The following is a 54,666-nucleotide window of genomic DNA, read 5'->3' on the forward strand; positions in this document are numbered from 1 at the left end:
CCCTCTCTCTTACATCATCAACCTCCATCTCCTCCTCCTCCTCCCCATGCTCTCCTCCACATTCTACCTCCATTTCTCCATTTCGGTCTTCTTCACCTTCCCTTTCCTCTCCCTTTAATTCGTAGACTCTCTTTGCGAACATCTATCGTCATCTCTTCTCTTGACATACCCGAACCATCTTATCAAGGCTCTTATCTCCTTCATATTTCCTCAGCTTTTCTTGTCTGTCTTATTCAGGTTCAAATGAATCCAGATTGAAATACACGTGCAAGTGCATATATATATATATACATATATATATATATATTTATATATACATACATATATATACATATATATATACATATATTAAAACTTAAACCCACTCTCGGAGAAAGATAAGCTGAGATACAGAGTAAAACCGTATATTTCGACCACTGACTGTGGTCCTCTTCAGCAGTTACAATTATAGGGTACATAGACAAGAGGTTATATACAGAGGAGGAAAGAGCATTGGGGGACTCAGTAAGGCTCAGGTCACTTGCTCCGAGTGAGGTCGGACGTTACGTCCTGTAGAGATGAACTTGTCAACCGCCATACTAGTTATAGCATCAGGTGACCATTGACCTTTGGATGTATTATAATTAGGAAACTTTTTTATTAGTGAGGACTCAATAATTTTTCTTTTGAAACTACAATTTGAATTGTACACTGTAGCTGCATTCCTCCAATATATATACAGTATATGTATATATATATATATATATATATATACATACATATATATATATATACACATGCATTTGCAGAGGCAGTGCAATGTAGTTCAGTTCGAAGCTTTAACCCCTTCCATACGGTGCCGCATACGTAGGCGGCATGAGGAGCAAGTGGATACGCGAGGCTGCCATATCGGCGTCTTGATTATATTTATTGTAGTTGCCCCTGCGTAATGACATACTCTCTAAACCAGTGGTTCCCAGACTTTTTTCTGTCATTTCCCCCTGCACCCAGGTCAACTATCCAGATTTCCCCCTTCATGTGTAGCAGGGAAAGACTAGTTAAAATACACTGTGACTATTTACTAATCTATTTTTCAAATGTACAAATATACTGATAAACAGGCATTCTCTCTCTCTCTCTCTCTCTCTCTCTCTCTCTCTCTCTCTCTCTCTCTCTCTCTCTCTCTCTCTCTCTCAGACATGAGAAAATCCATCAGAGATTTTTTTTAGTAAGTAGGTAGTGTAATTATTTCCCCCTGGTAGCTTCAAATTTCCCCCCAGGTGGAAATTTCCCCCAGTTTGGGAACCACTGCTCTAAACTGTCTTCATCACATTTTCTATGGTTATCAATATTCACGGGTGAAAGAGAGAACGATCGATATAAGCAGTGACTATATTTTATGATGCGAGTATTATTACGACACATCGTACGTTTGGCAGGTAATGCTGCCCGTGATATTTTGGTCCGTACTGAAGAGGTCACCTCAAACAACAAAGTTAGGGAAGGAGTTGGTGATTTAGTTATAGAGATATCTTTATAATATTTTCATGTTTGAGTATTTTTTTTAGAACAAGACAAAGTTTATGTAAATTTTGTTTAAGTAGTAGATGAACAAAAGGATGGCCCTAAGGTGGGTAACCAAGCAAGATTGCATATTAGCTACATTGGTTTTAAGTAATATAGTGTTTGATGCAATAATCTAAAGTACAATTACTAATGAATGGGGAAGATTGGAATGGTAGGTTCTAAGGAGAAGGCAGAAGGAAGGAAAGATACTTGCTCTAAGATTTAACTAGTGGAGAATTTGATAAATGGTTTGGTTACAAGTTTGGACTTGAAATATGAATTAGGAAGGTTGATTTATGAAAATACAGCATTCAGCAAATGTTATGGATCTGTACTCTGTGCAAGTTGAATAACCTAAGATGGTAGATGATCTGCAGGAGGCAGTGAATAGTTGAATTTGCCCCCATATTAAATTGACTGAGCTTTCTAGTACGAGTACTGATGAGAATCACAATACAGAGGTATTGAAAAACATTCCCATTATTGATACAAGGATTTCACAGATTGGCAACCTTGTGGTTAATTTTCCAAATGAGAAGTATACCGGTAGTGACATGCTTATATGTTTATGCATGCCTAAACATGTGTAGTGAAGTAATAAGATCAAATTGATAACTGATTAAACTGTACCAAGATACTGTACTGGTTCTATTCTAGTAGCACACTAATAAAAAAAGTCATTAGTATCTTTTTTTATTTATTCATTTTTTTTTAAAGATTATTTTTTTCCTATGGAATTTCTTTTCAATATAATATTACCAATTATATATAATAATGATGCCATTTTATTCTAAAAATAGGTTAGGTTAAATATCTGCACTTGTGTGTTTCTGAAATTTTACAGCACATCCCTAGCAGAGCCACTTTTTTACATGGCAACCCCTCCCCTCCCTCCCTGTCCCCTCATGCAGAAAATAGAGAAAACAGGGAGAAATCCCTTTAGGTTGCATAAAAAAAATCATTCATACACAACCATCCTCCACTCACCCATATACCTGCCTCCATCCTCCCTTGCTGAACAGCCATTCCTATCTTGCTCAAAGACCCTTTCATCCCATCCATTGATCTCATCCTTGGATGGGGTGAAAGGGTCATGAATGAAAAGATGATGAAATTAAAGATGATGTGATTTTAGGTATTTGTGGTAGCAACAAAATAAATAATTTTCGACACACATAAATACATCAAGTGTATTTGAAGAGAGAAGTTTCAATAAATGCCAAATATTGTTAGGGTTTTCTAACAATTTTAAAATGTAAAGTAGAGTCTAATTTATAAGTTCTGTTGACAACAGAACTCCTGTAGACATAACCACAACCAATACATTCATCAATCAATCAATCTGTTGCTCCAGGTCTCTTGCAGGGGACACACAGCTCCTAGGTATCTGGCTTGGGTCACCAGGAAGGCCCATAATTCACTCAGGGAAGAAATATTGTGTTGTTGTTTAGGAATTGTTATTGTGGGGTGAGGTGCTCTGTGTCTTTTGTGTGGTGGATGCACATAGGACAATGGAAATAAGCTTACATGTTTTTTTGTGTTATCCTCTGCATTTGTAATTGTTACTTCGAACTATGTGTTCTTTTCATTATCTGCATTTCATGTATATTGATTCATTGCCAAATAAACTTTATTAATTATCATCATCATCAATTATCATTATCATCAATTATCATTATCATTATCATTAATTATCATTATAATTAATTATCATTACCATTATCATTTTCGTTATCATCGTTATCTTTATCATCGTTATCTTTATCATCTTTATCATCGTTATCTTTATCATCGTTATCTTTATCATCGTTATCTTTATCATCGTTATCATTATCATCGTTATCATTATCATCGTTATCATCATCGTTATCATCATCATCGTTATCATCATCATCGTCATCATCATCATCGTCATTATCATCATCATCGTCGTCGTCATCATCATCATCATTATTATTATTATTATTGTTATTATTATGTGTTAGTACTGTTTTAATTTTTATTATTATGTGTTAGTACTGTGGATGTGCTGTGTCCTGCGACACTGCTTCTGACCCAGGGCAGTGGACAGGGTGCAGGGATGACCCGTCATCTAAGAGGTGCTAAGATGGGAGGGAGGGTGGAGGGGTGTGGAGTGTTTTCGTGGATGAAATGGGTGGGAATGTTTTTGTGCCTTGTCCTTTTTGGCTACCCCCCTGGTAAGGGGGAAAAGAGCCTTGGTATATGTATGTATGTACTGTTTTAATACTAGGTGTCCTAAATGCCATCTTATTTCTGCAGAGGTCTGCCATATGCCCTGTCATTTTTTCTATTCTAATTGAATTTACCTCATCAATTACATAACCTCTTGTTGACTGAAGATCTTCCATAAAGGTATGCTTTTTCTGACAAAGTATTTTTTGGTTGTATAATGTGTGTATGCTCTCCTTTTATCACTATATGATGGTGGAAAGATGAGTAGCTGAAGTAAGTGTAGTATATTAATTTTGTTATAAAATAGTGCTCTTATTATTTATGTGGCAATATCTTCTGAACAAAAGAAAAAAGTTTATATGAAAAATATATTTCAAAATAAAAATTAAAAAGTGAAAATACATGCGAGTTTTTCATATTTTACTTAGATTATGTTAGGTTGGGTTTGAGTAGGGTAATCTATTTCTTACCCAAAAATGAGAGGAATCAGTATTTTGATTTCATTAATGCAATTCTGGTGATATTTCACTCATTCTTCCTGCCAACCCTGGGGGTTGGGGTGCAGGGCTACACTGTGAGGACATAATGCGGAACTATAGGCACACAGTGAATGCTTTTAAGTCTAATGTGTTTTCCTGGGGGTACCCCTGGTCCTATAGTATTTCATGTGATTCCAGTGATGCTGATATTCATTAAGATTGCATACCATTTATCTGGACACTCCTCTCCCCGTAACCTGACCATGTTTGTTCTTTGGAGTCTACCCCAGCCTCTGTGAAGGTGAGGGGAATCATGAGGGAGAGTCTTATATTTATTTAATTGTAGTATACAGGAAAGGAGCAATGCTCATTGGGTCCCATCTCCTATTCCCTAATTTTCTAACATCCCTAGACTCAAATTCATGTACAGTTCCAACTTAATCTATATCTTTGATTTCCAACTATATTTAGCTTTGAATTCGTGTACTGTTTGAGCTTGGGCTATATCACCTTCTAAGCTATTCCACATATATATACATCTCTCTTCACATCTTTTATTAATTTACTTCCATGACCTCTTAAAGCCCTCTCATCTTTAATCAGATCTCTTCTATCTTCTTTAATGACCTGAACACTGTAATTATGTCATCTCTTTCTCTTCGATCTTTCAAAGTTGGTAGGCCCAGTACTTTTAGTCATTCCTCATGGCTTATCTACCAGACTGAGGACCAGTTTGGTTGCTGGTTGTGTTGCCTTCTCCTTGTCTTTCACTACCATTTTGATGATATGACTCATAAGTGTACTTTATGTGAATCTTTTTCAATCTGAAGAACTGAATTGTCATACAAGAATTCACATGGATGGTAAGTTTTTATTATATTCTTGAGTCTCCAGTTATTACTTGGCCCCCAACTTTGAAGAGGACTTGCACAAATGATCTTCATTGGTTTTCCCTAACAATATGAAGATGCATACAAGAGATCACATTGGTTATAAGTCTCATAAATGCATCTCATGCAACTTCATTTTCTCAAGATGGTGATCTGACCTAACCTTGCAACCCTCCAAAGTTGTGCCTTTTAACCCAGTATCGACTTTTGGGCCTCTGGCACCCATACCGTCGGCCTAAGTGGTGTCAAGTTGAACTCCACGGCAACCCTGGCCGCACTCAACCTGTGGGTGAGATGGCGGGTAAATCGGAGCAGATGACCATAATAACCCAAAATCCAAAAAATCTCAAAGGAGTAACCCCATGAATTTTGCCGAAAATCCGAAGGTGACCGATTTGATCCAAACTTGCCCCACAGGGAGAGAGTCGGACACAATGCACAGCAAGGTAGACATGAGCAGCCTAAGCCCAAGGATGTGGAGGTAGCAACCCTCCAAATTTGTGCCTTTTAACCCATTATTGACTTTTGGGCCTCTGGCACCTATACCGTCGGCCTAAGTAGTGTCAAATTGAACTCCACGGCCACCCTGGCCGCACTCAACCTGTAGGTGAGATGGTGGGTAAATCGGAGCAGATGACCAAAATAACCTAAAATCCAAAAATTCTCAAAGGAGCCCCATGAATTTTGCCGAAAATCTGAAGGTGACCGATTTGATCCAAACTTGCCCCACAGGGAGAGAGTCGGACACAGTGCACAGCAAGGTAGACATGAGCAGCCTGAGCCCAAAGACGTGGCGGTAGCAACCCTCCAAAGTTGTGCCTTTTAACCCATTATTGACTTTTGGGCCTCTGGCACCTATACCGTCGGCCTAAGTGGTGTCAAATTGAACTCCACGGCAACCCTGCTCAACCTGTGGGTGAGATGGTGGGTAAATCGGAGCAGGTGACCATAATAATCCAAAATCCAAAAAATCTCAAAAGAGCCCCATGAATTTTGCCGAAAATCCGAAGGTAACCGATTTGATCCAAATTTGCCCCACAGGGAGACAGTCGGACACAGTGCACAGCAAGGTAGATGAGCAGCCTAAGCCCAAGGACGTGGAGGTAGCAACCCTCCAAATTTGTGCCTTTTAACCCAGTATTGACTTTTGGGCCTCTGGCACCCATACCGTCGGCCTAAGTGGTGTCAAATTGAACTCCACGGCAACCCTGGCCGCACTCAACCTGTGGGTGACATGGCGGGTAAATCGGAGCAGGTGACCAAAATAACCCAAAATCCATGAATTTTGCCGAAAATCCGAAGGTGACCGATTTGATCCAAACTTGCCCCACAGGGAGACAGTCGGACACAGTGCACAGCAAGGTAGACATAGCAGCCTGAGCCCAAGGACGTGGCGGTAGCAACCCTCCAAATCTGGGCCTAACCCAGTATTGACTTTTCGGCCTCTGGCACCCATACCGTCGGCGTAGGTGGTGTCAAATTGAACTCCACGGCAACCCTGGCCGCACTCAACCTGTGGGTGAGATGGCGGGTAAATCGGAGCAGGTGACCAAAATAACCCAAAATCCAAAATATCTCAAAGGAGAAACCATATGAATTCTGCCCAAAATCCGAAGGTGACCGATTTGGTCCAAACTTGCCTCACAGGTAGAGAGTCGGACAAAGTAAAGAGCAAGGTAGACATGACCAGCCATAGCCCAAGGGCGTGGCGGTGGCACCCCTCCAATCTTGCGCCTTTTCACCCAGTATTCACTTTTGGGCCTGTGGCACCCATACCGTATCCCTGAGTTGTGTCAAATTGGACTCATCGGCAGCCCTGGACGCCTTCGACCTGTGGGTGATATGGCGGGTAAATCGGAGCAGGTGACCAAAATGACCCAAAATCCAAAAAATCTCAAAGGAGAAACCATATGAATTTTGCCCAAAATCCGAAGGTGACCGATTTGATCCAAACTTGCCTCACAGGTAGAGAGTCGAACAAAGTAGAAAGCAAGGTAGACATGACCAGCCATAGCCCAAGGGCGTGGCGGTGGCACCCCACCAAACTTGGGCCTTTTCACCCAGAATACACTTTTGGTCCTGTGGCACCCATACCTTATCCCTGAGTGGTGTCAAATTGGACTCCACGGCAGCCCTGGACGCCCTCGACCTGTGGGTGATATGGCGGGTAAATCGGATCAGGTGACCAAAATGACCCAATATCCAAAAAATCTCAAAGGAGAAGCCATATGAATTTTGCCCAAAATCCGAAAGTAACCAATTTGGTCCAAACTTGCCTCACAGGTAGAGAGTCGGACAAAGTACAAAGCAAGGTAAACATGAACAGCCTTAGCCCAAGGGCGTGGAGGTGGCACCCCTCCAAACTTAGGCCTTTTCATCCAGTATTCACTTTTGGGCCTGTGGCAACCATACCGTAACCCCGAGTGGTGTCAAATTGGACTCAACGGCAGCCCGGGACGCCTTCGACCTGTGGGTGATATGGCGGGTAAATCGGAGCAGGTGACAAAAATGACCCAAAATCCAAAAAATGAATTTTGCCCAAAATCCGAAGGTGACCGATTTGGTCCAAACTTGCCTCACAGCTAGAGAGTCGGACAAAGTACAAAGCAATATAGACATGAACAGCCTTATCCCAAGGGAGATGCGGTGGCACCCCTCCCAACTTGGGCCTTTTCACCCAGTATTCAGTTTTGGGACTGTGGCACCCATACCGTATCCCTGAGTGGTGTCAAATTGGACTCCACGGCAGCCCTGGACGCCCTCGACCTGTGGGTGATATGGCGGGTAAATCGGAGAAAGTGACCAAAATGACCCAAAATCCAAAAAAATCTCAAAGGATTTAACCCCATGAATTTAGCCGAAACTTCGTAGGTGACCGATTTGGTCCAAACATGCCCCACAGGGAGAGAGTCGGTCAAAGTGAACAGCAAGGTAAGCATGAGCAGCCTGAGTCCAAGGGCGTGGCAGTGGCACCCCTCCAAATTTGGGCCTTTTCATCCAGTAATCACCTTTTGGCCTCTAGCACCCATACCGTTGGCCTGAGTGGTGTCAAATTGGACTCCATGGCAGCCGTAGCCGCCCTCGACCTGTGGGTGAGATGGCGGGTAAATCGGAGCATGTGACCAAGATGACCCAAAATCCAAAAAATCTCATGTTCATTTCGTCGTGAGTCACAGTGAGCGTCGAAAATAATTTTAACATGGTAAAATTTTCGACCACCATGACTGTAGATGAGCTTAAGTTGAATAGGAAAAGTCATGTTCATTTCGTCCTGAGTCACAGTCAACTTCGAAAATAATTTTAACATGGTAAAGTTCTCGACCACCATGACTGTAGATTAGCTTCAGTTGAATAGGAAAAGTCATGTTCATTTCGTCCTGAGTCACAGTCACCATGACTGTAGATTAGCTTAAGTTGAATGGGAAAAGTCATGTTCATTTCGTCCTGAGTCACAGTCACCATTACTTGAGATTAGTTTAAGCTGAATAGGAAAAGTCATCTTCATTTCGTCCTGAGTCACAGTGAGCGTCGAAAATAATTTTAACATGGTAAAATTCTCGACCACCATGACTGTAGATTAGCTTAAGTTGAATAGGAAAAGTCATGTTCATTTCGTCGTGAGTCACAGTGAGCTGTTGAGACAATTTTACCATAGCATTTTAAAATGCTAGAAAGTGCTTGGCCATCAGGACTGTGGAGAGGCTTATCGTAAGTCAGGTTCATTTTGAAGTCCGTCACAGTGACCCATCGCATTTCATTTAATATTTTAAATTGCTTGGCCATCAGTGTTGTGATTATTTTGAAATCGTGGACCTGTCGCCTCACTTTTAACATGCATGTTTGGCCATCAGGACTTAAGTTGAGCTTAGGTTCAAAATCATAAGTCAGGTTCATTTTGAACTGTCACAGTGATCCATTGGCGACTCAGCAGGCAAGGGAGGCGGCGGTGGTTCAGCAGGCAGGGCGGTCCTGTAGTAAGGGGTGACTCTAGGCTACAGGGTCAGGAATGAGCAAACATCAGGAGAGAGCCAGTTGGCTCTGTTTAGGTTGGAGCAGTTTATTAAGGACCAAGGGGCCATATATAAAACAGTGACAGGGCTTTACATCACATTTGGGGAATATCCTGTTTGGGGTATGGAAGACAGTTGGATAGGAGCCGATATAGGAAAAATCACAATTTATATTTTGAGAGGGGAGTCTACCATGATTGGCTAGAAGGCAATATACAGTCCAGGTATTTCTACTTTTGTGTGAGATATGGGTTCCTACAGGCATCACACACACCAAAAAAGTCATTTCCTTCAATGTTGTTAATGAGGCTTTTAGCTTTTTCCTGAATCTTTGCCAACCAACATTAACGCTGGTCTTGTTCTGGTGTTGAATCCAAGTCACCAGCATTTTTTCCATCCTCTCCATTGTCAACGATCTGGTGTAATGTCCTAGGACCTAGATGAACCTGCTTCCACAGTTGCTCGTATTTTTGCAGCATTGCCTCCGATGCACCTCTGTGCGCTCTCCCTCAATCCCAGGACATGGGATATGACCAAAGTTTTTTGTCCTTTTTTGTCCAGCTCAAAACTTCCATCTTAGCCAGAGTAAGTGATTTGCACTGTATTTTATAGTGGGAGGGCTGCTGCTGGTTCCAAGAATATGAAGGACGTTTTGGGGCCATCTTGACGAACAAGTAAAGTGGCTGGACAGGCTGTAACTAAAAACAAGAGGGCTGTAAACATTCAACTGGGAGCAGGAGCGGCCACCTGTCAGCAGGCAGTGGAACTACACATCTGCCACACAGTTTGAAATGCGGTTGGGGCAAATCGCATCTTAGCAAACAAATTGCACAATTTTAATTAATTGTAATATTTTCAATGTTGCATCCTACACACTCAATTCAGGGTTCATTTTGAACATATGTCCTACCTGTTCAGCTCTCACACCTCTATGTGAAATCATGTGAGCAATCCCACCTCTGCCTTCCTCACCTTCTTCACTCATTCTTTCCACGTGTCCAAACCATCCCAATACTCTTTCATCAACCCTATCTCCCAACTCCCTTTCCACCCCCGTTCTCCTCCTCACCTCATTTCTCACCCTATCCAGCCTAGGAATATAATGAAAAAAGTTCAGTTCAGCTAAAGTATTGTCTATTAACTTCCTTCATTTGTGTTCCAGGACCCAAGTAGTTGGATTGTGGAGACCTACCCTTGGCCCCCTGGCAGCCATGCAGGACCTCAAGCCCTCATCACACTCAGGCCAGAAGATGTTGGATATGATACTTTGGCTCCTTCTATCCCCAATTCCAGCAGCCAGGACAAATTTAAACCTGATAGTCAAGGGGAGAATGATCCTTTGGTAATATATGTACAGTGTAACAAGTGCTATTAATAATCAATCTACATACCAAGGGCTATTTCCCCTTTTACAAGGGAGGTAGCCAGTCAAGGCATATTCCCAATTTTAAATTCTTTTAAATCCTTGAGGATGAAGGAATATCCCGGTCTCCCATCCACTGTCTAGGTCAGAAAATGCAGAAAAGACCATACCTCCACAAAATAGTGACAATAATAATAACAACAACAGTACATACATATACCAAGGGAGGTAGCCAAAAATAACAATGGCATAAAAACCATTCCCACCCATTCCATCCCTATCACACTCCCCTCCACCCGCTTCCCTCCCTCTTATCTTGGCACCTCCTGGATGACGGGTCATCCCTGTATCTTGTCCACTGCCCGGGGTCAGAAGCAGTATCGTAAGACACAGCACATCCACAGCAAGGCCGCTTCATTAAATCAGCGACCCCCCCTCTCCATCCCCTCATGCATACGGGGAGAAATCCCTTCGGGTTGCGTCAAATTTTTCTCACACATACTCCCTCTCCCCCCAACCCCTCCACCCATTCCACCTCATGGATCACATTCTCACACATACTCCCTTCCCCAACCCCCAACCCCCACCCATTCCACCTCATGGATCCATTCACCTGTCTTCTGGTCTCTCCCGTCCTTCCTCAACAGACATTCCCCTCTTCCCCAACAGCCCCCTTTACCCCATCCATCCATCTCATCCAAGCTTGCCCCCTCCTGTTCACTCCTTTCAGATCTTACTAGTCTTTCTTTACTCACTCTCTCCATGTGTCAAAACCATCCCAATTCTCTTTCATCCACCCTATCTCCCACTCCACCCCCATTCTCCTCCTCATCTCCTCATTTCTCACTCTATCCAGCCTAGTAACCCCTATCGTACTTCTCAGACACCTCATCTCAAACACATTCAAACTCCTTCTCTCTTCCTCTCTTAGGTTCCATGTTTCTGCCCCATACAGTGTTGTCAGCACAATCACTCCCTCATATAATCTCCTCTTATCATCATCCATTCCCAAATGTCTGTTTCTCATCACACTTTTTGATCCACCAAGGCACTTACTCGCTTCTCTCAATCTACATTCTACCTCCACTTCCACCCATCCCTTTCCTGTCATGTTTACATCAGAGTATCTAAAACTTTCCACTTCCTCCAGTCTCTCCCTTAATCCTCACTTCCAGTTTGCTGCCACTTTCACCCCTTGTACATCTCATCACCTTACTTTTACCCATATCTTCAACTTCCTTCTTGCACAACAAGGTAAACATGAGCAGCCTGAGTCCAAGGGCGTGGCAGTGGCACCCCTCCAAATTTGGGCCTTTTCACCCAGTAATCACCTTTTGTCCTCTGGCACCCATACCTTTGGCCTGAGTGGTGTCAATTTGGACTCCACGGCAGCCCTAGCCGCCCTCGACCTGTGGGTGAGAGGACGGGTAAATCGGAGCAGGTGACCATAATGACCCAAAATCCAAAAAATCTCATGAATTTAGCCGAAAATTAGAAGGACACCGATTTGGTCCAAACTTGCCCCACAGGGAGAGAATCGGTCAAAGAGCACAGCAAGGTAAACATGAGCAGCCTGAGTCCAAGGGTGTGGCAGTGGCACATCTCGAAATTTGGGCCTTTTCACCCAGTAATCACCTTATGGTCTCTGGCACCCGTACCATTGGCCTGAGTGGTGTCAAATTGGACTCCACGGCAGCCCTAGCCGCCCTCGACCTGTGGGTAAGATGGCGGGTAAATCGGAGCAAGTGACCAAAATGACCCCATGAATTTAGCCGGAAATTCGAGGGTGACCGATTTGGTCCAAACTTGCCTCACAGGGAGAGAGTCAGTCAAAGTTCACAGCAAGGTAAGCATGAGCAGCCTGAGTCCAAGGGCGTGGCAGTGGCACCCCACCGAATTTGGGCCTTTTCACCCAGTAATCACCTTTTGTCCTCTGGCACCCATACCGTTGGCCTGAGTGGTGTCAAATTGGACTCCACGGCAGCCCTAGCCGCCCTCTACCTGTGGGTGAGCGATTTGGTGGAAAGTTGTCCCAGAAGGAGAGAGTTGGATAGGGTGCACATGAAGGTAGACATGAGAATGCTGAGACCAAGGGTGTGGCGGTGACATGCCTCCAAATTTGGGCCTTTTGGCCCAGTAATGTCGTTTAGGCCTGTGGCTGGGATACCCTTGGCCTGACTGATGTGCAATTGGACTGGAGGGCATCCCAGGCCGCCCTGGACCTGTGGGTGTGCTAGCGGGTAAATGGGTGGAGTTGACCAAAATGGCCCAAAATGGCCAAAATCTCAAAGGGGGTAGGCCATGAATTTGAGTGCAAATCCGAAGGTGAGCGATTTGGTGGAAAGTTGTCCCAGAAGGAGAGAGTCGGATAGGGTGCACATGAAGGTAGACATGAGAATGCTGAGACCAAGGGTGTGGCGGTGACAGGCCTCCAAATTTGGGCCTTTTGGCCCAGTAATGTCGTTTAGGCCTGTGGCAGGGATACCGTTGGCCTGACTGATGTGCAATTGGACTGGAGGGCATCCCAGGCCGCCCTGGACCTGTGGGTGTGCTAGCGGGTAGATGGGTGGAGTTGACCAAATTGGCCAAAAATGGCCAAAATCTCAAAGTGCAAATCCGAAGGTGAGCGATTTGGTGGAAAGTTGTCCCAGAAGGAGAGAGTCGGATAGGGTGCACATGAAGGTAGACATGAGAATGCTGAGACCAAGGGTGTGGCGGTGACAGGCCTCCAAATTTGGGCCTTTTGGCCCAGTAATGTCGTTTAGGCCTGTGGCAGGGATACCCTTGGCCTGACTGATGTGCAATTGGACTGGAGGGCATCCCAGGCCGCCCTGGACCTGTGGGTGTGCTAGCGGGTAAATGGGTGGAGTTGACCAAAATGGATTGAGGGAGAGCGCACAGAGGTGCATCGGAGGCAATGCTGCAAAAATACGAGCAACTGTGGAAGCAGGTTCATCTAGGTCCTAGGACATTACACCAGATCGTTGACAATGGAGAGGATGGAAAAAATGCTGGTGACTTGGATTCAACACCAGAACAAGACCAGCGTTAATGTTAGTTGGCAAAGATTCAGGAAAAAGCTAAAAGCCTCATTAACAACATTGAAGGAAATGACTTTTTTGGTGTGTGTGATGCATGTAGGAACCCATATCTCACACAAAAGTAGAAATACCTGGACTGTATATTGCCTTCTAGCCAATCATGGTAGACTCCCCTCTCAAAATATAAATTATTGTGATTTTTCCTATATCGGCTCCTATCCAACTGTCTTCTATACCCCAAACAGGATATTCTCCAAATGTGATGTAAAGCCCTTGGTCCTTAATAAACTGCTCCAACCTAAACAGAGCCAACTGGCTCTCTCCTGATGTTTGCTCATTCCTGACCCTGTAGCCTAGAGTCACCCCTTACTACAGGACCGCCCTGCCTGCTGAGCCACCGCCGCCTCCCTTGCCTGCTGAGTCGCCAATGGGTCACTGTGACGGTTCAAAATGAACCTGACTTATGATTTTGAACCTAAGCTCAACTAAAGTCCTGATGGCCAAACATGCATGTTGTTACATCTGCGATGTATACTTGCCAAATATGTAATTGTTATAGTTTCGAGGAAATGTCATGTTACGTGTGTTCGTATTGTGCTGCTTTGGTTATGTCCAAATATGTCACCGTAAGGTATTTTCTTTTTGTATTGTATGTATTTATTAATGTAACTATGGTATTAGTTTATAATGATATTGATTGTTTTTTGGTAATATGTTGATTATTCAAGTGTCCATTGCGCAGGCGTCTCTGCTACGTCACAGGCCATGACGTAAAAATATTTCGTTTGTATTTCCCGCTTAAACAATGTAGGCTCGTCAGGCTAGGTAAATCCCGCCCCCCCTTGTAGTATCCAATGAGCTACGAGCGTATTGCCTCAAAGACTATATAGGAAAGATGGGAAAGCTTCTATCTTTTACTAATAAGAAAACGTCATCCATCCAGCGGGAATGCGCGCCATCTATCGACAGAGCCGAAAACTATAAATCGGAAGTGGCGTAGCGCGGCTTTCAAATCATACTTAACTTGTATTATATATAGTGTTTATGGAAATTTTAAATCTGATCCTTTCGCTAAAATAATCAACATCTCGAAAAAGTTTTACTTTCTCTTTATAAAATAATGAGTAGTAATTCTATGACTTTTGCATGCAAACAAGACTATTTAATATATGCTTTACACACATGATCACATTTATAAAATCAAAAGTTGGTAAAATACTTCTGCACAATGCATCATTCATTACTAAATATTTGAAATTGAGTAAACAGTTAAAATTTAAAAGGTTATTTTAGTTATATTATCTTATTATTTCTGTAATATCATGTTTTTCTTGTTTGTGCTTGTGCTTATGTTTGAACTTTGTATACTTATTCAAGTATCTGTACACAAATTATACAAACAAGGATAGTAAAAGTTTGGTATACATGAGATTCTTTTATTTGCAACAAAGCAATACTGTCTTGTAAAGAACATATACCAAACAAACTAAAAGAAATAACATTATTCAACTTCAAAAATGAACCATACATCAGACAACCAAAACATGCAATCAGATATTAAATACCAAACGAAACATTGGAAAATCAGTAATCAAAAACAATATGAAACAAAAATAAACAAAGAAGCAGACATAACATGCATATTAAGCAAAAATAAAGCAAAAAATGTTATCAGAACAAAGGAAAACCCCAAAAGCAAACAAACAAAAATATATAAATATGTAGCAAGACAGGTACTGTATTGTAAAAAACATAGACAAAAATAAAAGGATGAACATGCAAGAAATAAGTCACAAAATCAAACAAACAAGATTTGCAATCATACATAAAATAATTTTGCAGAGGATAAAAACATAACTTCTTTGATCAAATTACATGGAAATCACACATTTTAGAGAAAATAGGTAAAATAATGTAACCATATGCTAGTTTTTTATATGAAATTATGCATTTGAGCAAAAACCGTCCTTGTTTGAGATTTGGTCGCCTATGAGTGAGTCGGACGGCATTCGTAGCTGCGGTTGGTAATTTTGCAGAGGATAAAAACGTAATTTCTTTGATCAAATGACATGGAAATCACACATTTTAAAGAAAATAAGTCAAATAATGCAACCATATGCTAGTTTTTTTTATACAAAATCGTGCATTTGAGTATAAACCGTCCTTGTTCGGCGTTGGTCGGCTATTAGTGAGTCGGACGGCATTCGTGCCTGTGGTTGGTAATTTAGCAGAGGATAAAAGCCTAAATTTTCTTTGATCAAATTGCATGAAAATTACACATTTTAAAGAAAATAGGTCAAATAATGTAACCATATGCTAATTTTTATATAAAATTATGCATTTGAGCAAAAGCCGTCATTGTTTGGGTTTGGTCGGCGTTGGTCGACCTAGGTAATATTGCAGACGATAAAAACGTAACTTCTCTTTGATCAAATTACATGAAAATCACACATTTAAAAAGAGAATTGGTCAAATAATGCAACCACATGCTAATTTCTATATAAAATTATACATTTGAGCAAAAGCCGTCATTATTTGGGTTTGGTCGGCGTTGGTTGACGTTTAGTGAGACCATAAAAGAACAAGCATAATACAGAGAAATCATTCAACAAAAACAGTTAAATTTTAAAACTACCAAAGAAGCAGTCACAAACTGCCAAAAAAAAAAAAAAAGTAACATACATGCGATTCAATTTTTTTTTTTTTTCGCCTGTGTATTTGGCCATTTATTCAAAATTAAGGTTAAAGGTAAAAGTTTATAACTTTACCGCTTAAGCTAAGAACATGACATAACTATATCAAAGTTGCTGTGCCTGCCTGGGACTGCCATAAAGATATGGTATGAATTTGACATGATCAATTCATATTTCTAGATATTTGTAAGGTATTCATCTATAATTTTCATTTCCAAGCTAAGTGACACTGCACTGAGTCTGATATAAAGATAAAGAAGATTTTAACTATGTTCTATTTTATTCCTCCATTTTCTGTTAAAGTTTCCATGTACTGTGTATGTTGAATCTCTTACCTTTCTCTGTCTTTAGGAAAAACTTGAAATATTAGATGGGGAAAGGCATTTTTTATTTTTTTTTTTTTTTTTTTTTTTTTTTTTTTCACACCACACATGGGTGATAGTTCCGCCCAAAGACTATAAAAGAAAGACAGGAAGGGTTCGTAAGGTGTTTAGCAAAAATATGTAGCCAGAATTAATGCCAAATACCGCTAGACTATTGGGGTTTTAACGCCATCTATTGAGCGGTTGAAAAATTAAAAATCGAAGCGATAGCTATTGTTGCCATTTTATTGTATTTTATATATTTTTAGAATTATATATTGATTGATATTTTCGGCCTTGTATATGATTATTATTTTAGTTCAATACTTTTTTTTTTACTTCATTTGTAACCATTACTGTGTAAATAGTATTTGCTTTCACATACTTGACATTTGACAATATCTCGTATATATATCTTTCATACCTCTGAATTTTTCATAAAATATAAAGAAAAAATTATAATATACACACACACACACATATATTTATATATATATATACATACGCACACACACACATAATATATATATAATATATATATATATATAATTCTCTTATTTGATTTATATACATATGAATTTCTTTATCATTTGTCTTCATGGGTATTATATGTGGTAATATGGGCAAATGAAAGCTTAGGTTTTATTTCATAATTTTATTAATTCCAAAGAACACCTACCAGAACAATTTCTATTCTTATCACATCATCACATTTATGCCAAGAGTGTGAAGCAGGTCTATAAAACATCTATATAACTGTGGACTCAATTGTGGTACTAATATCTGTTGTTGCAATTTGACATATGTTGCTTACTTTTTATGATTTACAGGTCTTATAGAATTATGCAATGCTAATAAATGGTCAGTACTAACCAAAGTTCTCATCCAATGAACTTGGCAAGATTTCCATTTCAATTTGCTGGTGATGCAAAGTACTTGCAAAGTACTTGCAGTATCCAAGTGCAGGTCAATATCTGTAAAATAATATATGTGATGTTTTGTAGTTATAAACAGATAATGTATGTAAGGTATCTATGCTCAGAATTTAGTTTGTAATTTCAAGTTGAAATATGTTTTGTGCAAATACAAAAATTAGCTAATGGCAATGAAAGAATATTCTAAATAATGTTCAACTTTAAAGTAATACAGAAATATATAATATATAGAGACAACCAATGTTTTGTTTCAAATGCAATGTGCTAATAAAATAAAGTCATTTCAATTAATCTTAGAACTGTACTATACTATTTACACATTGATCAAGCACTTACCTGCATCCATACTGGTTGTTTCTGGCTCATCTGGGTGTGCTGGATCTGATAGATAATATAACGTATAATGAAAATCATTACTTCTTACCAAACAATGTTAATTATTGTAATCTTATGATAATGTATATATAAAACTGCATTGACTCACTCAGCAGGCAAATTTTGATCTGGGTATGCATTGGGGCACAAACGGGTTGATGATGCATATTGCCGTTGAGAAAAATTATGGCTACATATCCTTTGACTTTTATTTAATTGTGTAGGTGTTTTCTTCCTTAATGTCGATATACCGGTTACTTGTATCCACTTTGAACATCTATCAAAAAAGAAGAGAATGTTGATTTACAATTTTACTTAATGAATAAAATGACACTTATATGTCTATAATACTTAATGTTGGCAGTACAATATACACTTACCTTTGTGGTTCTTTAGGAAACCGATGGTACATGAATTCAGGATGAGAACTTTTGGACCGTTTGAACCAACCATGTGTTCCAAGTGACATATGGCTGAAATGTAAACATGCAGACGATCCAAAAAGCCCGCTAATTCTTTCCGAATAAAGCACAGCGATTTCTAGCGTTGGTTGAAGTAACTAAACTCATGAGTAATCAGTTAGGCTATTTACACCTTTTTCGTGCCTTCCAGTCTTTCATATATAGTCTTTGGTTCCGCCCACACTCCATGATTGAATGTCCCGCTTAATTGTAAACAAACAGACGATGCAGTTAAAACTGGTGATTGACGTAAACGCCATCTAGTGAGAGAGCCGCACAGTAAAATGTATGTGGACGATGCGGATCTCCGTGAGCTTTCCCGTCTTGTCTTTGGTCACGCACCGGTCAACGAGTCTATACGATTGTCCAGACCCTGCTTAGACCTGCTACACGGGTCAGATTCAAAATGCCAGCCTTGAGGTTAGTACCCTTTTCCCTTGATATAGCAGCAAGCCAGATTTACTAGGACTTAGCTTTGTAGAGCCCTATATAAGTGAAGCGCGGAGTGAGTAGCATTGGGCTTAGGATTAGCTTATATTTCATGACTGTTTGGTGATCTGTGACCCGGTCTTACGTCTGTTCAACCCCGTTAAAACCTTCGAACTAGAGTCTTTTGTGTAATGTCAAATGTATGATCAGAAGTCAGATGTATTATGTAAAATCATGTTTGTTTAATTGTAATAGTGTCTTTGTTATATTATTTTCGTGTCATTTTACTTGTATTAACTTTCATACTTATAATTTATTTAATTATATTTCTTTAACTTAAGTTAGTTTGATTTTCTTTCCCCGGTGTCCGACCGGGTGGCGACCTTATTCAGTTCTTTTGACCGTTTGAACCCGTAATAGACATAGGGTCTAAGGGTTCCCTTGATGTTACAAACTTCAGACATTCACAAGGCCGGTGAACCTTTGGTACTTTAGAGAGGTTTGTAACAATGTTAAAAGTGAGGCGACAGGTCCACGATTTCAAAATAATCACAATACTGATGGCCAAGCAATTTAAAATATTAAATGAAATGCGATGGGTCACTGTGACGGACTTCAAAATGAACCTGACTTACGATAAGCTCCTCCACAGTCCTGATGGCCAAGCACTTTCTAGCATTTTAAAATGCTATGATAAAATTGTCTCAACAGCTCACTGTGACTCACGACGAAATGAACATGACTTTTCCTATTCAACTTAAGCTAATCTACAGTCATGGTGGTTGAGAATTTTACCATGTTAAAATAATTTTCGACGCTCACTGTGACTCACGTCGAAATGAAGAAGACTTTTCCCATTCAACTTAAGCTAATCTACGGTCATGGTGGTCGAGAATTTTACCATGTTAAAATTGTCTCAACAGCTTACTGTGACTCAGGACGAAATGAACATGACTTTTCCTCTTCAACTGAAGCTAATCTACAGTCATGGTGGTCGAGAATTTTACCATGTTAAAATTATTTTCGACGCTCATTGTGATTCAGGACGAAATGAACATGACTTTTCCTATTCAACCTAAGCTAATCTACGGTCATGGTGGTCGAGAAGTTTACCATGTTAAAATTATTTTCGACGCTCACTATGACTCACGACGAAATGAACATAACTTTTCCTCTTAAAATTAAGATAATCTACAGTCATGGTGGTCAAGAATTTTACCATGTTAAAATTATTTTCGACGCTCACTGTGACTCAGGACGAAATGAACATGACTTTTCCTATTCAACCTAGGCTAATCTACATTCATGGTGGTCGAGAATTTTACCATGTTAAAATTCTTTTCGACGCTCAGTACGACTCAGGACGAAATGAACATGACTTTTCCTATTCAACTTAAGCTAACCTACAATCATTGTGGTCGAGAATTTTACCATGTTCAAATTATTTTCGTCATTCACTGTGACTGAGGACGAAATGAACATGACTTTTCCTATTCCACTTAAGCTAATCTACAGTCATGGTGGTCAAGAATTTTACCATGTTAAAATTGTCTCAACAGCTCACTGTGACTCAGGACGAAATGAACATGACTTTTCCTATTCAACTGAAGCTAATCTACAGTCATGGTGGTCGAGACTTTTACTATGTTAAAATTATTTTCGACGCTCACTGACTCAGGACGAAATGGACATGACTTTTCCTATTCAACTTAAGCTAATCTACAGTCATGGTGACTGTGACTCAGGACGAAATGAACATGACTTTTCCAATTCAAGTTACGCTAATCTACAGTCATGGTGACTGTGACTCAGGACGAAATAAAAATGACTTTTCCAATTGAACTTAAGCTAATCTACAGTCATAGTGGTCGAGAATTTTACCATGTTAAAATTATTTTCGACGCTCACTGTGACTCAGGACAAATTGAACATGACTTCTTCTCTTCAACTTAAGCTAATATACAGTCATGGTGGTCGAGAATTTTACAATGATAAATTATTTTCGACGCTCACTGTGACTCAGGACGAAATGAACTTGACTTTTCCTATTCAACTTAAGCTAATCTACAGTCATGGTGGTCGAGAATTTTACCATGTTAAAATTATTTTCGACGAGCACTAACTCACGACGAAATGAACATGACTTTACCTATTCAACTTAAACTAATCTACATTCATGGTGGTCGAGAATTCTACCATGTTAAAATTATTTTCGACGCTCAGTGACTCAGGACGAAATGAACATGACTTTTCCCATTCAACTTAAGCTAATCTACACTCATGGTGGTCGAGAATTTTACCATGTTAAAATTATTTTCGACGATCACTGTGACTCACGACGAAATGAAGATGACTTTTCCTATTCAACTTAAGCTAATCTACAGTCATGGTGGTCGAGAATTTTACCATGTTAAAATTGTCTCAACAGCTCACTGTCACTCAGGACGAAATGAACATGACCTATCCTATTCAACTGAAGCTAATCTACAGTCATGGTTGTCAAGATTTTTACCATGTTAAAATTATTTTCGACGCTCACTGTGATTGAGGACGAAATGAACTTAACTTTTCCTATTCAACTTAAGCTAATATACAGTCATGGTTGTCGAGAATTTTTCCATGTTAAAATTGTCTCAACAGCTCACTGTAACTAAGGACGAATTGAACATTACTTTTCCCGTTCAACTGAAGCTAATCTACAGTCATGGTGGTCGAGAATTTTACCATGTTATAATTATTTTCGACTCTCAATGTGACTCAGGACGACATGAACATGACTTTTCCTATTCAACTTAAGCTAATCTACAGTCATGGTGGTCGAGAATTTTACCATGTTAAAATTATTTTCGACGCTCAATGTGACTCAGGACGGAATGAACATGACTTTTCCTATTCAACTTAAGCTAATCTACAATCATGGTGGTCGAGAATTTTACCAGGTTAAAATTATTTTCGACGCTCACTGTGACTGAGGACGAAATGAACATGACTTTTTCTATTCAACTTAAGCTAATCTACAGTCATGGTGACTGTGACTCAGGACGAAATGAATGACTTTTCCTATTCAACTTAAGCGAATCTACAGTCATGGTGACTGTGACTCAGGACGAAATGAACATGACTTTTCCTATTCAACCTAAGCAAATCTACAGTCATTTTGGTCGAGAATTTTACCATGTTAAAATTATTTTCGACGCTCACTGTGACTCAGGACGAAATGAACATGACTTATCCTATTCAACTTAAGCTAATCTACAGTCATGGTGGTCAAGAGTTTTACCATGTTAAAATTGTCTCAACAGCTCAGTGACTCAGGACGAAATGAACATGACTTTTCCTATTCAACTTAAGCTAATCTACAGTCATGGTGGTCGAGAAGTTTACCATGTTAAAATTATTTTCGACACTCACTGTGACTCAGGACGAAATGAACATGACTTCTCCTATTCAAATTAAGCTAATCAACAGTCATGGTGGTCGATAATTTTACCAAGGTCTAAATATACAGGTCAGACCGTTTACATTCTTCTGCTCAGCTTCTGACGTCATTTGGCTGAGTCCATTTTCTCCTTGTGATACACTGAAGAAAACTGTGAAACGCCAAGGAAGACAGGAACTATAATATTTTATATATTATATATATATATCATATTATATATCATATATATTATATTATATATTATATATATATATTATATATCATATATATTATATATCATATATATTATATATTCATATATATTATATATTCATATATATAGACAGGAACTATAATATTTTATATATATTCATATATATATTTTATATAATATTTGTCAGAATATAACTAATTGCGTGGAGCGATGCGAGCGAAGGCGACGTCATTTTCGAACGACGGACCAGCTTCAACTGACAGCTATAGGACCCGCTAACCCCACTTTGAACAGCCAGGTGACGTTCACGGGCCCGCTGCGCCAACTCCCTCGAAATTCGGTCGGAAGTGGTAAGACCTAAAGGGCCCCATTCACGACAACGATTTTCAACCCCAACCCAGATTTCGAACATGGTCTGGGTTGGAGTTGTGGTTGGCGGCTTCGCCACTCACTGCAACAACCAATTGTTCAAATTTTCGCAGTTGATCCGCAGTTCTATTGTGATAAGATGTCTGATCTCGACTCTGACGATCTTTTTGATATTGCTTTTTTTTCAGAGGCAGATAGAAAGCGCAAAAAAAAGTCAGTATTAAGTCTTGGCTTCAATAAAGAAACAAGCTATCCCATGTTCAATTATTAGAGGAACTGAGACTAGAGCCTAAAGACTATATGAAGTATTTAAGAATGGATGAATCCACATTTTTAGAACTTCTGTCCTTGGTAATACCAATCATGAAAAAAAACAGGATACGATGATGAGGAAGGCTATTACACCTCATGAATGTCTCGTATGTACATTACGATTCCTAGCAACAGGGAGGTCATATGAAGACCTCAAATTTTCCCCCGTAGCTGCGGGGTTTACTTCCTTAAATTTTGAAACGAGTATTTCATAAGCATTGTTTCTCATCATTTTATTTGAGTATTCTTTACTTTCCATTCTCCTCACTCATCACTCTCATTTTCTTCGCATTTCCCACTGCAGCTATCTTTCCTTCCCTATCCTCCTTCACATTTAGCAACTCCCTAAAATATTCTGCCCATCTTCCCCTTACTGCCATCTCTTCCATTATCATCTCTCCATCTGTACCTTTTACCTTTTCTTCCCTACTTGATTCGCCTCCTCTTCCTCTCTTAATTTCTTTCCAAAACATCTTTTTATTACTTTCAAAAATTTCTGTCATACTCTTACTCCATTTCACATCTGCTCTCCTCTTTGCCTCCTTTACCTTTTGCTTTACTATTCTTTTCTTTTCTTTGTACGTCTTATATGACTCCCCCGTCCTCTTTTGTAACCAATCTGTGAATGCTCGCTTCTTCTCTTCTACAACCTTCTTTGTTTCCTCATCCCACCATTCACTACCCTTTCTTCTATTTCCCCCTGTCCTTCTTGTTCCACACACCATCCTTGCACACTTTAAGACTCCCTCCTTGAACCATCCCCATTCCTCCTCCACACCCATCTGTGCACCATCCTTTACTCCCTCCCACTCCTCCTTCAGCTTCTTTTCGTACTCCTTCTCCTTTTCCTTTTCATTCAAGGAGTTCACTCTAAGAATGGAGGAGAAATAGGGAAGGATGAGGTGACGGCAGTTGTAAAGATGATGAAAGCAGGTAAGGCACCTGGTCTGGATGGATGCCATGCAGAATGTCTAAAAAAGGGAGGTTCAGTGATGGTGGACTGGTTGGTGAGATTATTTAATGTTTGCTGGAGAGAGGGTAGAGTACCGGAGGACTGGAGAAGTGCCTGTATAGTTCCTCTTTACAAGGGAAAAGGGGACAAGTGTGAATGTAGTAGTTTCAGAGGGATTAGCCTGTTAAGTGTAGTAGGGAAGGCTTATGAAGGATCTTAATTGAGAGGATTAGGAGAGGAACAGAAGGAGTAATTGGTGAGGAACAGTGTGGTTTTAGGACAGGTAGAGGTTGTGTAGATCAGATCTTTGTGGTAAGACAGATATGTGAGAAAGCTATAGGAAAGGGGAAGGATGTTTTTTGGGCTTTTATGGATCTGGGAAAGGCTTATGATAGGGTAGACAGAAAGGCACTGTGGGAGGTTATGCAGATTTATGGGATAGGAGGAAAGCTTTTGGGAGCTGTCAAGAGTTTTTATGAGAGTAGTAGAGCATGTGTCAGGATTAGAAATGGAGAGAGTGAGTGGTTTGAAGTAAAGGTGGGACTTCGTCAAGGATGCGTTATGTCGCCCTGGCTGTTCAACTTATACATGGATGGGGTGGTGCGAGAGGTGAATGCTAGGGTAGTGAGTCAGGGATTGGAGATGGTTAAAGAAAATGGAGAAAAGTGGGAGGTGAGCCAGCTGTTGTTTGCGGACGACACTGCGCTTGTGGCAGGGTCAGAGGAGGGATTGAGGAAGCTGGTGGCAGAGTTTGGGAGAGTATGTGATAGAAGAAAGCTAAAGATAAATGTGGGTAAAAGTAAGGTGATGAGATGTACAAGGGGTGAAAGTGGCAGTAGACTGGAAGTGAACATTAAGGGAGAGCGACTGGAGGAAGTGGATAGTTTTAGATACTTGGGTGCAAGTGTAGCAGGAAAAGGTGGAGTGAAGGTGGAGGTAGAATGTAGATTGAGAGAAGCGAGTAAATGCCTTGGTGGATTAAAGAGTGTAATGAGGAATAGACATTTGGGAATGGATGCGAAGAGGAGACTGTATGAAGGAGTGATTGTGCCAACAGCACTGTATGGGGCAGAAAACGTGGAACATAAGAGAAGAAGAGAGGAGGAGTTTGAATGTGTTTGAGATGAGGTGTCTGAGAAGTATGGTGGGAGTTACTAGGTTGGATAGAGTGAGAAATGAGGAGGAGAACAGGAGTGAAAAAGGATTTGGGAGATAGGGTTGATGAAAGAATATTAGGATGGTTTGGACACATGGAAAGAATGAGTGAAGAAAGACTAGTAAAAGAGGTATGGAAGGCAGATGTGGAGGGAGTGAACATGAGGGGACGTCCTAGGATGAGGTGGATGGATGGGGTGAAGGGGGCTTTGGGGAAGAGGGGAATGTCTGTTGAGGAAGGAAGGGAGAGGACGGAAGACAGAGGTGAGTGGAGAGTGGTTGTATATGGATGATGTGATTGCATAAGGAGGAATGGGCGGGGGGTGGGGGGGTGGGGTAGTATGCGTGAGTAAATTTTGACGCAGCCCGAAGGGATTTCTCCCCGTCCTCTCCTTATATGCAAGGGGGGACGGAGAGGGGGGGGGTCGCCGATTAAATGAAGCGGCCTTGCTGTGGATGTGCTGTGTCTTGCGACACTGCTTCTGACCCAGGGCGGTGGGCGGGGTGCAGGGATGACCCGTCATCCAGGAGGTGCTCAGATGAGAGGGAGGGTGGGAGGGGTGTGGAGTGTATTTAGGGATGAAATGGGTGGGAGTGTTTTTATGCCTTTCCCTTTTTGGCTACCTCCCTTGGAAGGGGGGAAAAGCCTTGGTATATGTATGTATGTATTCTTTACTTTCAACTTTCCACAGGCATGGATGTTGACGATATATTTCAATAATCTCTTACGAAATATTAACTGTACGCTTCCATTTTTTTTACTTAGGCAGCACAACTACAGCTACAAGCGCACGGTACGAGAATTTGGGCACAAGTGATAGATTTGGTTGTCCGCACCCACTCACCACACCAACCCCAACACAGACATGAAGCTCCATCCACAAAATATCAGGAAAATCTAAACGACTCCAACTCCAACCACGACCTGCAAATCGCAGTTGCGATGTAGGTTGTTGGAGCCCATACACGAGAAAATTTGGTCTGGGTTGGGGCTGGAAATCTGGGTTGGGGTTGAAAATCGTTGTCGTGAATGGGGCCCTTTATATTCTTAGATCTTGAATTTTACCATGTTAAATTAATTTTCGACGCTCACTGTGACTCACGACGAAATATACATGAGATATTTGGATTGTGGGTCATTTTGGTCAATTACTCCGATTTACCCGCCATCTCACCCACAGGTCGAGAGCGGCTAAGGCTGCCATGGAGTCCAATTTGACACCACTCAGTCCAACGGTATGGGTGCCAAAGGCCAAAAGTTGATTACTGGGTGAAAAGACCCAAATTTGGAGGGGTGCCACTGCTACGCCCTTAGACTCAGGCTGCTCATGTTTACCTTGCTGTGCACTTTGACCGACTCTCTCCCAAGGGCGTGGCAGTGGCACCCCTCCAAATTTGGGACTTTTCACCCAGTAATCACTTTATGGCCTCTGGCACCCATACCGTTGCCCTGAGTGTTATCAAATTGGACTCCACGGCAGCCGTAGCCGCCCTCGACCTGTGGGTGAGATGGCAAATAAATCGGCTCAAGTGACCATAATGACCCAAAATCCAAAAAATCTCAAAGGAATTTAGCCGGAAAATCCCCATGAATTTAGCCGGAAATTCGAAGGTGACCGATTTGGTCCAAACTTGCCCCACAGGGAGAGAGTCGGTCAAAGTGCACAGCAAGGTAAACATGAGCAGCCTGAGTCTAAGGGTAGGTTTGGACAAAATCGGTCACCTTCGAATTTCGGCTAAATTCAAAATGACCCCAAATCCAGAAATGACCCCAAATCCAAAAATTCTCAAAGGATTTGGTCCAAACTTGCCCCACAGGGAGAGAGTCGGTCAAAGTACACAGCAAGGTAAGCATGAGCAGCCCGAGTCCAAGGGCGTGGCAGTGGAACCCCTCCAAATCTAGGCCTTTTCACCCAGTAATCACCTTATGGCCTCTGGCACCCGTACCATCGGCCTGAATGGTGTCAAATTGGACTCCACGACAGCCGTAGCCGCCCTCGACCTGGCGGTGAGATGGCGGGTAAATCGGAGCAAGTGACCATAATGACCCAAAATCCAAAAAATCTCAAAGGATTAACCTCATGAATTTAGCCGGAAATTCGAAGGTGACCGATTTGGTCCAAACTTGCCCTACAGGGAGAGAGTCGGTCAAAGTGCACAGCAAGGTAAGCATGAGTAGCCTAAGTTCAAGGGCGTGGCAGTGGTACCCCTCCAAATTTGGGCCTTTTCACCCAGTAATCACCTTTTGGCCTCTGGCACCCATACGGTTGGCCTGAGTGGTGTCAAATTGGACTCCACGTTAGCCCTAGCTGCCCTCGACCTGTGGGTGAGATGGCGGGTAAATCGGAGCAAGTGACCAAAATAACCCAAAATCCAAAAAATCTCAAAGGATTAAAACCCCATGAATATATCCGTAAGTTCGAAGGTGACCGATTTGGTCCAAACTTGCCCCACAGGGAGAGAGTCGGTCAAAGTGCACAGGAAGGTAAGCATGAGCAACCTGAGTCTAAGGGCGTAGCAGTGACACCCCTCCAAATTTGGGCCTCTTTACCCACTAATCACCTTTTGGACTCGGGCACCCATACCGTTGGCCTGAATGGTGTCAAATTGGACTCCACAGCAGCCCTACCCGCCCTCAATCTGTGGGTGAGATAGCGGGTAAATCGGACCAAGTGCCCACAATGACACAAAATCCAAAAAATCGCAAAGGATTAACCCCATGAATTAAGCCGAAAATTCGAAGATGACCGATTTGGTCCGAACTTGCCCTACAGGGAGAGACTCGGTGAATGTGCACAGCAAGGTAAACATGAGCTGCCTGAGTCCAAGGGCGTGGCAGTGGCAACCTTCCAAATTTGGGGGGAAATCCGAAGGTCAGCGATTTGGGCCTTTTGACGTTTATGCCTGTGGCAGGGATACCGACTGCCTGACTGGTGTGCCATTGCACTGCAGGGCATCCCAGGCCTTCCCGGACCTGTGGGTGCGATAGCGGGTAAATCGGTGGAGGTGACCATCATGGCCCAAAATAAAAAAAATCTCAAAGGGCCCCATGGAATTCGGGGGGAAATCCGAAGGTCAGCGATTTGGTCCAAACTTGCGCCACAAGTAGAGAGAGGGATAGGGTGCACATCAGCGTAGACAGCAGAATCCTGAGACCAAGGGTGTGGCGGTGAGAGCCCTCCAAATTTGGGCCTTTTGACGTTTATGCCTGTGGCAGGGATACCGTGTGCCTGACTGGTGTGCCATTGCACTGCAGGGCATCCCAGGCCTTGCCGGACCTGTGGGTGTCATAGCGGGTAAATCGGTGGAGGTGACCAAAATGGCCCAAAATCAAAAAAATCTCAAAGGGGCCCCATGGAATTTGGGGGGAAATCCGAAGGTCAGTGATTTGGTCCAAACTTGCGCCACAAGTAGAGAGTAGAATAGGGTGCACATCAGCGTAGACAGCACAATCCTGAGACCAAGGGTGTGGCGGTGAGAGCCCTCCAAATTTAGGCCTTTTGACGTTTATGTCTGTGGCAGGGATACCGTGTGCCTGACTGGTGTGCCATTGCACTGCAGGGCATCCAAGGCCTTGCCGGACCTGTGGGTGTCATAGCGGGTAAATCGGTGGAGGTGACCAAAATGGCCCAAAATCAAAAAAATCTCAAAGGGCAAAATCTCAAAATTCCCCCCATGGAATTTGGGGGGAAATCCGAAGGTCAGCGATTTGGTCCAAACTTGCGCCACAAGTAGAGAGTGGGATAGGGTGCACATCAGCGTAGACAGCAGAATCCTGAGACCAAGGGTGTGGCGGTGAGAGCCCTCCAAATTTGGGCCTTTTGACGTTTATGCCTGTGGCAGGGATACCGTGTGCCTGACTGGTGTGCCATTGCACTGCAGGGCATCCCAGGCCTTGCCGGACCTGTGGGTGTCATAGCGGGTAAATCGGTGGAGGTGACCATCATGGCCCAAAATCAAAAATATCTCGGAGGGGGTACCCCATGGAATTTGGGGGGAAATCCGAAAGTCAGCGATTTGGTCCAAACTTGTGCCACAAGTAGAGAGTGGGATAGGGTGCACATCAGCGTAGACAGCAGAATCCTGAGACCAAGGGTGTGGCGGTGAGAGCCCTCCAAATTTGGGCCTTTTGACGTTTATGCCTGTGGCAGGGATACCGTGTGCCTGACTGGTGTGCCATTGCACTGCAGGGCATCCCAGGCCTTGCCGGACCTGTGGGTGTCATAGCGGGTAAATCGGTGGAGGTGACCATAATGGCCCAAAATAAAAAAAATCTCAAAGGGGGTACCCCATGGAATTTGGGGGGGAAATCCAGAGGTCAGCGATTTGGTCCAAACTTGCGCCACAAGTAGAGAGTGGGATAGGATGCACATCAGCGTAGACAGCAGAATCCTGAGACCAAGGGTGTGGCGGTGAGAGCCCTCCAAAGTTGGGCCTTTTGACGTTTATGCCTGCGGCAGGGATACCGACTGCCTGACTGGTGTGCCATTGCACCCATACCGTTGGCCTGAGTCGTGTCAAATTGGACTCCACGGCTGCCCTATCCGCCCTCGACCTGTGGGTGAGATGGCGGGTAGATCGGAGCAGGTGACCAAAATGACCCATAATCCATAAATCCCCATGAATTTAGCCGAAAATTCGAATGTGACCGATTTAGTCCAAACTTGCCCCACAGGGAGAGAGTCGGTCAAAGTGCACAGCAAGGTAAGCATGAGCAGCCTGATTCCAAGGGCGTGGCAGTGGCACCCCTCCAAATTGGGGCCTTTTCACCCAGTAATCACATTTTGGCCTCTGGCACCCAAACCGTTGGCTTGAATGGTGTCAAATTGGACTCCACGGCAGCCCTATCCACCCTCGACCTGTGGGTGAGATGGTGGTTAAATCGGAGCAAGTAACCAAAATGACCCAAAATCCAAAAAATCTCATGTTCATTTCGTCGTGAGTCACTGTGACCGTCGAAAATAATTTTAACATTGTAAAATTTTCGACCACCATGATTGTATATTAGCTTAAGTTGAATAGGAAAAGTCATGTTCATTTCGTCCTGAGTCACATTGAGCGTCGAAAATAATTTTCACATGGTAAAGTTCTCGACCATCATGACTGTAAATTAGCTTCAGTTGAATAGGAAAAGTCATGTTCATTTCGTCCTGAGTCACAGTCACCATGACGGTAGATTAGCTTAAGTTGAATAGGAAATGTCATGTTCATTTCGTCCTGAGTCACAGTCACCATGACTGTAGATTAGTTTAAGCTGAATAGGAAAAGTCATGTTCATTTCGTTTTGAGTCAGTGAGCGTCGAAAATAATTTTAACATGGTAAAATTCTCGACCACCATGACTATAGATTAGCTTCAGTTGAAAAGGAAAAGTCATGTTCATTTCGTCGTGAGTCACAGTGAGCGTCGAAAATAATTTTAACATGGTAAAATTCTCGACCACCATTACTGTAGATTAGCTTAAGTTGAATAGGAAAAGTCATGTTCATTTCGTCCTGAGTCACAGTGAGCGTCGAAAATAATTTTAGCATGGTAAAGTTCTCGACCACCATGACTGTAGATTAGCTTCAGTTGAATAGGAAAAGTCATGTTCATTTCGTCCTCAGTGACAGTGAGCTGTTGAGACAATTTTAACATGGTAAAATTCTCGACCACCATGACTGTAGATTAGCTTAAGTTGAATAGGAAAAGTCATGTTCATTTCGTCCTGAGTCACAGTGAGCGTCGAAAATAATTTTAACATGGTAAAATTGTCGACCACCATGACTGTAGATTAGCTTAAGTTGAATAGGAAAAGTCATGTTCATTTCGTCCTGAGTCAGTCACCATGACTATAGATTAGCTTAAGTGGAATAGGAAAAGTCATGTTCATTTCGTCATGAGTCACAGTGAGCGTCGAAAATAATTTTATTTGTAAAATTCTCGACCACCATGACTGTATATTAGCTTAAGTTGAATAGGAAAAGTCATGTTCATTTCGTCGTGAGTCACAATGACCGTCGAAAATAATTTTAACATGGTAAAATTCTCGACCACCCTTACTGTAGATTAGCTTAAGTTGAATAAGAAAAGTCATGTTCATTTCGTCCTGAGTCAGTCAGCGTCGAAAATAATTTTACCGTGGTAAAATTCTCGACCACCATGACTGTAGATTAGCTTCAGTTGAATAGGAAAAGTCATGTTCATTTCGTCCTGAGTCACAGTCACCATGACTGTAGATTAGCTTAAGTTGAATAGTAAAAGTTATGTTCATTTCGTCCTGAGTCACAGTGAGCTGTTGAGACAATTTTAACATGGTAAAATTCTCGACCACCATGACCGTAGATTAGCTTAAGTTGAATGGGAAAAGTCATCTTCATTTCGACGTGAGTCACAGTGAGCGTCGAAAATAATTTTAACATGGTAAAATTCTCGACCACCATGACTGTAGATTAGCTTAAGTTGAATAGGAAAAGTCATGTTCATTTTGTCCTGAGTTACAGTGACCGTCGAAAATAATTTTAACATGGTAAAATTCTCGACCACAATGACTCTAGATTAGCTTAAGTTGAATAGGAAAAGTCATGTTCATTTCGTCGTGAGTCACAGTGAGCTGTTGAGACAATTTTATCATAGCATTTTAAAATGCTTGAAAGTGCTTGGCCATCAGGACTGTGGAGGAGCTTATCGTAAGTCAGGTTCATTTTGAAGTCCGTCACAGTGACCCATCGCATTTCATTTAATATTTTAAATTGCTTGGCCATCAGTATTGTGATTATTTTGAAATCGTGGACCTGTCGCCTCACTTTTAACATGCATGTTTGGCCATCAGGACTTTAGTTGAGCTTAGGTTCAAAATCATAAGTCAGGTTCATTTTGAACTGTCACAGTGACCCATTGGCGACTCAGCAGCCAAGGGAGGCGGAGGTGGCTCAGCAGGCAGGGCGGTCCTGTAGTAAGGGGTGACTCTAGGCTACAGGGTCAGGAATGAGCAAACATCAGGAGAGAGCCAGTTGGCTCTGTTTAGGTTGGAGCAGTTTATTAAGGACCAAGGGGGCATATATAAAACAGTGACAGGGCTTTACATCACACTGTACGCAGCTCGATGCCAAGTAAGAAAAGACTTAATAAAGAAGAAGATACAAGACAATAAAGTACAAAACACACACACACACTCCAACACTTCATATGCTAACGTAGCCACAGGAAACACTGCTCAGTCTTCCCCTACACCAACACCCAACCCTATAAAACTGAAACACCTCACTCTCATAAACACAGCAATCATACACGCCAACATTAATGAAGCAGCACAACCAGGAACATTCCAACAGACAATAGATGACTATTACAAAGCAAATGGACTCCCAACAATCATAATCCCACCCTCTGTCATGAAACCAAAAGCAGTACTAAACATGATCAACAACACTACCCACCCACAATCACAACCAGAATCAATGGAAACTGAAGAACAGAGAAACAAAAGACCACACAACACAGAACATACATCAGTAACAGAACAACCCACAAAGACAAAGAAAACAGACCACAACACAGACACAATTCAAATAATAACACCCAACACAACAAAAATGACAGACGAAGAAATACATCAAAACGTACACACACTCCTACAAAACAAAAAGATCAAATACATTTACACCAAGGAAATGCCTGAGGAAACTGTAGACACTTTGATAACACAAAACCTAATTGACCTGACCAAAGCCCCTATACAAAGACTGACAGAAACAAAATACAGAACAACACAACAGGGATACTACGACATTCGTAAATACAAACCAACAGACACACCTCACTGGACAGTCAACAGCCAATAAACCAAGCAAACATGGACACAATACACATAATACAACACAACGTACAACACTGGACATTCCACAGAAGAAACCAATTAAGCAACCACTACCTAACACAAACACCAGACATTATATTACTCAACTCTATAGGGAGACACACAGTTAAAATATTCAACTACAACACACACACACTAAACACGTACAATGAAGACAACGCAGGAATAGCCATTGCCATAAAATAAAACATAAAATACAAACTATTAGACGACTTTGACGAAGACATGTTAGCCATAGAAATACACACAAAGGACCCATAATTATAGCCACAACATACCTCCCACCACGAAGACCATACCTACCAACACAAGACATACTGAAAATCACACAGAAACCACAACCAACATACATCATAGGAGACTTTAATGCAAAACATAAAACACTAAAACATGCACACAATAATCACGTAGGTAAAAACATACACCAATTAATAACACAGAACCACCTCACCTTCCTAGGCCCAGACTTCCCAACATGCATTTCACACTTCGGAACAAGCAACCCAGACATGATATTCACCAACCGACACCACCACCTCACATACAGAATACACCCAGGCGACATAACCTCATCAGATCACATACCACTACATTTCACACTTTCCACCACAGCAATCACAATTCCCACACCACCTAGACTACTATACAAAGAAGCAGACTGGAAGAAATTTAAAACAATACTAGAAACAACAACAGAAGAATACAACACAGAAACACAAATCAACACAAACACACAAATAAAGGACACAAAATACATAGACGACAAAATAGAAAACTGGTACAAATTGATACACAACGCAATCACACAGAGTATACCTACAACACACCACAAACAACTACCCACCCCCAAAACATCTAAAACTTTAAAACAATTAATATGGATGGCAAACAACATAAAAAACAAAGCCATAATAGAAAACAACTGGACTCCACACACAACACAAACAATTAAACAATTACAAGCACAAATACTAGAGGAACACAAAACAAACTACGAAGAGACATGGAACAAATTAATATCAAACATTAAATTCAACCCCAAAAAACCACAAGACTTCTGGAACACAATTAAGAAACTACAAGGATCTATCACTAACACTTCACCATACATAACACATAACAACGACAAACTACACGACGCCAAAGACAAAGAAAACGCATTCAGACAGGTATGGCAAAACATCTTTCAAATCACACCAGAAGAAAACACACAATTTGACACAAACCACGAAACCAAAATTCTCACACACATAACACAACACTACCACCAAACACAACCTTACGCAAACATAGACTTAGACAGACTAGACACTGACAACTACACCGGACAACCCATACAACTAGAAGACGTTAAAAACATAATCAAACACACCAAAAACAAAGCTCCAGGACAATCAGGCATAACGAAACAAATACTCGCACACCTACCAAACATAACAATACAACTACTCACAGACATATACAACGAAACACTAAGCCTAGGATACTTTCCACAAAAATTCAAAAACTCGATTATCACATTCATACCAAAACAAAACAAAGACACCACACAAATACAAAACTACAGACCTATATCACTACTAGAAACACCGGGAAAAATATATGAAAGACTAATCACAAACAGACTCATGGCACACTTACATGAACACGACATGCTAAACCCTAACCAACATGGATTCACACCTGGCAAAGGAACACACACAGCACTCGCCATCATATATGAAACAATCGCAGACACACAAAGACATAAACATGCATGCAACATAATATCACGCGACATATCCAAGGCCTTTGACAAAGTATGGCACGAAGGCCTTAAATACAAAATACTTCAAACACACCTTCCAGACACCATCACGAAAACACTGTGTAGCTTCCTAGACAACAGAACAGCAAAAATCAAAATAAACCACTACATAGGACCATCCTTCCCTCTCCACAGCGGAGTTCCACAAGGAAGCGTTCTCTCCCCAACACTATTCAACTTATACACATCAGACATACCACCACCTTCACACGGAAGCTACACTATACAATACGCAGACGACGTCACACAGATAATCACATACCCTAACACAACAGGAAAACACATGCTTGCCAGGAAGACAGAACACGAAATCAACAAAATTAACACATACGAAAAACAATGGAAAATATCTACAAACACAAACAAATTCCAATTACTAGCCATCTCAACACGCCAACCACCACCAATAAAAATAAACAACAACATAATACCATACAATAAACAAGCACACATCCTAGGCCTCACCATCAACACACAGGGAATAAAACATCACATCAAAAACAGAATACAAATCACAAACAACACACTCGATAGACTTAGACGCTTCAGAGGACTCACAACAAAAACACAAATAAAACTCTACAAAACACTACCACGACCACAACTAGAATACCCCCCAATAATCAGTCACAAGCACACACACACACATCAAACAAAAGTAAACATTACAAAGCAAAACATTAAGAAAAATATTCAAACATAAACCACCATACCATACACAAGAACAACTTCATGAAACAGCAAACATAGAAACAATACACTCAAGACTAATAAGACTGAGTAGTAAAGCTTGGAATAACATACTAACAAACAATATAATACCACCACCTCCACAATCATCAAAACGAACACAAGATCACAAAAACTGGCCCAGAATTAAAACCATTTTAGGATAAAAACCAATCCTCCCGCCAAAACCGCGGCCACTAGCTAATAAAAAGGAATGTTACGTATATAGATTTAACGTAGAATAAAAATTAAAAACATCATATAAGGCACATTGCCCCACAAAAAAACACATATCCACAGGATATGTGTGCAATAATTAAGACATCATAATAGTTATATAATTCACATGGCACATTAGCCAAGACTAACATACGTAACCTCCCACAAAAAAAAAATATATTATTTCTTTGTCGCGGCTCGTGCCGCTTAAATTCTTCTTATCGGCTTAAGAAACCTGCACAGCGAAGCTATAGCGATAATCCCATACCACACTCCTGGTCATATGGCCATTTCCCGAAGGTTGAGTGTGGTTTGAATTTTCCGCCAAAATCATCGGAAATTTAAAATTCCCGGCTCTGTGCAGGCATGCGCATTGTCGACCCCACCTCCCCCTCCCTATTCCCTCCCTTCTTACCCGGCTAGCTCGAGCCGGACGTCGCGTCACTTCAATGAGAAATGAAGGCTTCGCCTGTGGGAGGAGGGAGGGACCCTAAATCTGTGCAGGTTTCTTAAGCCGATAAGAAGAATTTAAGCGGCACGAGCCGCGACAAAGAAATATTATCGGCTGAAAGAAACCTGCACAGCGAAGCTATGCATGAGACGAGGACAGGTGGGAGGAGAGGTGAAGCCTGAATCAAACCGTTATTACGTGTGTCTTTCCTATGGGAGACTTATTCATTTTATCACTCAGTAGAGGGGAGACAGAAACGTCAAGTACCCACGCCGAAGAATGTGACATGCACAACATTGCACTGTTCACACAATGCGTAAATTATACGAAATTTGTATCCTGTTCAACGGTTCCTGGCCCCTCCCCACTCCTCGGTCGCCCTTTGCCCCCTCCACTTTTTTGAGATGAGAGGGGTGGAGCCGTTTCCATGGCGACACATGGGACAGGGGCGACTGAGTGGTAGAGACACCGTGTCCCCAAGGGAGTCGTCGATGTCCAGTCCCTAGGTCCCGCACCCGCTCCACAGAGTGGGTGCGGAGAAACTCCAGCGACCGGCGTAGGGCCCCCGACCGAAGCCAGGGACGCAACAACCTGTGGAGTGCTGAGGGTATCGGCCCGGGCAGGTCACGCGGGAGAAGCAGTATGCTCCTGTCGACCTCCCGTACCAGCCGTCGGCGCCCCAAGCGGCTCAGTGGAAGGGCCGGGGTCGCGAAGTTGTGGCCCCCCCCCCCCCCCCCGCCACCGAAGGAGGGAGGACGTGTGAGAGAAGCACGCTCTTTTGGCGCAGGGGAGCACCCGAAGGACGCTGACTGTCCCACTCAATCCCGAGCCAATAAAGTCTGTGTGGGAGCAAGGGCAGACCCGTCCCAGTCCACCCCGAACTCCACGTCCGCCAACACACTCAGAGCCATTGAGATGTCGGCCGATGCACCCTCCCCGGTGGGCAAATGCATCCACTAGCCGTCTAGGAACATGAGTGTGGAGACGCTTGCTTCCGTCCAACGTACGCCTACCACTCTCACTAGTTTCGTGAAGATCCTCGGGGTAAGCGAGAAACCGAAAGGGAGTATGCGAGGCCAAGTTCGTTTCCGAGCGACCTCGTCCGTGGGCGTTAGTCAAGAGGCTTCGTCCTGGGTGAAGACGTTCCCTGAGCGTCTCCCACGAAGACGGGCCTGGACCCTCGGTATGTATCCAACTCACCCCAAGTCTTCCCGCGGGAAGTTCTCGAAGCCCGTGGCGAGCGTCTTCATCCAATAGTGTGCTATGGCAATTTGTGACGTCTCGTCACCCACAAGCGGACTTCTATATGTTTAATACCTAGTGACATCATGTGATTGTACTGTGACGTCACCGGATTGATCATGGCGCCATAGGATCGTCTCGTGACGTCACAGGGACACAAATTGACGTCATAGGACTACATGGTGACGTCAATTTATCACAATGACGTCATCATACCGTGACATCACTGAGTCACAGTGAGCGTTGAAATAAATTTTGACATGGTAAAATTCTGGACCATCATGACTGTAGATTAAATTAAGTTGAATAGGAAAAGTCATGTTCATTTCGACCTAAGTCACAGTGAGCGTCGAAATTAATTTTAACATGGTAAAATTCTCGACCATCATGACTGTAGATTAAATTAAGTTGAATAGGAAAAGTCATGTTCATGTTGACCTGAGTCACAGTGGGCGTTGAATTAGTTTAACATGGTAAAATTCTTGACCATCATGACTACAGATTAGCTTAAGTTGAATAGGAAAAGTCATGGTCATTTCGACCTAAGTCACAGTGAGCGTCGAAATTAATTTTAACATGGTAAAATTCTCGACCATCATGACTGTAGATTAAATTAAGTTGAATAGGAAAAGTCATGTTCATGTTGACCTGAGTCACAGTGGGCGTTGAATTAGTTTAACATGGTAAAATTCTTGACCATCATGACTACAGATTAGCTTAAGTTGAATAGGAAAAGTCATGGTCATTTCGACCTAAGTCACAGTGAGCGTCGAAATTAATTTTAACATGGTAAAATTCTCGACCATCATGACTGTAGATTAAATTAAGTTGAATAGAAAAAGTCATGTTCATGTCGACCTGAGTCACAGTGGGCGTTGAATTAGTTTAACATGGTAAAATTCTTGACCATCATGACTACAGATTAGCTTAAGTTGAATAGGAAAAGTCATGGTCATTTCGACCTAAGTCACAGTGAGCGTCGAAATTAATTTTAACATGGTAAAATTCTCGACCATCATGACTGTAGATTAAATTAAGTTGAATAGGAAAAGTCATGTTCATGTCGACCTGAGTCACAGTGGGCGTTGAATTAGTTTAACATGGTAAAATTCTTGACCATCATGACTACAGATTAGCTTAAGTTGAATAGGAAAAGTCATGGTCATTTCGACCTAAGTCACAGTGAGCGTCGAAATTAATTTTAACATGGTAAAATTCTCGACCATCATGACTGTAGATTAAATTAAGTTGAATAGGAAAAGTCATGTTCATGTCGACCTGAGTCACAGTGGGCGTTGAATTAGTTTAACATGGTAAAATTCTTGACCATCATGACTACAGATTAGCTTAAGTTGAATAGGAAAAGTCATGGTCATTTCGACCTAAGTCACAGTGAGCGTCGAAATCAATTTTAACATGGTAAAATTCTCGACCATCATGACTGTAGATTAGCTCAAGTTGAATAGGAAAAGTCATGGTCATTTCGACCTGAGTCACAGTGAGCGTTGAAATTAATTTCAACATGGTAAAGTTCTTGACCATCATGACTATAGATTAGCTTAAGTTGAATAGGAGAAGTCATGTCCATTTCGACCTGTTTTTTTTTTTTTTTTTTTTTTTACTTATATCGATATCAATATCAATATATATATATATTCATTTATTTATTTATTTTTTATAAAAATAATATTGTACAATTCACATAGTGCATAAATTCGACCTAGGTAATATTGCAGACGATAAAAACGTAACTTCTCTTTGATCAAATTACATGAAAATCACACATTTAAAAAGAGAATTGGTCAAATAATGCAACCACATGCTAATTTCTATATAAAATTATACATTTGAGCAAAAGCCGTCATTATTTGGGTTTGGTCGGCGTTGGTTGACGTTTAGTGAGACCATAAAAGAACAAGCATAATACAGAGAAATCATTCAACAAAAACAGTTAAATTTTAATACTACCAAAGAAGCAGTCACAAACTGCCAAAAAAAAAAAAAGTAACATACATGCGATTCAATTTTTTTTTTTTTTTTCTCCTGTGTATTTGGCCATTTATTCAAAATTAAGGTTAAAGGTAAAAGTTTATAACTTTACCGCTTAAGCTAAGAACATGACATAACTATATCAAAGTTGCTGTGCCTGCCTGGGACTGCCATAAAGATATGGTATGAATTTGACATGATCAATTCATATTTCTAGATATTTGTAAGGTATTCATCTATAATTTTCATTTCCAAGCTAAGTGACACTGCACTGAGTCTGATATAAAGATAAAGAAGATTTTAACTATGTTCTATTTTATTCCTCCATTTTCTGTTAAAGTTTCCATGTACTGTGTATGTTGAATCTCTTACCTTTCTCTGTCTTTAGGAAAAACTTGAAATATTAGATGGGGAAAGGCATTTTTTTTTTTTTTTTTTTTTTTTTTTTTTTTTGCCACACCACACATGGGTGATAGTTCCGCCCAAAGACTATAAAAGAAAGACAGGAAGGGTTCGTAAGGTGTTTAGCAAAAATATGTAGCCAGAATTAATGCCAAATACCGCTAGACTATTGGGGTTTTAACGCCATCTATTGAGCGGTTGAAAAATTAAAAATCGAAGCGATAGCTATTGTTGCCATTTTATTGTATTTTATATATTTTTAGAATTATATATTGATTGATATTTTCGGCCTTGTATATGATTATTATTTTAGTTCAATACTTTTTTTTTTACTTCATTTGTAACCATTACTGTGTAAATAGTATTTGCTTTCACATACTTGACATTTGACAATATCTCGTATATATATCTTTCATACCTCTGAATTTTTCATAAAATATAAAGAAAAAATTATAATATACACACACACACACATATATTTATATATATATATACATACGCACACACACACATAATATATATATATATATATAATTCTCTTATTTGATTTATATACATATGAATTTCTTTATCATTTGTCTTCATGGGTATTATATGTGGTAATATGGGCAAATGAAAGCTTAGGTTTTATTTCATAATTTTATTAATTCCAAAGAACACCTACCAGAACAATTTCTATTCTTATCACATCATCACATTTATGCCAAGAGTGTGAAGCAGGTCTATAAAACATCTATATAACTGTGGACTCAATTGTGGTACTAATATCTGTTGTTGCAATTTGACATATGTTGCTTACTTTTTATGATTTACAGGTCTTATAGAATTATGCAATGCTAATAAATGGTCAGTACTAACCAAAGTTCTCATCCAATGAACTTGGCAAGATTTCCATTTCAATTTGCTGGTGATGCAAAGTACTTGCAAAGTACTTGCAGTATCCAAGTGCAGGTCAATATCTGTAAAATAATATATGTGATGTTTTGTAGTTATAAACAGATAATGTATGTAAGGTATCTATGCTCAGAATTTAGTTTGTAATTTCAAGTTGAAATATGTTTTGTGCAAATACAAAAATTAGCTAATGGCAATGAAAGAATATTCTAAATAATGTTCAACTTTAAAGTAATACAGAAATATATAATATATAGAGACAACCAATGTTTTGTTTCAAATGCAATGTGCTAATAAAATAAAGTCATTTCAATTAATCTTAGAACTGTACTATACTATTTACACATTGATCAAGCACTTACCTGCATCCATACTGGTTGTTTCTGGCTCATCTGGGTGTGCTGGATCTGATAGATAATATAACGTATAATGAAAATCATTACTTCTTACCAAACAATGTTAATTATTGTAATCTTATGATAATGTATATATAAAACTGCATTGACTCACTCAGCAGGCAAATTTTGATCTGGGTATGCATTGGGGCACAAACGGGTTGATGATGCATATTGCCGTTGAGAAAAATTATGGCTACATATCCTTTGACTTTTATTTAATTGTGTAGGTGTTTTCTTCCTTAATGTCGATATACCGGTTACTTGTATCCACTTTGAACATCTATCAAAAAAGAAGAGAATGTTGATTTACAATTTTACTTAATGAATAAAATGACACTTATATGTCTATAATACTTAATGTTGGCAGTACAATATACACTTACCTTTGTGGTTCTTTAGGAAACCGATGGTACATGAATTCAGGATGAGAACTTTTGGACCGTTTGAACCAACCATGTGTTCCAAGTGACATATGGCTGAAATGTAAACATGCAGACGATCCAAAAAGCCCGCTAATTCTTTCCGAATAAAGCACAGCGATTTCTAGCGTTGGTTGAAGTAACTAAACTCATGAGTAATCAGTTAGGCTATTTACACCTTTTTCGTGCCTTCCAGTCTTTCATATATAGTCTTTGGTTCCGCCCACACTCCATGATTGAATGTCCCGCTTAATTGTAAACAAACAGACGATGCAGTTAAAACTGGTGATTGACGTAAACGCCATCTAGTGAGAGAGCCGCACAGTAAAATGTATGTGGACGATGCGGATCTCCGTGAGCTTTCCCGTCTTGTCTTTGGTCACGCACCGGTCAACGAGTCTATACGATTGTCCAGACCCTGCTTAGACCTGCTACACGGGTCAGATTCAAAATGCCAGCCTTGAGGTTAGTACCCTTTTCCCTTGATATAGCAGCAAGCCAGATTTACTAGGACTTAGCTTTGTAGAGCCCTATATAAGTGAAGCGCGGAGTGAGTAGCATTGGGCTTAGGATTAGCTTATATTTCATGACTGTTTGGTGATCTGTGACCCGGTCTTACGTCTGTTCAACCCCGTTAAAACCTTCGAACTAGAGTCTTTTGTGTAATGTCAAATGTATGATCAGAAGTCAGATGTATTATGTAAAATCATGTTTGTTTAATTGTAATAGTGTCTTTGTTATATTATTTTCGTGTCATTTTACTTGTATTAACTTTCATACTTATAATTTATTTAATTATATTTCTTTAACTTAAGTTAGTTTGATTTTCTTTCCCCGGTGTCCGACCGGGTGGCGACCTTATTCAGTTCTTTTGACCGTTTGAACCCGTAATAGACATAGGGTCTAAGGGTTCCCTTGATGTTACAAACTTCAGACATTCACAAGGCCGGTGAACCTTTGGTACTTTAGAGAGGTTTGTAACAATGTTAAAAGTGAGGCGACAGGTCCACGATTTCAAAATAATCACAATACTGATGGCCAAGCAATTTAAAATATTAAATGAAATGCGATGGGTCACTGTGACGGACTTCAAAATGAACCTGACTTACGATAAGCTCCTCCACAGTCCTGATGGCCAAGCACTTTCTAGCATTTTAAAATGCTATGATAAAATTGTCTCAACAGCTCACTGTGACTCACGACGAAATGAACATGACTTTTCCTATTCAACTTAAGCTAATCTACAGTCATGGTGGTTGAGAATTTTACCATGTTAAAATAATTTTCGACGCTCACTGTGACTCACGTCGAAATGAAGAAGACTTTTCCCATTCAACTTAAGCTAATCTACGGTCATGGTGGTCGAGAATTTTACCATGTTAAAATTGTCTCAACAGCTTACTGTGACTCAGGACGAAATGAACATGACTTTTCCTCTTCAACTGAAGCTAATCTACAGTCATGGTGGTCGAGAATTTTACCATGTTAAAATTATTTTCGACGCTCATTGTGATTCAGGACGAAATGAACATGACTTTTCCTATTCAACCTAAGCTAATCTACGGTCATGGTGGTCGAGAAGTTTACCATGTTAAAATTATTTTCGACGCTCACTATGACTCACGACGAAATGAACATAACTTTTCCTCTTAAAATTAAGATAATCTACAGTCATGGTGGTCAAGAATTTTACTATGTTAAAATTATTTTCGAAGTTCACTGACTCAGGGCGAAATGAACTTGACTTTTCCTATTCAACCTAGGCTAATGTACAGTCATGGTGGTCGAGAATTTTACCATGTTAAAATTATTTTCGACGCTCAGTACGACTCAGGACGAAATGAACATGACTTTTCCTATTCAACTTAAGCTAATCTACAATCATTGTGGTCGAGAATTTTACCATGTTCAAATTATTTTCGTCATTCACTGTGACTGAGGACGAACTGAACATGACTTTTCCTATTCAACTTAAGCTAATCTACAGTCATGGTGGTCAAAAATTTTACCATGTTAAAATTGTCTCAACAGCTCACTGTGACTCAGGGCGAAATGAACATGACTTTTCCTATTCAACTGAAGCTAATCTACAGTCATGGTGGTCGAGACTTTTACTATGTTAAAATTATTTTCGACGCTCACTGACTCAGGACGAAATGGACATGACTTTTCTTTTTCAACTTAAGCTAATCTACAGTCATGGTGACTGTGACTCAGGACGAAATGAACATGACTTTTCCAATTCAAGTTACGCTAATCTACAGTCATGGTGACTGTGACTCAGGACGAAATAAAAATGACTTTTCCAATTGAACTTAAGCTAATCTACAGTCATAGTGGTCGAGAATTTTACCATGTTAAAATTATTTTCGACGCTCACTGTGACTCAGGACAAATTGAACATGACTTTTCCTCTTCAACTTAAGCTAATCTACAGTCATGGTGGTCGAGAATTTTACAATAAATTATTTTCGACGCTCACTGTGACTCAGGACGAAATGAACTTGACTTTTCCTATTCAACTTAAGCTAATCTACAGTCATGGTGGTCGAGAATTTTACCATGTTAAAATTATTTTCGACGAGCACTCTAACTCACGACGAAATGAACATGACTTTACCTATTCAACTTAAACTAATCTACAGTCATGGTGGTCGAGAATTCTACCATGTTAAAATTATTTTCGACGCTCACTGTGACTCAGGACGAAATGAACATGACTTTTCCCATTCAACTTAAGCTAATCTACACTCATGGTGGTCGAGAATTTTACCATGTTAAAATTATTTTCGACGATCACTGTGACTCACGACGAAATGAAGATGACTTTTCCTATTCAACTTAAGCTAATCTACAGTCATGGTGGTCGAGAATTTTACCATGTTAAAATTGTCTCAACAGCTCACTGTCACTCAGGACGAAATGAACATGACTTATCCTATTCAACTGAAGCTAATCTACAGTCATGGTTGTCAAGATTTTTACCATGTTAAAATTATTTTCGACGCTCACTGTTACTGAGGACGAAATGAACATAACTTTTCCTATTCAACTTAAGCTAATCTACAGTCATGGTGGTCGAGAATTTTTCCATATCAAAATTGTCTCAACAGCTCACTGTAACTAAGGACGAATTGAACATTACTTTTCCCGTTCAATTGAAGCTAATCTACAGTCATGGTGGTCGAGAATTTTACCATGTTATAATTATTTTCGACTCTCAATGTGACTCAGGACAAAATGAACATGACTTTTCCTTTTCAACTTAAGCTAATCTACAGTCATGGTGGTCGAGAATTTTACCATGTTAAAATTATTTTCGACGCTCAATGTGACTCAGGACGGAATGAACATGACTTTTCCTATTCAACTTAAGCTAATCTACAATCATGGTGGTCGAGAATTTTACCAGGTTAAAATTATTTTCGACGCTCACTGTGACTGAGGACGAAATGAACATGACTTTTTCTATTCAACTTAAGCTAATCTACAGTCATGGTGACTGTGACTCAGGACGAAATGAATATGACTTTTCCTATTCAACTTAAGCGAATCTACAGTCATGGTGACTGTGACTCAGGACGAAATGAACATGACTTTTTCTATTCAACCTAAGCAAATCTACAGTCATTTTGGTCGAGAAGTTTACCATGTTAAAATTATTTTCGACGCTCACTGTGACTCAGGACGAAATGAACATGACTTATCCTATTCAACTTAAGCTAATCTACAGTCATGGTGGTCAAGAGTTTTACCATGTTAAAATTGTCTCAACAGCTCACTGTGACTCAGGATGAAATGAACAGGACTTTTCCTATTCAACTTAAGCTAATCTACAGTCATGGTGGTCGAGAAGTTTACCATGTTAAAATTATTTTCGACACTCACTGTGACTCAGGACGAAATGAACATGACTTTTCCTATTCAAATTAAGCTAATCAACAGTCATGGTGGTCGATAATTTTACCAAGGTCTAAATATACAGGTCAGACCGTTTACATTCTTCTGCTCAGCTTCTGACGTCATTTGGCTGAGTCCATTTTCTCCTTGTGATACACTGAAGAAAACTGTGAAACGCCAAGGAAGACAGGAACTATAATATTTTATATATTATATATATATATATATTATATATCATATATATTATATATCATATTATATATCATATATATTATATATATATATCATATTATATATCATATTATATATTCATATATATAGACAGGAACTATAATTTATATATTTATATATATATATTTTATATAATTGTCAGAATATAACTAATTGCGTGGAGCGATGCGAGCGAAGGCGACGTCATTTTCGAACGACGGACCAGCTTCAACTGACAGCTATAGGACCCGCTAACCCCACTTTGAACAGCCAGGTGACGTTCACGGGCCCGCTGCGCCAACTCCCTCGAAATTCGGTCGGAAGTGGTTAGACCTAAAGGGCCCCATTCACGACAACGATTTTCAACCCCAACCCAGATTTCGAACATGGTCTGGGTTGGAGTTGTGGTTGGCGGCTTCGCCACTCACTGCAACAACCAATTGTTCAAATTTTCGCAGTTGATCCGCAGTTCTATTGTGATAAGATGTCTGATCTCGACTCTGACGATCTTTTTGATATTGCTTTTTTTTCAGAGGCAGATAGAAAGCGCAAAAAAAAGTCAGTATTAAGTCTTGGCTTCAATAAAGAAACAAGCTATCCCATGTTCAATTATTAGAGGAACTGAGACTAGAGCCTAAAGACTATATGAAGTATTTAAGAATGGATGAATCCACATTTTTAGAACTTCTGTCCTTGGTAATACCAATCATGAAAAAAAACAGGATACGATGATGAGGAAGGCTATTACACCTCATGAATGTCTCGTATGTACATTACGATTCCTAGCAACAGGGAGGTCATATGAAGACCTCAAATTTTTCCCCCGTAGCTGCGGGGTTTACTTCCTTAAATTTTGAAACGAGTATTTCATAAGCATTGTTTCTCATCATTTTATTTGAGTATTCTTTACTTTCCATTCTCCTCACTCATCACTCTCATTTTCTTCGCATTTCCCACTGCAGCTATCTTTCCTTCCCTATCCTCCTTCACATTTAGCAACTCCCTAAAATATTCTGCCCATCTTCCCCTTACTGCCATCTCTTCCATTATCATCTCTCCATCTGTACCTTTTACCTTTTCTTCCCTACTTGATTCGCCTCCTCTTCCTCTCTTAATTTCTTTCCAAAACATCTTTTTATTACTTTCAAAAATTTCTGTCATACTCTTACTCCATTTCACATCTGCTCTCCTCTTTGCCTCCTTTACCTTTTGCTTTACTATTCTTTTCTTTTCTTTGTACGTCTTAGATGACTCCCCCGTCCTCTTTTGTAACCAATCTGTGAATGCTCGCTTCTTCTCTTCTACAACCTTCTTTGTTTCCTCATCCCACCATTCACTACCCTTTCTTCTATTTCCCCCTGTCCTTCTTGTTCCACACACCATCCTTGCACACTTTAAGACTCCCTCCTTGAACCATCCCCATTCCTCCTCCACACCCATCTCTGCACCATCCTTTACTCCCTCCCACTCCTCCTTCAGCTTCTTTTCGTACTCCTCCTCCTTTTCATTTTCATTCAAGGAGTTCACTCTAAGAATGGAGGAGAAATAGGGAAGGATGAGGTGAAGGCAGTTGTAAAGATGATGAAAGCAGGTAAGGCACCTGGTCTGGATGGATGCCATGCAGAATGTCTGAAAAAGGGAGGTTCAGTGATGGTGAACTGGTTGGTGAGATTATTTAATGTTTGCTGGAGAGAGGGTAGAGTACCGGAGGACTGGAGAAGTGCCTGTATAGTTCCTCTTTACAAGGGAAAAGGGGACAAGTGTGAATGTAGTAGTTTCAGAGGGATTAGCCTGTTAAGTGTAGTAGGGAAGGCTTATGAAGGATCTTAATTGAGAGGATTAGGAGAGGAACAGAAGGAGTAATTGGTGAGGAACAGTGTGGTTTTAGGACAGGTAGAGGTTGTGTAGATCAGATCTTTGTGGTAAGACAGATATGTGAGAAAGCTATAGGAAAGGGGAAGGATGTTTTTTGGGCTTTTATGGATCTGGGAAAGGCTTATGATAGGGTAGACAGAAAGGCACTGTGGGAGGTTATGCAGATTTATGGGATAGGAGGAAAGCTTTTGGGAGCTGTCAAGAGTTTTTATGAGAGTAGTAGAGCATGTGTCAGGATTAGAAATGGAGAGAGTGAGTGGTTTGAAGTAAAGGTGGGACTTCGTCAAGGATGCGTTATGTCGCCCTGGCTGTTCAACTTATACATGGATGGGGTGGTGCGAGAGGTGAATGCTAGGGTAGTGAGTCAGGGATTGGAGATGGTTAAAGAAAATGGAGAAAAGTGGGAGGTGAGCCAGCTGTTGTTTGCGGACGACACTGCGCTTGTGGCAGGGTCAGAGGAGGGATTGAGGAAGCTGGTGGCAGAGTTTGGGAGAGTATGTGATAGAAGAAAGCTAAAGATAAATGTGGGTAAAAGTAAGGTGATGAGATGTACAAGGGGTGAAAGTGGCAGTAGACTGGAAGTGAACATTAAGGGAGAGCGACTGGAGGAAGTGGATAGTTTTAGATACTTGGGTGCAAGTGTAGCAGGAAAAGGTGGAGTGAAGGTGGAGGTAGAATGTAGATTGAGAGAAGCGAGTAAATGCCTTGGTGGATTAAAGAGTGTAATGAGGAATAGACATTTGGGAATGGATGCGAAGAGGAGACTGTATGAAGGAGTGATTGTGCCAACAGCACTGTATGGGGCAGAAACGTGGAACATAAGAGAAGAAGAGAGAAGGAGTTTGAATGTGTTTGAGATGAGGTGTCTGAGAAGTATGGTGGGAGTTACTAGGTTGGATAGAGTGAGAAATGAGGAGGAGAACAGGAGTGAAAAAGGATTTGGGAGATAGGGTTGATGAAAGAATATTAGGATGGTTTGGACACATGGAAAGAATGAGTGAAGAAAGACTAGTAAAAGAGGTATGGAAGGCAGATGTGGAGGGAGTGAACATGAGGGGACGTCCTAGGATGAGGTGGATGGATGGGGTGAAGGGGGCTTTGGGGAAGAGGGGAATGTCTGTTGAGGAAGGAAGGGAGAGGACGGAAGACAGAGGTGAGTGGAGAGTGGTTGTATATGGATGATGTGATTGCATAAGGAGGAATGGGCGGGGGGTGGGGGGGTGGGGTAGTATGCGTGAGTAAATTTTGACGCAGCCCGAAGGGATTTCTCCCCGTCCTCTCCTTATATGCAAGGGGGGACGGAGAGGGGGGGTCGCCGATTAAATGAAGCGGCCTTGCTGTGGATGTGCTGTGTCTTGCGACACTGCTTTTGACCCAGGGCGGTGGGCGGGGTGCAGGGATGACCCGTCATCCAGGAGGTGCTCAGATGAGAGGGAGGGTGGGAGGGGTGTGGAGTGTATTTAGGGATGAAATGGGTGGGAGTGTTTTTATGCCTTTCCCTTTTTGGCTACCTCCCTTGGAAGGGGGAAAAAGCCTTGGTATATGTATGTATGTATTCTTTACTTTCAACTTTCCACAGGCATGGATGTTGACGATATATTTCAATAATCTCTCTTACGAAATATTTATTGTACGCTTCCATTTTTTTACTTAGGCAGCACAACTACAGCTACAAGCGCACGGTACGAGAATTTGGGCACAAGTGATAGATTTGGTTGTCCGCACCCACTCACCACACCAACCCCAACACAGACATGAAGCTCCATCCACAAAATATAAGGAAAATCTAAACGACTCCAACTCCAACCACGACCTGCAAATCGCGGTTGCGATGTAGGTTGTTGGAGCCCATACACGAGAAAATTTGGTCTGGGTTGGGGCTGGAAATCTGGGTTGGGGTTGAAAATCGTTGTCGTGAATGGGGCCCTTTATATTCTTAGATCTTGAATTTTACCATGTTAAATTAATTTTCGACGCTCACTGTGACTCACGACGAAATATACATGAGATATTTGGATTGTGGGTCATTTTGGTCAATTACTCCGATTTACCCGCCATCTCACCCACAGGTCGAGAGCGGCTAAGGCTGCCATGGAGTCCAATTTGACACCACTCAGGCCAACGGTATGGGTGCCAAAGGCCAAAAGTTGATTACTGGGTGAAAAGACCCAAAATTGGAGGGGTGCCACTGCTACGCCCTTAGTCTCAGGCTGCTCATGTTTACCTTGCTGTGCACTTTGACCGACTCTCTCCCAAGGGCGTGGCAGTGGCACCCCTCCAAATTTGGGCCTTTTCACCCAGTAATCACTTTATGGCCTCTGGCACCCATACCGTTGCCCTGAGTGTTATCAAATTGGACTCCACGGCAGCCGTAGCCGCCCTCGACCTGTGGGTGAGATGGCGGATAAATCGGCTCAAGTGACCATAATGACCCAAAATCCAAAAAATCTCAAAGGAATTTAGCCGGAAATTCCCCATGAATTTAGCCGGAAATTCGAAGGTGACCGATTTGGTCCAAACTTGCCCCACAGGGAGAGAGTCGGTCAAAGTGCACAGCAAGGTAAACATGAGCAGCCTGAGACTAAGGGTAGGTTTGGACAAAATCGGTCACCTTCGAATTTCGGCTAAATTCAAAATGACCCCAAATCCAGAAATGACCCCAAATCCAAAAATTCTCAAAGGATTTGGTCCAAACTTGCCCCACAGGGAGAGAGTCGGTCAAAGTACACAGCAAGATAAGCATGAGCAGCCTGAGTCCAAGGGCGTGGCATTGGCACCCATACAAATTTGGGCCTTTTCAACCAGTAATCATCTTATGGCCTCTGGCACCCGTACCATCGGCCTGAGTGGTGTCAAATTGGACTCCACGACAGCCGTAGCCGCCCTCGACCTGGCGGTGAGATGGCGGGTAAATCGGAATATGTGACCATAATGACCCAAAATCCAAAAAATCTCAAAGGATTAACCTCATGAATTTAGCCGGAAATTCGAAGGTGACCGATTTGGTCCAAACTTGCCCTACAGGGAGAGAGTCGGTCAAAGTGCACAGCAAGGTAAGCATGAGTAGCCTGAGTTCAAGGGCGTGGCAGTGGTACCCCTCCAAATTTGGGCCTTTTCACCCAGTAATCACCTTTTGGCCTCTGGCACCCATACGGTTGGCCTGAGTGGTGTCAAATTGGACTCCACGTTAGCCCTAGCCGCCCTCGACCTGTGGGTGAGATGGCGGGTAAATCGGAGCAAGTGACCAAAATAACCCAAAATCCAAAAAATCTCAAAGGATTAAAACCGCATGAATTTATCCGTAAGTTCGAAGGTGAACGATTTGGTCCAAACTTGCCCCACAGGGAGAGAGTCGGTCAAACTGCACAGGAAGGTAAGCATGCGCAACCTGAGTCCAAGGGCGTAGCAGTGACACCCCTCCAAATTTGGGCCTCTTCACCCACTAATCACCTTTTGGACTCGGGCACCCATACCGTTGGCCTGAGTGCTGTCAAATTGGACTCCACGGCAGCCCTACCCGCCCTCAATCTGTGGGTGAGATAGCGGGTAAATCGGACCAAGTACCCACAATGACACAAAATCCAAAAAATCGCAAAGGAATTAAGCCGAAAATGCGAAGATGACCGATTTGGTCCGAACTTGCCCTACAGGGAGAGACTCGGTCAATGTGCACAGCAAGGTAAACATGAGCAGCCTGAGTCCAAGGGCGTGGCAGTGGCAACCCTCCAAATTTGGGGGGAAATCCGAAGGTCAGCGATTTGGGCCTTTTGACGTTTATACCTGTGGCAGGGATACCGTGTGCCTCACTGGTGTGCCATTGCACTGCAGGGCATCCCAGGCCTTGCCGGACCTGTGGGTGTCATAGCGGGTAAATCGGTGGAGGTGACCATCATGGCCCAAAATCAAAAAAATCTCAAAGGGGCCCCATGGAATTTGGGGGGAAATCCGAAGGTCAGCGATTTGGTCCAAACTTGCGCCACAAGTAGAGAGTGGGATAGGGTGCACATCAGCGTAGACAGCACAATCCTGAGACCAAGGGTGTGGCGGTGAGAGCCCTCCAAAATTGGGCCTTTTGACGTTTATGCCTGTGCAAGGGATACCGTGTGCCTGACTGGTGTGCCATTGCACTGCAGGGCATCCCAGGCCTTGCCGGACCTGTGGGTTTCATAGCGGGTAAATCGGTGGAGGTGACCATAATGGCCCAAAATCAAAAAAATCTCAAAGGGGCCCCATGGAATTTGGGGGGAAATCCGAAGGTCAGTGATTTGGTCCAAACTTGCGCCACAAGTAGAGAGTAGAATAGGGTGCACATCAGCGTAGACAGCACAATCCTGAGACCAAGGGTGTGGCGGTGAGAGCCCTCCAAATTTAGGCCTTTTGACGTTTATGTCTGTGGCAGGGATACCGTGTGCCTGACTGGTGTGCCATTGCACTGCAGGGCATCCAAGGCCTTGCCGGACCTGTGGGTGTCATAGCGGGTAAATCGGTGGAGGTGACCAAAATGGCCCAAAATCAAAAAAATCTCAAAGGGCAAAATCTCAAAATTCCCCCCATGGAATTTGGGGGGAAATCCGAAGGTCAGCGATTTGGTCCAAACTTGCGCCACAAGTAGAGAGTGGGATAGGGTGCACATCAGCGTAGACAGCAGAATCCTGAGACCAAGGGTGTGGCGGTGAGAGCCCTCCAAATTTGGGCCTTTTGACGTTTATGCCTGTGGCAGGGATACCGTGTGCCTGACTGGTGTGCCATTGCACTGCAGGGCATCCCAGGCCTTGCCGGACCTGTGGGTGTCATAGCGGGTAAATCGGTGGAGGTGACCATCATGGCCCAAAATCAAAAATATCTCGGAGGGGGTACCCCATGGAATTTGGGGGGAAATCCGAAAGTCAGCGATTTGGTCCAAACTTGTGCCACAAGTAGAGAGTGGGATAGGGTGCACATCAGCGTAGACAGCAGAATCCTGAGACCAAGGGTGTGGCGGTGAGAGCCCTCCAAATTTGGGCCTTTTGACGTTTATGCCTGTGGCAGGGATACCGTGTGCCTGACTGGTGTGCCATTGCACTGCAGGGCATCCCAGGCCTTGCCGGACCTGTGGGTGTCATAGCGGGTAAATCGGTGGAGGTGACCATAATGGCCCAAAATAAAAAAAATCTCAAAGGGGGTACCCCATGGAATTTGGGGGGGAAATCCAGAGGTCAGCGATTTGGTCCAAACTTGCGCCACAAGTAGAGAGTGGGATAGGGTGCACATCAGCGTAGACAGCAGAATCCTGAGACCAAGGGTGTGGCGGTGAGAGCCCTCCAAAATTCGGCCTTTTGACGTTTATGCCTGTGGCAGGGATCCCGTGTGCCTGACTGGTGTGCCATTGCACCCATACCGTTGGCCTCAGTGGTGTCAAATTGGACTCCACGGCTGCCCTATCTGCCCTCGACCTGTGGGTGAGATGGTGGGTAGATCGGAGCAGGTGACCAAAATGACCCATAATCCAAAAAATCTCAAAGGATTAACCCCATGAATTTAGCCGAAAATTCGAAAGTGACCGATTTAGTCCAAACTTGCCCCACAGGGAGAGAGTCGGTCAAAGTGCACAGCAAGGTAAGCATGAGCAGCCTGAGTCCAAGGGCGTGGCAGTGGCACCCTTCCAAATTGGGGCCTTTTCACCCAGTAATCACATTTTGGCCTCTGGCACCCATACTGTTGGCCTGAATGGTGTAAAATTGGACTCCACGGCAGCCCTATCCACCCTCGACCTGTGGGTGAGATGGTGGGTAAATCGGAGCAATTGACCAAAATGACCCAAAATCCAAAATATCTCGTGTTCATTTCGTCGTGAGTCACTGTGACCGTCGAAAATAATTATAACATTGTAAAATTTTCGACCACCATGATTGTAGATTAGCTTAAGTTGAATAGGAAAAGTCATGTTCATTTCGTCCTGAGTCACATTGAGCGTCGAAAATAATTTTCACATGGTAAAGTTCTCGACCACCATGACTGTAAATTAGCTTCAGTTGAATAGGAAAAGTCATGTTCATTTCGTCCTGAGTCACAGCCACCATGACGGTAGATTAGCTTAAGTTGAATAGGAAATGTCATTTTCATTTCGTCCTGAGTCAATGTCACCATGACTGTAGATTAGTTTAAGCTGAATAGGAAAAGTCATGTTCATTTCGTTCTGAGTCACAGTGACCGTCAAAAATAATTTTAACATGGTAAAATTCTCGACCACCATTACTTTAGATTAGCTTAAGTTGAATAGGAAAGGTCATGTTCATTTCGTCCTGAGTCACAGTGAGCGTCGAAAATAATTTTAACATGGTAAAATTCTCGACCACCATTACTTTAGATTAGCTTAAGTTGAATAGGAAAGGTCATGTTCATTTCGTCCTGAGTCACAGTCAGCGTCGAAAATAATTTTAACATGGTAAAGTTCTCGACCACCATGACTGTAGATTAGCTTCAGTTGAATAGGAAAAGTCATGTTCATATCGTCCTCAGTGACAGTGAGCTGTTGAGACAATTTTAACATGGTAAAATTCTCGACCACCATGACTGTAGATTAGCTTAAGTTGAATAGGAAAAGTCATTTTCATTTCGTCCTGAGTCACAGTGAGCGTCGAAAATAATTTTAACATGGTAAAATTGTCGACCACCATGACTGTAGATTAGCTTAAGTTGAATAGGAAAAGTCATGTTCATTTCGTCCTGAGTCAGTCACCATGACTATAGATTAGCTTAAGTGGAATAGGAAAAGTCATGTTCATTTCGTCATGAGTCACAGTGAGCGTCGAAAATAATTTTATCTTTGTAAAATTCTCGACCACCATGACTGTATATTAGCTTAAGTTGAATGGGAAATGTCATGTTCATTTCGTCGTGAGTCACAGTGACCGTCGAAAATAATTTTAACATGGTAAAATTCTCGACCACCCTTACTGTAGATTAGCTTAAGTTGAATAAGAAAAGTCATGTTCATTTCGTCCTGAGTCACAGTCAGAGTCGAAAATAATTTTACCGTGGTAAAATTCTCGACCACCATGACTGTAGATTAGCTTCAGTTGAATAGGAAAAGTCATGT

General features: G+C 41.6%; 2 protein-coding genes across 6 annotated transcripts; both read right to left on the reverse strand.

The window, feature by feature from the left end:
* Positions 1-17,201: 17,201 nt before the first annotated feature.
* On the reverse strand, positions 17,202-18,517 carry LOC143037227 (52 kDa repressor of the inhibitor of the protein kinase-like). Of its 3 annotated transcripts, XM_076205346.1 has the most exons (4): positions 18,267-18,517; positions 17,996-18,163; positions 17,848-17,892; positions 17,206-17,550 (listed from the first exon to the last, which is right to left on the reverse strand). In XM_076205346.1, exons 2-4 carry the CDS (start codon positions 18,051-18,053, stop codon positions 17,387-17,389), a joined length of 267 nt encoding a protein of 88 aa, XP_076061461.1. In that variant the 5' UTR covers positions 18,054-18,163; positions 18,267-18,517; the 3' UTR covers positions 17,206-17,386. The 3 variants fall into 3 exon arrangements, with proteins under 3 accessions (XP_076061463.1, XP_076061462.1, XP_076061461.1); XM_076205347.1 differs by lacking the exon at positions 17,848-17,892 and having other exon boundaries at positions 17,204-17,550; XM_076205348.1 differs by lacking the exons at positions 17,848-17,892; positions 17,996-18,163 and having other exon boundaries at positions 17,202-17,550.
* Positions 18,518-40,497: 21,980 nt separating this feature from the next.
* On the reverse strand, positions 40,498-41,818 carry LOC143037228 (52 kDa repressor of the inhibitor of the protein kinase-like). Of its 3 annotated transcripts, XM_076205349.1 has the most exons (4): positions 41,568-41,818; positions 41,297-41,464; positions 41,149-41,193; positions 40,503-40,851 (listed from the first exon to the last, which is right to left on the reverse strand). In XM_076205349.1, the coding sequence occupies exons 2-4, from the start codon at positions 41,352-41,354 to the stop codon at positions 40,688-40,690; spliced, it is 267 nt and encodes an 88-aa protein (XP_076061464.1). In that variant the 5' UTR covers positions 41,355-41,464; positions 41,568-41,818; the 3' UTR covers positions 40,503-40,687. The 3 variants fall into 3 exon arrangements, with proteins under 3 accessions (XP_076061466.1, XP_076061465.1, XP_076061464.1); XM_076205350.1 differs by lacking the exon at positions 41,149-41,193 and having other exon boundaries at positions 40,502-40,851; XM_076205351.1 differs by lacking the exons at positions 41,149-41,193; positions 41,297-41,464 and having other exon boundaries at positions 40,498-40,851.
* Positions 41,819-54,666: the final 12,848 nt, after the last annotated feature.

Source organism: Oratosquilla oratoria, chromosome 22 (assembly GCF_046742065.1).
Source record: "Oratosquilla oratoria isolate Oo_2021 chromosome 22, ASM4674206v1, whole genome shotgun sequence".
Taxonomy (NCBI): domain Eukaryota; kingdom Metazoa; phylum Arthropoda; class Malacostraca; order Stomatopoda; family Squillidae; genus Oratosquilla; species Oratosquilla oratoria.

Excerpts from the sequence above, each read along its gene's own strand:
- LOC143037228 (XM_076205349.1), bottom strand. The coding sequence starts at position 41,354 with ATGCATCATCAACCCGTTTGTGCCCCAATGCATACCCAGATCAAAATT. Across the intron at positions 41,194-41,296 it reads GATCAAAATTTGCCTGCTGA|ATCCAGCACACCCAGATGAG; the intron begins GTGAGTCAATGC and ends ATTATCTATCAG. Across the intron at positions 40,852-41,148 it reads AACAACCAGTATGGATGCAG|ATATTGACCTGCACTTGGAT; the intron begins GTAAGTGCTTGA and ends ATTATTTTACAG.
- LOC143037227 (XM_076205346.1), bottom strand. The coding sequence starts at position 18,053 with ATGCATCATCAACCCGTTTGTGCCCCAATGCATACCCAGATCAAAATT. Across the intron at positions 17,893-17,995 it reads GATCAAAATTTGCCTGCTGA|ATCCAGCACACCCAGATGAG; the intron begins GTGAGTCAATGC and ends ATTATCTATCAG. Across the intron at positions 17,551-17,847 it reads AACAACCAGTATGGATGCAG|ATATTGACCTGCACTTGGAT; the intron begins GTAAGTGCTTGA and ends ATTATTTTACAG.